The sequence below is a fragment of the Anolis sagrei genome, chromosome Y (assembly GCF_037176765.1).
Source record: "Anolis sagrei isolate rAnoSag1 chromosome Y, rAnoSag1.mat, whole genome shotgun sequence".
Lineage (NCBI taxonomy): Eukaryota > Metazoa > Chordata > Lepidosauria > Squamata > Dactyloidae > Anolis > Anolis sagrei.
Genome location: NC_090035.1, coordinates 15,972,567 through 16,032,321, shown reverse-complemented (window position 1 = coordinate 16,032,321; position 59,755 = coordinate 15,972,567). Strand labels below are relative to the sequence as shown.

Sequence of the window (59,755 nt, the reverse complement as noted above, 5' to 3'; positions counted from 1 at the left end):
CAAGTACAAACAGTGCTTAACTTCCACTGTCTATATGTGACATATTTATTCATGGCCCTCATCATGTCTCCTCTCAGCCTTCTCTTCTGCAGGCTAAACATGCCCAGCTCTCTATGAGGAGCGGCTTAAAGAGCTGGGCATGTTTAGCCTGCAGAAGAGAAGGCTGAGAAGAGACATGATTAGGGCCATGTATAAATATGTGAGGGAGGAGGGAGCAGGCTGGTTTTCTGCTGCCCTGGAGACTAGGATGCAATGGAACAATTGCTTCAAACTATAGGAAAGGAGATTCCATCTGAACATGAGGAAGAATTTCCTGACTGTGAGAGATGTTCAGCAGTGGAACTCTTTCTCTGCCCCAGAGTGTAGTGTAGGCTCCTTCTTTGGGGGCTTTTAAGCAAAGGCTGGATGGTCATCTGTCGGAGGTGCTTTGAATGTGATTTTCCTGCTTCTTGGCAGAATGGGGTTGGATTGGATGGCCCACAAGGTCTCTTCCAGCTCTAAGATTCTATGTTTCTATAATTGATATTGTAGCCCAAAATCCAAGCTCCGATTGATTCCAATAAAGACACACAGAGTTTTGAAGGCAGTCAGAGATTGCTTTATTTTTCCAAGGGAGGATGTCAGAGGAATTCTCGCAGATCTGACATGCCCCACCTTTACAGACACTGGCATTTTTAGAAATTTGAAAGTAGACAATGTTGTGATTGGTACAAATTGTGATCCGCAGTCTTTGGTGCCAATTGCCCCAGTGGTTTTTGAGTTCTGATGGTATCACAAACGAGCATTACATTTTTATTTATATAGATTATTATTTTATTCTACTGTATTATTATATATTATTTTGTACTATATTAGTATACCACAATATATATAATACACTACCAGTATTAGCATTATGTTGCACAATATTAGCATATTATACTATATCGCTATATTGCAATATTATCAGTAATATTACATATAATTACATATATCACATAAAATACAATTATTATATTATTATATATTATTATATTGAACTATTATTATTTTATCATTATTATTATTATTATTATTATTATGTTGTTGTTGTTGTTGTTGTTCATTCATTCAGTCGTCTCCGACTCTTCGTGACCTCATGGACCAGCCCATGCCAGAGCTCCCTGTCAGCCGTCACCACCCCCAGCTCCTTCAAGGTCAGCCCAGTCACTTCAAGGATGCCATCCATCCATCTTGCCCTTAGTCGGCCCCTCTTCCTTTTGCCTTCCACTTTCCCCAGCATCATTGTCTTCTCTAGGCTTTGCTGTCTCCTCATGATGTGGCCAAAGGACTTCAACTTTGTCTCTAGTATCCTTCCCTCCAATGAGCAATCGGGCTTTATTTCCTGGAGGATGGACTGGTTGGATCTTCTCGCAGTCCAAGGCACTCTCAGAACTTTCCTCCAACACCACAGCTCAAAAACATCTATCTTCCTTCGCTCAGCCTTCCCTAAGGTCCAGCTCTCACATCCGTAGGTGACTACAGGGAAGACCATGGCTTTGACTAGGCGGATCTTTGTTGCCAGTCTGATGTCTCTACTCTTTACGATTTTATCGAGACTGGACATTGCTCTCCTCCCAAGAAGTAAGCCCGACTGCTCACTGGAAGATACTAGAGACAAAGTTGAAGTCCTTTGGCCACATCATGAGGAGACAGCAAAGCCTAGAGAAGACAATGATGCTGGGGAAAGTGGAAGGCAAAAGGAAGAGGGGCCGACCAAGGGCAAGATGGATGGATGGCATCCTTGAAGTGACTGGACTGACCTTGAAGGAGCTGGGGGTGGTGACGGCCGACAGGGAGCTCTGGCGTGGGCTGGTCCACGAGGTCATGAAGAGTCGGAGACGACTGAACGAATGAACAACAACAATATTATATTGTACTATTATTATATATTATTTTATTTTACTGTATTATTATATATTATTATATTATATTGTACTATTATTATATATTATTTTATTTTACTATATTATTATATATTATTATATTACATTGTACTATTATTATATTTTTATTATTATATTGTACTATATTAGTATACCACAATATATATAATACACCACCAGTATTAGCATTATGTTAAACAATATTATTATTATATTTTACTATATCACTATGTTGCAATATTATCAGTAATATCACATATAATTACATATATCATATAAAATACAATTTATTTATTATTTATTTGTCGTGTCAGAGCAACCAGTCCAATATATTACATTTCTAACAGAACAAAGCAAACAAACAGAAAAATACACAACTTGTGAGTTTGGTAGTTGGTTAAATGTCCTTTGACCAGTATCTGGCCACTTGGAGTGCTTCTGGTGTTGCTGCAAGAAGGTCCTCCATTGTGCATGTGGCAGGGCTCAGGTTGCATTGCAGCAGGTGGTCAGTGGTTTGCTCTTCTCCACACTCGCATGTCGAGGATTCCACTTTGTAGCTCCATTTCTGAAGGTTGGCTCTGCATCTCGTGGTGCCAGAGCGCAGTCTGTTCAGTGCCTTCCAAGTCGCCCAGTCTTCTGTGTGCCCAGGAGGGAGTCTCTCATTTGGTATCAGCCATTGGTTGAGGTGCTGGGTTTCAGCCTGCCACTTTTGGACTCTCGCTTGCTGAGGTGTTCCAGCGAGTGTCTCTGTTGATCTTAGAAAACTATGTCTAGATTTAAGTCGTTGGCGTGCTGGCTGATACCCAAACAGGGGATGAGCTGGAAATGTCTCTGCCTTGGTCCTTTCACTATTGGCTGCTACTTCACGGCGAATGTCAGGTATATGTCAGGTCTCATGGGGGACATGAGAGAAGCCTCCTTGCAGGATTGCAAGACATCCGGGCGTCCCCTTGGCAACGTCTTCGTAGACGGCTGATTCTCTCGCCACAGAAGCGACCAGCATGCAAGCAAGCAAGCAAAATACAATTATTATATCATTACATATTATTATATTGTACCATTATTATATTATATTGTACCATTATTATATATTATTATATAGGAGATTCCATCTGAACATTAGGAAGAACTTCCTGACTGTGAGACCCGTTCAGCAGTGGAACTCTCTGCCCCGGAGTGTGGTGGAGGCTCCTTCTTTGGAAGCTTTTAAGCAGAGGCTGGATGGCCATTTGTCAGGAGTGTTTTGAATGCAATATTCCTGCTTCTTGGCAGGGGGTTGGCCCATGAGGTCTCTTCCAACTCTTTGATTCTATGATTCTATTATATTGTACTATTATAATATATTATATATATTATATTATTTTATTTTATTTTACTGTATTATTATTATTATATATTATTATAGTATATTGTAGGGTAAGATAAAGGTAGTCCCCTGACATTAAGTCCAGTCATGTCTGACTCTGGGCTGTGGTGCTCATCTCCATTTCTAAGCCGAAGAGCCGGCGTTGTCCGTAGACACCTCCAAGGTCATGTGGCCGGCATGACTGCATGGAGCGCCGTTACCTTCCCGCAGGAGCGGTACCTATTGATCTACTCACATTTGCATGTTTATTGTACTATTATATTATTATTATTATTATTATTATTATATATTTTTATTATTATATTGTACTATATTAGTATACCACAATATATATAATACACTACCAGTATTAGCATTATGTTGCACAATATTAGCATTATAATGTACTATACCGCTATATTGCAATATTATCAGTAATATTACATATAATTAAGATCAGCCCCCACGCTGATGGTGTTTCGAAGAAGATTAAAAACTTGGATGTTTGAACGGGCATTCGGTTAAACAGTGCAATCAATGTGATGATTACAGGAATTGGAAAATCGGACGACGAATTGGATCATGATTCTAGTTATGAGATGCATTGTGTTATCTATGGTTGTGTTAATATTGTATATTATGCTTTTGTGGTTTTATATTGTATATCGTTGTTGATTTTTATTCTTGTTGTAAACCGTGTTGAGTCGCCTGTTAGGCTGAGAAACTGCGGTATACATGCAAAGTAAATAAATAAAGTAAATAAATAATTACATATATCACATAAAATACAATTATTATATTATTATATATTATATTATTATATATTATATTGTACTATTATTATATATTATTTTATTTTACTGTATTATTATTATATATTATATTATATTGTACTATTATATTATTATTATTATATATTTTTATTATTATATTGTACTATATTAGTATACCACATTATATATAATACACTACCAGAATTAGCATTATGTTGCACAATATTAGCATTATAATGTACTATACCACTATATTGCAATATGACATGCAATATATAATATACAGTTATTATATTAAGAGAATCTCCCTCCCCAAAGCCCCGCCCACAAATTAGAATAAGCCCCGCCCACTGCCTCACTTCCCTCGGATCTGGTTCCCCCTCGCTGAACTGTTCTCCCTGAAGCCCCGCCCCTTTCCCGAAGCCTCGCCCTGATTGGATCGTCGTCGCCCCGCCCCGTCTGGGACAAAGTGCGAGGCGCGCGCGGGGGGAGCTGAGGACGAGGGTTGGTGCTTTAGCTTCCGGGTCATGCGGCTGGGGTTTTTGCTTCCGGGGGGAGGCGTCCGCCATGGAGCCGCGGCTGTGAGGAGCCCCCGGCCCGGGGCCCCCGCCTGAGGCCTGAGGCCGGAGCCGGAGGACATGGACAAACTGACCATCATCTCAGGATGCCTCTTTCTGGCTGCAGACATCTTCGCCATCGCCAGCCTGGCCAACCCGGACTGGATCAACACCGGAGAATCCGCGGGTGGGTCGAGCGAGGCCGGGCAGCGGGCGGAGAGGGAAGGAGGAGGAAGCGGGCAGGCCTCACCGGGAGCCTCGGCTCTACCACCAGGCCTGGGCCAACTTGGGCCCTGCCTCCAGGTGGTTTGGACTCCAACTCCCACAATTCCTAACAGCCGGTAGGCTGTTAGGAATTGTGGGAGTTGGAGTCCAAACCACCTGGAGGCAGGGCCCAAGTTGGCCCAGGCCTAGCTCTAGGTCAGTGTCCGTAATGGTGTTTCTCTATATTGCCTTGGTCAAGATGGAAGGTGACCAAACTGGCTCTCAAGATTTCCTGCCATCACCTGCACAGCAGAACCATTCCCTTCAATACGGGTTCGAAACTGCATTAAAAATTCCAGTGTAGATGGAGCCCAGAGGGTATGGTTCCCCATGGCCTTTGGTTGTGGTTGTATTGTTTTGGGAAATGCCTTTTAGAGAAGAGCGTGGGAAGCCTGAGCTCCCACTAAGGCCAGGCTGTTGTTGTGTGCCTTCTTTATAATAATAATATTTATTTATTGCTTGATTTGATTAGACATATGACCATTTCAAAATAGAACACGAGTAAAAAACAATGCAAAAAGGTGAGGACAGCAGCTGACCTTCTGTTTATAGTCAGAATCTTATTTTAGGTTCTTGTGGGTTTTTTCGGGCTATAGGGCCATGTTCTAGAGGCATTTCTCCTGACGTTTCGCCTGCATCTATGGCAAGCATCCTCAGAGGTATTGAGGTCTGTTGGAATTAGGACAATGGGTTTATATATCTGTGGAATGGCTGGGGTGGGGCAAGGAGCTCTTCTCTGCTGGAGCTAGGTGTGAATGTTTCAACTGATCACCTTCATTAGCATTTGAAGGCCTGCCTCAGCCTGGGAAAATCTCTTGCTGGGAGGTGTTAAGATGTGCCTGGTTGTTTCCTCTCTGTTGTTTTGCTGTTGTAATTTTAGAGTTTTTTAATACAACAGCAAAACAACAGAGAGGAAACAACCAGGCACAGATTAACACCTCCCAGCAAGAGATTTTCCCAGGCTCAGGCAGGCCTTCAAATGCTAATGAAGGTGGTCAGTTGAAATATTCACACCTAGCTCCAGCAGGGAAGAGCTCCTTGCCCCACCCCAGCCATTCCACAGATATATAAACCCATTGTCCTAGTTCCAACAGACCTCACTACCTCTGAGGATGCTTGCCATAGATGCAGGCGAAACGTCAGGAGAAATGCCTCTAGAACATGGCTCTATAGCCCGAAAAAACCCACAAGAACCTAGTGATTCCAGCCATGAAAGCCTTCGACAATACACAGAATCTTATTTTCCTGGTTCTTCTTTCAGGAAATGTGCTCCTTTCTTAATAGCTTTCAGAATAAAAAGGCTTACTCTGATGATGCTGGATCTTTCCTGCCCTTGCAAGAGGGATGTCAGAATATCATTTCTGTTGGGGGACCTGCAGTTGGATAATATTGGATGTAAATATCTGTCTCACAGTTCAGTATATGCTGGACAGTCAATTAAGAAATGTTCAATGTCTTCCACTGTTTGTTATCCCCATACGCAGAATCTCTCACTTCTTGGGATGTTACAGTAGCGCTCGGTTTGCATCATAATACCGAGTTGTTCAAACCTAGCCCTAGTATACATTCTTCTTAAGGGTAGAGGAAGTGGAATAGTTAGGTAGTGCTCTAAATGAATATTCCTTTTGTGGGAAGCTGAAAACCTTGTGGCTGAAGACCTACCTATGCTCTCTAGGTCCAGCTGTGCATAGACATTCCGAATGCGCCGCTTGAGCACTTGCCCTGCCCCTGGACCCAGGACACTCAGAAATTATATATATCCTTGCCTATATATTGGACACCTACCTACCTCTGCCTTGGGTGTTGTACACCAGTGGTTCTCAACCTGGTGTCCCCATATGTTTTTGGCCTTCAACTCCCAGAAATCCTATCAGCTGGTAAACTGGCTGGGATTTCTGGGAGTTGTAGGCCAGAAACATCTGGGAACCCCAGGTTGAGAACCACTTGTACACCATCTTAGCTTTTAATGCCTTTTAAGTCTAATTGTAAAAGTCTTCTAAGAGTTAATAATAATAATAATAATTTATTTGTATTCTGCCCTCCCCGGAGGGACTTATGTTTTAAATGTTTATGATCTGTTATGTTTATTTAAGTTTAATTTTTGGTTATTTTTTCGGTTAGTTTTATAATTTTACACTGAGATTTTGTTATCCACTGTTTTGGTTTGTTATTTGTTGTTATTGGCATCGAATGTTTGCCACTTTTTCTGGAAACGGCCCTAGTCCCCTCAGGGAGATTATGGGAGTTGGAGTCCAAACAGCAGGAGGGAGGGCCCAAGTTGGCCCAGGACTAGCTCTAGGTCAGTGTCCATAATGGTGCTCCTCTATTCTGCCTTGGTCAAGATGGAAGGTGAACAAACTGGCTCCCATGATTTGGTTATAAATAAAGTATTTATTATTATTATTATTAATATTATTATTATTGCATGTCAGGAATGACTTGAGAAACCGCAAGTCTCTTCTGATGTGAGAGAATTGGCCATCTGCAAGGACGTTTCCTAGTGGACACTTGGATGTTTTACCATCCTGTGGGAGGCTCCTATATTATTATTATTATTCAAATTCTTTCTGACCCTAAAGGGTTTTCTTGGCAATATTTGTCCAAAGGCTGAGAAAGTGTGACTTGCCCAAGTGCACCCAGGAAGTAGGTGCCCCCGGTGGCGCAGTGGGTTACAACCTTGTGCTGGCAGGACTGCTAACCGAAAGATTGGCAGTTCAAATGTGGGGAGCGGGGTGAGCTCCCATCTGTCAGCTCCAGCTCCTCATGCGGGGACATGTGAGAAGCCTCCCAGAGAATGGTTAAACATCCAGGCGTCCTCTGGACAACATCCTTGCAGACTCCCAGTTCTCTAGAGGACACCCAGTTCTCTCACACTAGAAGCAACTTGCAATTTCTCAAGTCGCTCCCAGCAGGGTTTCCATGGCTGATTCAAATGCTGGTTTCCCAGAGTCACAACCCAATGCTCAAACCACAATATGCTGTCTAGGCTGAACTCGCATGAAATGGTCAGACTCTAGGGAACAAATGGTTCACCAAGGGTGCATCTACATAGCAGAATTAATTCATCTTGTTATGACTTGAACCGCCATGATTCAGTGTTATGGAAATGTGGGAGTTATGGTTTTACAAGGCCTTAAGAGTGTTGGTGTTTCACCAAACGACAAGTCCTGCGATTGCATAGCTGTGAGCTTTGATGGAAAGTGGTATCATAGTCTTCATAGTAGTCACGCTGTTCATTTTGGAAAATGGCATTCATAACCTTTTGGAAAACACCATTTGGAGATCATAATTTTTAGAAAAGCATGACCTTTCAGAGAAGACCCAAAACCTCTTTAGAGTAGAATTTTTTCTTGTGGTATACAACCAGATATAATTATGCAAAGCAATTATTTCAGTTGTTAGACTGAACAACCTATTATCTCTAATCTGCTAGCAAAACAAGATATTTGCCAGTGCGTAAAAACAGCAGAGCTTAAGAAGTGTTTTTCAGTGCCCAATACTTTCCCATAAAACAATTTGTTTTCTACCATGCATTCAAGGAACAAAAATGACAGAGGAAGGGCCAAACAGAATGCAGAAAGAAGCATGTAATGTTTTTCAGCACTGTTTAATATTTGGTTTTATTATGTATTATGTATTGTTGTAATGCTTGTGTGTATTTTATAAATGCTGTTAGCAGCCTTGGGCCCATGTGTGGGGAAAGGCAGGATAAAAATCGCCTACACAGATATATAAATGTATCCAACTCTTTTAGACACTTAGCCACCAAGGGCCCTTCCAGATAGGCCCTAAACCCCCGGATCTGATCCCAGGTTTTTGTTTATCCCAGGTTATTTGGCAGTGCAGATTCATATAATCCAGTTCAAAGCAAAAAATCTGGGATCAGATCTTGGGATATAGGGCCTGTCTGGAAGCGCCCTGAGGTAATTGTGTACTGAACTAGATGGAGCTTGGTGAAATTTAAATTTGGGAAACAAAGGAGGATGGTACATTGATTCCCAAACTCTGATCCACCAGGTATTTTGGACTTTAACTCTCAGAAGTCTTGGATGCTTTGGGTAATGATTGGGGATTCTGGGAGCTGAAGTCCAAAACACTTGGAAGACCAGAGTACAGGAAGCTCTGGGAAGTCAAGGGACATAGGTAGAAGTATAGCATGAGTCAATCCAGCTCTCACATTTCAGTCTAAGGCCTTCTTTTTTATGAAGACTCTTGGGATTGTAGTGAATTCTTGTTCACCATCTCATTAGGGTCCTTGAGCTTGTCTTCAAAACAATAGAGTGTTTTGCTACTTGCGGAGATTGGACAATCCACTCTGTAGCGGGAGGTGTGGGATGCACAAAGTTAAGTGTTTAAGGAGAATTTCCAGGCTAAGGAGGCGGTGGGTTGCTTGAGATCTGCTGTAGGGGACTGGCAGTTACTTTAATTTTCAGGAGACACCCAAAAGTAGCTAGATAACTACTGTAGGAAGAAGGATGTTCACTTTCCTCTATTTATTGTTCTCTGGATTTCTTTGACTACAATTTGCATTGTGGAGTTTGGACATGTTTTTAATTGATCAATCTATCGATAGTGCAGGCTGGGAAAAGCTGGACTAGAAGGACTTTTAGTCCAATCCAGTAGAATCTTCATATTGTAATTATTAGCAAGAGAAATGCCAGAGATGCTTCTTTCTTCTTTAAATCAGATGTTATAACCCGACTAGAGCCACAAGGAGAGGCGGGTAAGGAATACCTAACTATTCCCCCTCCTCCTCCTTCTATTATTATTATATTGGGTTGTTGTAGGTTTTTTCGGGCTGTATGGCCATGGTCTAGAGGCATTCTCTCCTGACGTTTCGCCTACATCTATGGCAAGCATCCTCAGAGGTATTGAGGTCTGTTGGAACTAGGAAAAGGGGTTTATATATCTGTGGAATGACCAGGGTGAGACAAAGGACTCTTGTCTGCTGGAGCTAGGTGTGAATGTTTCAACTGACCACCTTGATTAGCATACAATGGGCTGACTGTGCCTGGAGCAAGCTTTTGTTGAGAGGTAATTAGATGTCCCTGCCTGCTTCCTCTCTGTTGTTGTGCTGTTGCAATTTTAGAGTTTTTTAATACTGGTAGCCAGATTTTGTTCATTTTCATGGTTTTCTCCTTTCTGTTGAAATTGTCCACATGCTTGTGTATTTCAGTGGCTTCTCTGTGTAGTCTGACATGATGGTTGTGAGAGTGGTCCAGCATTTCTGTGTTCTCAAATAATATGCTGTGTCCAGGTTGGTTCATCAGGTGCTCTGCTATGGCTGACTTCTCTGGTTGAAGTAGTCTGCAGTGCCTTTCATGTTCCTTGATTCGTGTTTGGGCGCTGCGTTTGGTGGTCCCTATGTAGACTTGCCACCGCTGCATGGTACACAGTAGACTCCTGCAGAAGTGAGAATAATATTATTATATTATTTCCTCAGCCCAGGAAATTGTTTTAGAACCAGGAAAAGCCCTGCTCCTGGTTTTCACAGAGGTTTCTTGATTATTAGCCACCCATTTAGGAGAGGAGAAATATGTTATTTTTGTAATAGTTAAATGGCAAGGAATGAGAAAGGCTTGCCGATTTATTGCAGATCACCCCAGGACATGCCATCAGGTCTTAGGCTGCCCAGTGTCTGCTCCTACTCCAAGCTTTGGAAGGGAAGAAAAAGAAGTTGATCACAGATAGAGATGAAAACATATGACAAATAACTGAGAAGGCTAGTTTCCCCGAGAGAGTGAATCTGAATGATATACAAAGAGATTTAATTACAGTGGTTTCTGCTATATCTTTAGAGGATTTGAATGCAGTAACAAGCTTGTGTTTTCTGTAGATGTTTTCTAAATCAGGCTGTAAACTGTATTCTTCCACACTTAAGGGTTATCAGTGTTCCATTTGCATGCAGTGAGCTTACTGAAAAGATGCTGCACCATTATGAAATTGAGATACTTTAAAAATAATTTTCCATTGTTGTGTGTTAATGGGAACAATTCTGTAATAATATGTAGAAGAACTGAATATTCAGCAAGTCCTTGGTATTGGCTGGGGGCCCCTGTGAATACTCAAATCAGTAGATGCTCCAGACCCGTTATGTCCAATGCCATAGCAAAATAATGTTCCTTATCTAAAAATGGCAAAATTGAGCTCTTTTTGGAATTTTTGAATATTTTCAAGCCATGGAGAATGGAATCTGTGGATGCAGACAACATGGGTATAAAGCAGGCATGGGCAAACTTCAGCTGTCCAGGTTTTTTGAACTTCATCTCCTACAATTCCTAACAGCATCCATGAAGCCATACAGGAAATACTGAAATTGAAGTTCCAAATGAAGCCAGAACACTATATTTTAAGAATGACAAACATGAAACTCGATAAAAATCAAGATATTTTATTTAACTACTTGACCACAGCAGCTAGAATCATTTATGCAAGGAAATGGGAATCTAAAGATACCCCAACAAGAGGAGAGTGGAAGCTGAAAATATTGGATATAATGAATATGGACAAGTTAACATATTATCTAAAGACTCACCAAGGCAAACCATAGATAACAACAGACTGCAAAAATCATTGAATTCATAAAAAATTAATACAGACATACCAAGACGGAGTGGACAATATGATTTATACAAAAATAGACACTTTACCCTGTTAGAAAAATTGGAAGTCTTTTTTTTTTCTTTTTCTCTCAAAGATTCTATTTTTTTAACTTTTTTTCTTTTTCCCTTCACTGTTTTTTTTTTGGGGGGGGGGGCTTCCTTTTAGATTCCTATCATGCCTTAGATGCAAAGGGTGTATCTCTTTGAAATTTTTTAAAAAGAAAAATACTTTTATTCTGGGCAATTCAAGATGAAGAGTGTATCAGATGAACAGTGAAAGGGGCAGTTGATCTCTGCACTGATCATGTTCTCGAGAGGAAGGAGTCTTAATTACATCTGAATTTGTCAAAGATCAAGCTCTGAGTCTTGGCAGCTTCAGCTCAGGCAAATAGTACTTTATGAAACATAGTTTTGAATGAAGAGTTGGTGAGAAGTTGCAGACTGGGCTCACACCAAGTGAGGAAACAATCTTGGTTTGCCAGAAGAGGGTGGTCCAAGTTGTTGCTTTGGAGCTGGTGAATGTAAACAGAACTAAAAAGAATTGTTTGGATCCAGAAGCTGCTTGTGCCCATGATTTTCCAACTCCCTGTTACAGATCCCTGAAACCTCTGTCCCTGCATTCTTTCTTTGGCTTTGGATGTGATGGGAAGACATAGTGAGAAGGGGAAATGCAGGGATGGCTTTCAGGAGCCAATCCCAATTCATTGAGCCTTGGGCTGAAAATAAAAGTTAGAGCTTAGGTGGAGAATCTCTGATCTTCTGCTTTTCAAGATATCTTGGCGTGCAGCTTCCAGAAATCCTGGCCAGCGTGGATAGCGGTGAGGGATTAGTAACTCAAAACATTTGAAGTCCCTAATGTTCCCCAGTTTTGTACTGGAAGAAGCCAAGATTGGATGATTATCATAAACAATAGGACTAACTTGGCTTTATAGTGGCTAGAATGAAAGACGAAAGAGGAATATCTTTCTTTGGAAAAGAGAATTGGAACATTGTAAAGTAAAAGGTGTGGGTCGGTGGGTTAATCACAGAAATAAGCAACAGCTGTAGCCTTTTAATCTGTTGACATTTGGGTCATATTTGAAGCATATTTGCATATGACCCCAAAGAAAGAAGTGCTTATTATACTATTGCTTAGTTGTATCAAGACAGATTTGATGTATTTGTGCTGAGAAAGGCTGCTGAGGGAATTGATTTTTTTCCCCAGCATGATAAATGTGAATTTGATCACTATTTGCTTTGTAAATGTGACAATGAGTAGCAACCACTTGAAAGCCTATGCTGGAATGTCAGTATGGGTTTGGTTGGTGCTGGTGTTTTTGTATTTCCTGATGTAGTTATAAAGGCTAACCGTTTTGTGTGTAGGCGAACTCGTCTAAAATAAGCATTTAAATTGTAGTGCCAGAGGGTACATCAACTAGAATACATTTAATTAATGCCATGGGGTTCTCTATGTTGACATGTAGTGAATTTACCTGAAAGAACAGGTTGACCTGTAGTTCGGTAGGATACGTAATCCTCTCTTGGTTCTTTTTCTCATAGTTTAAAAGCTACCATAGTGAATATCTCCTGACAACAAGGCGTTCAAAATGTCTCTGTGATTCCCCAAAACTAAGTGAGATTTAAAAGAAATTAAGGGTTAACGTATATAAATCACAGTGTCACTCACATTAATTCCATAATACGAAAAGTTTTATTTTGTTACTCAAATTAAGTAACTTATTTTTATATGGTGTAGTGTGTTTTTTTTGCAATCAAATATTTTCTTTGATATTGGAGTTTCATGAGGGATTGACCTGTGAGGCTGTGAAGTACCTGTTCAAATACAACATTACTTTCTAATGGACAACATTGTTTGCTCAGTGTTACTTTGGAGCAAGCAGTAATTGCACATAGATATTTATTGTTTTCTGTTATGTGTCTTCAGGTCAACTTTGATTTATAGCAGGGTCATCATAGAATTTACTTGGTAAGATTTGTTCAAAATAGTTTTGTTGTTAGTCTTCTTGTGAGGCTGAGAAAGTGTGACTTGCCCAAGTTCATTTTCTATGGCTGTAGACTAGGCAGAAATCCAATCAATGAAGGCAGGATCCTTAACGAAGCATGGATTCGAACCCTGGTGAATTGTAGTGTAACTTTTAAACCAAGGCTGGTTCTCTAGTTCCATCAGAGGTTTGAATAAACTGGCAAAAAATCACAGCCGCTCTCCATACATCAAAAGTATTCTGAAAGGGAGAACACAAAGGAGGAATGTAAGCATTTATGTCTTAATTCTCCCCCCCCCCTTTTTTTTTGTCATGTCAGGAGCGACTTTGAGAAACTGCAAGTCGCTTCTGGTGTGAGAGAATTGGCCGTCTGCAAGGACGTTGCCCAGGGGACGCCTGGATGATTTGTTGTTTTTATCATCCTCGTGGGAGGCTTCTCTCATGTCCCCGCATGAGGAGCTGGAGCCGATAGAGGGAGCTCATTCGCCTCTCCCTGGATTCGAACCTGCGACCTGTTGGTCTTCAGTCCTGCCGGCACAGGGGTTTAACCCACTGCGCCACCGGGGACTCCATTCTTCTCCTTTGATGCTGATACTGCAATGTTTGTAGTCTTGCAGTAATTGGTGACCCAACACCATAAAGGATTGTAGTTCACTCACTGTAGGAGCAGGATTGCCCCTTTTACATCTAGTAAGCTTGCTGCTTATAGTGTGTGTTGGTATAACATGTATTTCACACTTGCTGGTAGAGGAACCTGTCATTTTTCCTAAATTTAAAACCATATTGTGCTATACAACTATGGAATTTTTTTCCTCTTACAAGTTTTCTCTTTTAGTCACTTGTCAGTAGTCAGTACTTGATGTTTTTGCTCAAGATTTCCCCATGGTGACAGCAGTTGTTTTCCATTCCTCGGCGCTTTGCTAGTTGTTATTGGTATATTCAGAACTTGCACCATTGCTCAACATCAGTGCCCTGGATCATCTGGTGTTGTTGTTATTGTTGTTGTTTTTCTTGGGAAAATGATTGGTTGGCTTAATTTTTGTGAATCTCTTGAGCTTCTGTTTGTGTGGCAACATAACTGTACTTGGTTTTTGTTGCACAACTTCTCTATGAACAGATGCAGAACACTATGAGCAGATGCAGAACACTATTAAATGAAATAGACTTGCTAGCAGCATCATGATGCAAATTAATAACAGGCAGAATTGTCTATTTTGGGTGAAGAAGAGGACATTCCTTTCTTAGGAATACCCAAAAATAAGCGATGTATGACCAGCAATTAATATTTGTATTTACAACCCACTTACCTTTGAGACTGGTACCTCCTGGCATCTGATAAAATCTGTTCTCTCTAGGGATTTTCTACATCCTCCCAGCAATTCAGTGGTGTGCTACCATCAAAGATTACCATAACATTACTTTGGAAGACCTATAAAATTCCTAGAGAGGATACCAGTGTGATTTTTTTCTGGTGAAAGGTTGAGTTCACTATTACTACCCACGGTTCCTGTTTCCAGAGTAAGTTCGGGAACGTATCCCTACAGATGCAGGGGTCAAACTAGAGTAAGTGTTGACCAATTCTCATCCCAAACAATTTTCAAGTTACTCCATATATGAACCCACATGATCCCTTCGATCATCCGGAGAGGCCCTGCTCTCGATCCCACCAGCATCGCAGGCGCAATTGGTGAGGACGAGAGAGAGGGCCTTTTCAGTGGTGGCCCCTCGACTCTGGAATGCACTCCCTAAAGACATCAGACAGGCCCCAACTTAGGCAGTCTTCAGGAGGAGCTTGAAGACGTGGCTGTTCCAGTGTGCCTTCCCGGAACAATGATATCATAGCACTTTGTCCTCCAAAGCACTTTACATTTCTTTAGGTCTGCTAGTACGACCTTACAAACACCTTATCTCCTTTCGTCCATGTCCCAACATTATTTCCAATTTTAACTTTACATTTGGCCTTCCCACTGTTTTTAATTGTGTGTTGTCTTAGTGATAATGTTGTATATTTTATTGCCTATGTTTTATTTTTTATTTTTTATTGCGTTGTATTGTTGTTTATTGTCTGTATTGTTGTATTTGGGCTCAGCCTCATGTAAGCCACACCGGGTCCCTTGGGAAGATGGTAGCGGGGTACAAATAAAGTGTAATAATAATAATAATAATAATTCCCCATAACAAAATCAGCAACGGGTAAGAGAGGTATAGCAGAGTTAGAGAATGTTGCCATCATATTGGTGGGCGCATTGAAATATAAGAAACTTCTGCTGGTTAGAGAATTTGTGTATCAGGTTAGATGAGCTGTCTACTTGAGTACTCTTTCCGGTATTTCAATGAGAAGTGTGGGCCTGCTTTTGTCTGATTAGAGAATCATGTTAATTGGGATTGTTGTTGTTGTGTGCCTTCAAGTCCAGACTTAGGTTGAGCCTAAGTCTAAAGTTTAGCACAGGGGCCAGGTAAAGGACCTTGGAGGGCCACATCCGTCCTATGGGCCATAGTTTGGAGACCTCTGCTTTAAGTGTTTGTGCCTTGAGTCTTTCTTAGTATTGTTGCGTGACCTCTTTTTAATTTCATGAGGAACATAACTCTTCAATTTTACCCACATGAGCTCTTCATTTGCAAAACTGATCATGTATTGACCACAAGTTGAGCCTCACTCATCAGCTCAGAAGTTGACTGCTAATCACTATGCCACTGACCAAAATACACAATTTAGAATCTGACTAGAGTTCCCAGACTATGACTGATATTGGTCTTTATACTCTAGAAAAGTTATTACTTTGGAATGTAGGTGTCATGTTGAAAGATGCCTTCCTGGAACTCTAGTTTAAAAGGCATCTTTAAAAAAATTCTTGGGACAACTGTTGCTTGCAAAATACAGTGTTTCTTACAAAGAATGGTCTTCTTCAGCTTCAAACTGGTGATAAAATCTCTAGCAGAATTTGAATGAGATTATATATATAATTACACAATAATTATGTGTAGGGATGTGTGAGTGTTTGTACCTTGTGGAAATCTAGTGACTTTGAATTAACATAAGCGCTTTTTATTTCTCTGTGGGGTTCAGAAGAGATATCTTATTTTAATTTCTTTACACTTCACATCTTTAAATTAAGCTGTAATTTAATTGTGGGTAATTTGGAAATACTTGAGAATTCTCATCACACTCCTAGTAAGAACCGAGACACCGTTTCACACACCAGAAGGAAGGCTTATGTATCTGTGAAATTGAAATGGATGCCTGTGCCTTCAGCCACTCCTGGCTGCACCGTACAGCTGTCTTCTGAGCATCTGTTCATTGGCAATCCACAGTATAGAGAGTAGCTGCATTATTGCCACTACAAGATTATCATAGATGTTGGAAATTTTACTGCTAAATCCCAATGAAGCAAACTCGCAAAATTAGAGGATGCATCACTTAGAGTAGAACATCTTGTTATGGCCATTGATGTGGCAGCCTTGCTATAGTCTTGACTTGTGAGCTGCTATGTCTAAATTGTAAATTCAGCTGTGTGTCTCTTAAATATAATACAGTGCACACAAGTGGCCTTGTTCTTCTTCAGATTGAAATAACCCCATACGCTCCTATATGGAAACAGAAATCAGTTATGAATTGTAATGATAGATTTTACCTGGCGATCTGGTTGATTTATTCTTTCTCCTACGCCTTTCATGTTTTTCAGCTTTCTGAAAGCATTTCCCATATGAACATCTATTTGTTTATCACAATATGGTGTGAAGGTAGTATGCCATGAATATTTAAAAAGAGTACATTAGTCATAGCATTTTCTTTCCATGCTCTTTGTAGGTATTTGTAAAGGAGCAGTTGATTTCTTGTTTATGGTACAGCTTACGCAGCTCTTATTGGGAATTGTGAAATACTCTAAAATCCAAGTCCTAAGATAGTGACACATTTGCTTTCCTGATGCTTTAACCGCTGAGCTGCTGAACCTGCTCACCGAAAGGTTGGCAGTTCAAATCTGGGGAGCAGGGTGAGCTCCCGCTGTTAGCTCTGGCTTCTGCCAACCTAGCAGTTCGAAAACATGCAAATGTGAGTAGAACAATAGTTACTGCTTTGGTGGGAAGGTAACGGCATGCTATGCAGTCATCTGGCCACATGACCTAGGAGCCGTCTACGGACAACGCCGGCTCTTCAGCTTAGAAATGGAGATGAGCACCAATCCCCAGAGTCGGACTTACTCAAGAATTGGCAATATAACATGTATAAAAGACCCTTTGTGTCCAGTTTACTACTTTAGAGCAATAGCTCTAGTATTGTTTCTTCCTTTGCTCATCATAGTTAACATTGCGCCAGACGTTCATACAATGTTTTTCATTTCTCAAGGCATGTTTTTTTTTCTTATATACACAACTCAATGCGATTAATTGAAACGATCTATTTATATGATGCTGTATGCTCTTATTTCAAGTGTTGGGCATCTGGTTGTTCAGGCTTATCCAACTCTTAGTCTGGGAGGTGAGCTGGTAAGCAGGTGAGCCGTAGCCCATTGTGTTCTCCGTTGCCTTTCCCCCCCTCCCCAAAGTTTCCTTCTCTCATCTAGTGACCTACTTATAAAGCACTTGCAGTCTGCTAGATGGTTTTTACCTCACCCTTGAGGAATTGTGGTTCTAATGAAATCTGTCTTGAGCATTTATGTGGTAATGTAGAATAAATGGGCATAATAAAGAGAAGACATTATATCGATGATATTAGTTCCATTGTCCCCGAGCTGAGATCAGAATGGCTGAATGAGAGGTTTAATATAAATGTTGCTTGCTAATCAGGTTAGGGTCAATATTTGGCATAAAAACTTAATTTTACCCTGTCATTCTAAAAATAATATGCCTCTGAAACAAAGGAGCCTTCATCAGGCCCCCAAAGACATTTCATAATGCACTTCTGAGCTACATTAACGGAGAGTGGTAATGAAAGCACTCTGAACTCTGATGTGCTGATGATCTGTGAAATTTATAATGAAATTGAACTTGATGTGCTTTATATAGTACATACAGACATACGCAGTGGCGTTCCCTTTGTAGCAACTGTCCTAATCTAAGCTGATGAAAACTGAAGTTCTTTAGATGTGGTTATTACGATATCCAAAGTAGTTTGCACTTTGTTTTAGATGCCACTTCACAAGTCTGTGTAAATGGAAAGCCTTGATATATGAGGAACGCTAAGGGCCTTGATTTGAGATGAAAGTGCATGCAATAAACTCACACTTCTGTGGCAGGAATAGTAGCAATACAGATATTCCTCAGTTAACAAAGCTCCTGGCAAAGAAACTCATTTTTCCAGTATTTTTATGTCTTCCTAGTTCTTTTTCTTTTTCAACTTTTAGAAGTCTTCTCCACATTGTTCTTATAGGAATGGTTGAAGGTAACTAGAAAAACACTCACTTTTAGGTTGCAGCAGCATGGCTGTGACAATCAATGCAACATGGAAAACTCATAGCAACCCAATGCATTAAAACTTGAACTTGGAAAGAATGAGATTTTGGTCTAGCTGATCCTGCTTTTTGCTGTGTGTTTCTTCCTACAATAGGCGAGAAATACAGCAGCTACTTCCAGAAGTTCTTGTTCATCACACATGAACAGCAAAACAGAATAGGAGAGAACAGATAAACTAGCCTTACAAGCTATACCCAGCATATAGAATGAATCATTATTTAAGCTTGGCCACAAAAAGGAAAGTCATAAGGACAATGGAGGCTGGAGAAATGAAAAAAAATATAGCTCAACTAATTGATAGATAGATAAATGCATTTTTTTAAAAAAAAAGGTTTTTGTGTAGTCTCTAAAAGGTTCAAAATATTTTGGATTTTTGTTTTTAATAAAACATTTATTGAACCATGTTGAACTCCTCTTTTTCATGGCATAGGAAGCTGTCTCCATTTTCTATATTTCTACCTCTGATACCAGTTGTGCTTAAGGTACACATCAACTTTGTTTACTGAGGTATACCTGTACCTATCTTCTGAGGGTAGTTTAGTATGATTTTTTTTGGCAGAGATAGCAGATAATTTGCTTTTTTTCTCTCTGTTTGGAATACATGATAATATATGTGTTCTAAAGTTAAATTTGGAATTGCCTATGTAGCTTTGCATTTGCTTAAGCAGAATGCATTCAAGGTCTGTTGTAAAAAAAAACGGACCTCCAGAAGTAGATGTTTGGTAAATAATGGGTAATTTTGATATAATTATAATTAATAAATCCTACCTTTTTCCTTGTTCTGCCCCATAGGTAAAGCTATGGATTTCATCCCTTGTAACAGAACTAACAAATCATAACAAATTCTAGCCTTTGATGTAGGTTAGCTGTCATGAATTTAGAACTTTGTGAGATTTCAATGTTTAACAGCGATTCTGTTCTTTTGTGTGATTCCTATTTGCTCCGAGTCTAACCTTGTTTTTCTCATGAGATGTTCTGATGGACTTGCCCAAGGTCAGCCCCATGCCCAAGTGGTGATTTTAACTCTTTCTCCAGAGTCACAGTCCATCACTCAAACTACTACACTCTCCCATGGCTACTTGTTGTTGCGGGATTTGTAAGAGAACCTCTTCGGCCACGTTGGAGCTGCAATTCTGGAGGTTGTGGTAGTGCTCGTTTCAGTGTAGTGCAATTGATTTTTTTCCTTTAGAAATTTGGTTCCATCTGATGAGCATAGAGGGTGTATGCCATGATTTCTTGATCCGTAGATTACTTTTGTGGCTGTTAAAAATCCCTGAGCATCATGGGTATCTGCACAGTGTTGGATTTCTTGAGACTTTTTTGTCCACCAGATGTTCTTGAGTTCTCTGGTCCTTCTTTGGACCTCAGCTTTTGTGTGGTGGGGAACACAGAGTAACATGATGAAAGCCATGGCGGGGTTCCAGTTTAGACTGGTTTTTATTTGTGTGGTCACAAGTAAGTGCAAAATAAAACTTGCAAAATTTGGAAAGTTTTTTGGGGGGGAGGGTTATCCAAATTCATGTTTTTCAAGATAGCAAGAGATAAACCTGCAAAAATTGTTTTATTGCTGCCAGAATGACTCAAAACAAGTACTTTACTTACTTACTTACTTACTTACTTACTTACTTAGGCGATCCCTCGTAGTCCGAGGATGCTGGACCTCCAAGTATAGGGTCCTGACAGTGGGTCCATAGGTGACTGTGGAGCCCTATTCTTGATCTGCATCTTCTCCCACAGTGAGGGCATCGGTTGCCAGGTGGAAGGCGGTCCCGGTAAGGGTTGGCTTGACGCGCCTTCCTCTTAGCACATTTCTCTCTTTCACCCTCCATTCGTACCGCTTCAAATTCTACATCACTGCTGGTCACAGCTGACCTCCAAGTGGAGTGCTCAAGGGCCAGGGCTTCCCAGTTGTCAGTGTCTGTGCCAGAGTTTTTAAGATTGGCTTTGAACCTGTCTTTAAATCTCTTTTCCTGTCCACCAACATTCCGTTTCTGTTCTTGAGTTCGGAATAGAACAACTGCTTTGGGAGATGGTGGTCGAGCATCTGGACAACCTGGCCGGTCCAGCGGAGTTGATGGCGGAGGACCATCACTTCAATGCTGGTGGTCTTTGCTTCTTCCAGCACACTGACATTTGTCCGCTTGTCTTCCCAAAAGGTTTGCAGGATTTTTCAGAGGTAGCGCTGATGGAATCGTTCCAGGAGTTGCATGTAACACCTATAGACAGTCCACGTTTCACAGGCATATAGCAGGGTTGGGAGGAGAATAGCTTCTCCTCCCAACCAAGCATCTTGGTATTCCTACGGATGTCCTGGTCCTCAAACTCTGCTTCATTTGGAAAAATGCTGCCCTCACAGAGCTCAGGCGGTGTTGAATTTCAGTGTTAATGTTGACTTTTGTGGAGAGGTGGCTGCTAAGGTAGCAGAAATGGTCAACATTTTCTAATGTTACGCCATTAAGTTGCATTTCTGGCATTGGAGAGGGACTGGCTGGTGACTGCTGGTTTTCTCGGTGTTTAATGACAGGGCAAGCTTCTCGTATGCTTCTGCGAAAGTGTTTAGAGTGGCTTGTAGGTCTTCTTCTGAATGTGCACAGACGATGTTGTCATCAGCATACTGGAGTTCTATAACAGATGCTGTTGTAACCTTGGTTTTGGCTTTCAATCTGCTGAGGTTAAATAGCTTGCTATCTGTCTGATAGATGATTTCCACTCCAGTGGGAAGCTTCCCATCAACAAGGTGAAGTATCATCGCGATGAAGATGGAGAATAAAGTTGAGGCAATAATCATCCCTGTTTGACACCTGATTCCACCTTAAATGGGTCACTTTGGGAGCCATTGCTGTCCAAGTCTGTTGCCATCATGTCATCATGGAGGAGCCACAGGATGTTCACAAATTTGCCAGGACACCCGATTTTTTGGAGGATGGTCCAGAGAGTGCTCCGATTCACTGTGTCGAATGCATTTGCAAGGTCAATGAATGCCATGTATAGAGGTTGAATTTGTTCCCTGCATTTTTCTTTTCTCAAAACAAGTATATTTCACCTGATTTGCCAGCAGGGTAGCTTCATTTGGAAACTGCCAAAGTGAACTCTAGTAGTGACTTCTGACTTGTTAAAGAAGTTCTGGGTTGCTGTGAGTTTTCCGGGCTGTATGTCCATGTTCCAGAAACATGACATTTCACCCACATCTATGGCAGGCATCCTCAGAGGTTGTGGGGTCTGTTGGAAACTAGGCAAGTGGAATTTATAGATCTGTGGAATGTCCAGGTTGGGACAAAACGAGTTCTGCTTTGCATTTGGTACTTGCATATGAATGGGATTATATAAAACACTGGCTTGTGTTCTTGCCAAACTAAGGAAAACCTGTAGATTCACACTTTTGATCTTGGCCTACTTTTCCATTTATCCTTATTTTCTATTTATTCCTTTTACTTTCCTGCAACAAAGCAGCAAAACACAATTCTTTCTCCTTCTGCAGTGAGTAGCAATTAGCTTACTGCTGCAAAACATTTGAAGCCCCTCCATATCAGATTGTTAATTAACTTGGATTTGAAATGTTTGGGACTTTATTCCTAGTACATGCGTTTGGTGTGGAGAGAGTGTTGTTTTACTCAGAGCTATTTCTCACTTTCATGCACATTCCAGATATATTCCATAAACTTTATTGTACATAGCCAGTGGCTTTCACAATGCACCAAATAAAATATGAATAGAATTAGCAATACATTATTTAAAATACCAAAACAACTGTAAAACCATTTTACAGAGCCTTGTAAAAACAATTAAAGGTGTAACATTAATTTTTATATTACAATTTGTTCCTTCATTAAACGAGCATATAATTTCTTAGCTTCAATTTCAAACTGAGTATGTGAGAAATCACTGTGTATCAGTTAACAATTCTAATATTTTATGAGATATGTAGTATGCATATAACTGAATAAAGGGTGCCATATTATGGATATGCTGAATGAAGATTTTTATGAGGAAGCGTTCTTTTGCCTTAAATGTGCAGCATAGTCATTGCCTGCCTCATGATTGTGTTCTCTAACCTTATCTTACATGTGGGAATGGTAAGGATGTTGATCTTTGTAGTTCTATGTGTACTGTTACATAAAGATGGATGCGGTAATGACATCCATGGATTCTTCTTGTGTAGAGAGTTCCCCATTTCATCTATAGCAATGTCAACAGTATAGAACACTTTTGAGTAGTCATCAACATGGTAGTTATAGTAGTATCTTTTGTCTTTGGATTGTGTACATGTCTAGCTTGTATAGATGGAGTGGGATTTGTTTTATTAAAACCTATGGCAGTGGTGTCGAAGTTATAGTATTCATGCCAGAAGGGGCACAAAGCACCCTTAGTTTTCAAGTGTACTTAGTTTCCTTGTATTTCTCCCTTGCAATGAGAATGGCTAGAATATGCCTTTTACTTCTTGTCCAGACAGATTTTTGAGACTGAAGAGGCTACCAGATTGTATTCTTGTGGAATCCCAATCAATTACTCTAGGATTCTCTGTGCCTTCTTTTAATTCCTGTGTTTCTGAAGACACAGATGTGGAGAAACCCAGAGGAAAAGGTGCTGGGCTCTGCTTCTCTTTTCTCATCCCAGCGTGGCTAGTGGGACGTAATTCCTTTGTGTTACCAGAAAAGAGCATGCATCTGGCAGTACTCAGTATCATATGCTGCTGATTTTGGCCAGGAAAAGGGAGTAAGAACCATGACCTTTATTTTCCAGAAGACAGAAAATATGTTCTTTTAACAACAATAATGTCTTGCCTTACTTTCCTAGTCAGCTTGGACATTGATTTGAAATATTGGTGGCCTCAGCAAGGATAGTTGTGCCAAGCATATTCAACTCACCATATGTAAATGGCCACTTTCGTGGAAGTTGGACTTGGAATGTGCATGTGAGTCTTCCAGAAGAATTGCCCAGGCCCAGCTTTTCCTCAGTGGAGCTTAAGGCACATTTCTCTCTGATACATCCACAATGCTCATACCACCTGCTTATTTTTCCCCTGCAACATGGTAAAGTAGGTTAGTCAGAAAAAAATGGGCTACACTGCAGTAATCTCATTGAGTTTTATATCTGAACGTGGTCCAGTATTCCACATCACAAGACCAAACAGGCTCCTGACTGGATTTTAGAATTCCTTGTCTATATCTAGAACAGGGGTCCTCAAACATTTTAAACAGAGGGCCAGTCCACAGTCCTTCAGACTATAGTTTGTAGTAGTAGTAGTAGTAGTAGTAGTAGCTGTTGTTGTTGTTGTTGTTGTTGTGTGCCTTCAAGTTATTTCAGATTTGGGCAACCCTAAAGCAACTATCACAGTGTTTTTTTCTCAAAGTTTATTCAAAGGAGATTTGCTTTTGTCTTCCCCTGAGGCTGAAAGAGTGTGACTTGCCTAAGGTCACCCAGTGGATTCAGAGCCACAGTACAAGGTTCAAACCACTACACCACACTTTCTGGATTCTTTCCCCCTCTGTTTCTTACCTACCTTTCTTTCACGCTTTCTTTTCTTTCTTCCCTCTCTTTTTCCTTCCCCTTTTTCTTTCTTTTTCTTTTCCCTCCTCATCCTTCGCTTCATTTTGGGAGGGGTGTAAGAATGGATGCAGGGGATCCCTCTGTTTTGGCGGGAGGAGAGAAGAGGAGAGTTAAGGAGCAAGAAAAGGGTGGTGTTGGCACTGGGTCACAAATGGTAGTGGTGAGTAAAATTTATGGTGGAACAGGGAAAATGACCTTCCTGGGCCAAATCTGGCCTGCAAGCCATAGTTTTAAGGACCTCTGGTTTTCAAGTGGTCCTCAAGCTGTGGTCTGTGAACCACCAGTAGTCTGCAAGAACAAAAATATGGTCCACAGCCCCAAAACCACGCAGCAACGAGAGCAACTAGTCTTGCAAAACCGTCTTGTAGTGCTGAGGCAACGGGGATGTCTGGAGGGGAGAAGCTGACTACACACGAAAGATTACTACTATAACATCAGCTCTAGATGATTAAATATGGTTTTCTATGGGTGAGCAGATGGCAACTACTGGATGGCATATGTTCTGTTATCAGAAACTACAGCTGATGTGGTCTATTCAATGTAATTTTCTGAATCAGCACCACAAATAACCAAACCAAATCTAAAGTTGACCAAAAACTGATTTGTGACCCTTTTGGTACTAATAATAAAAATAACATTTTTATACCCCGCCTCCATCTTGGAGCAGCTTACATGGGGCCAAGCCCGATCAACACAGTTAAAACATAACACAATAAGATACATGACAAACTGTCAATACAGAATAAAAAACATCAACATAAAATAAAAAAAGAACAAAAACATTATAACATTATATAAAAAGCAGGCATCAAAACCAACGGTCATTTCTTGTCATGGGTGTTGGAGAGTGGTCCCAGTTCAAGTGGCCTCTGGTTAAAGTGGTCGCTGGTCAAAAAAGGTTGGGAACCACTGTTGTAGAGCATTATTCTTCCTCAGACTTAATGCCCTTCAGTCCATTCGACTATATCACCTCCCAAATAGAGAACTGGCATATGCTTTTATGTCCTATCTGAATTCTTAAGTGTCTTGTATTAATGTGTTTGTATGCATTGATTTCCCCCTGGAGATGTAAAACTGCCCTTAAAAGTGTACGAGTACATGGTGTTTCCACTGCATGTCATTCCTTAGTCAATCTTTTTTCTTCCTGAATCTCTTTGAGTCATTCTTATGAACGACTGACCACAAGAATCTTCAGGGCTGAATGTGCCTAAATACCATAAATGATGGAATATTTGGTTTGATTTTAAACCACCCTATTATAGGAATGTCTTTTCTTTGTGTGCAGGATGTTGTTGGTTGTTAAATATACATATATTTAGATACAGGGTTGTTGTTGTAATGCTGTAATACACAAATCTCAGCTGTTGTTTTGCTTGTACCTCTTTCTAAATAGCTCATCAATTCGTGGTGACAAAGGGCTGCATACAGTAGTTGGTTAAGTTGTTAAAATTAAAAAACAGATGAACAAGAAATGTACTCAGCAGCAAGATTAGCAGCAGATGTTTTTATAACATTATGAAAGCCGTAGTTTACGAGCAAATTAAGTGGAACAGAGCTACAGAAGGGCCGCATTGGGGCCAAATAACTGTGTTTAGCAAAATTCCACTGGCGCTCACAATAGCATAAAAGCTTCAATCTATAGTCTTGCTTTCATTCCAAAGCATTGCCTTCATGGTTACATATTTGGGTTTTCTAATAGTGTTTCAAAAACCAGGATAATGCAGCGGTTTTCAGAAATAGAAACACAACACCAGTTAAAAAGTGTGAAATCTCTAAATTGTGGATGTATTTCAGACATCCTTCGTTCCTTCCGGGTCTGGGCTCCCAGCACACACACGCTGGCATGGACAGGTGTCCTTCAGCAGTTTTAAAATTAAAAATCTATCTACATTTTGCACAAGAGTGAGAATATAAAACTCAGTGAAAATACCATGCCAGTGTGCATCTATTGTGAAAAGGGCAAATTCTGTGTTTGAGCCTATCAAGGAAGGTATCTTAAATGAAGCTGATAAAAGTACGCTTATTCCGCTGTCGGTTGAAGACTTTTTTGCTCAGGGCTTGGAAGTGTGAATTGGGTTAGCAATTTTGTGTTTGCATAAAATGGTATGCTGCATTTCATTTTTTATTTTTTACACTTTTAAACATGTTTATTATTTAAAGTTGGTTTTAATAACATCAGAATGTAATTCTTTTTAAAATGTTTTTCATGAAATAGTGTTTTATATTTTTGTAAGCTGCTTTGAACCCTATCTTGGAAGAAAAATAGAATACAAATTAAATACAGGCAGCCCCTGAGTTACAAACATCTGACTAACAAATGACTCAGAGTTACAAATGGGGGCAAAACAATAGGAAGTGAGAGAAAACTTCCCCTCAGAAGGGAAATTAATCCCTGAAAAAGTTATCATGGGGAAAAGGTAACCTCACTGAAGCTTTATCTCCAATCCTTGTTTCCACAAGCCAAATTTTCCAAAATCCAGTTAGTAGGGGACAGGAAGTGAGGTGAAATCTTCTGAACAGGTATAGATAGCAAAGGAAGCATCACTGGAGTGCTAACCCTCCCCTATGTGATCCAAAACTAAATATATATACGGGCAGTCCCTAAGTTACAAACAAGATAGGTTTTGTAGGTTTGTCCGTAAGTTGAATTTCTATGCAAGTCGGAACATTTTTTTAAAGTGTAACTCTGTGGAGAGACTTTTTCCCCATGATAACTCTTTCAGGAACTAATTTTCCTTCCAAGGGGTAGATTTCTCTCACTTCCTGTTGTCTCACTCCCATTCTTAACTATTTTTTAATTTATTGTGTCAGAACGAATTGAGAATACAGTTATAATGCATTAAAAATTAAAAACCACAAAAAATCCACAAACAAAATTAAAAATTTGCCATTATGCTAAATTTCCTTTGACCAGAAGCTGGCCACTTGGAGTGCCTCTGGTGTCTCTGTGAGAAGGTCCTCTGTTGTGCTCAGACTACATTGTAGTAGGTGGCCTGTGGTTTGCTCTTCTCCACATTTGCATGTTGTGGACTCCACTTTGTAGCCCTATTTCTTAAGGTTAGCTCTGCATCTTGTGGTGCCAGAGTGCAGTCTGTTCAGCGCCTTCCAAGTCACCCAGTCTTCTATGGCTCCCTCCCCAGGAGGGAGTTTCTCATCTAGTCTCAGCCATTGATTGAGGTTCTGGGTTTTAGCCTGCCACTTTTGTACTCTCGCTTGCTTAGGTGTTCCTGCAAGTGTCTCTGTAGATCTTAGGAAGCTTGATTTAAGACGTTGGCATGATGGCTGATATCCGAACAGAGGATGTGCTGGAGATGTCAATGTCTTGGTCTTTTCATTACAGGCTGCTATTTCCCTATGGATGTCAGGTGGTGCAATAGTGGCTAAATAGTATAATTTCTCCATAGACATCCTGTGATAATGCGACATGTCTCATGAAGAGCTTCATTCAATGTTTTAATGTGGTCAGATGTATTCCACACTGGGCATGCATATTCAGAAGCAGAGTAGCAAAGTGCGAGGGCAGTTGTCTTCACTGTGTCTGGTTGTGATCCCCAGGTTGTGCCAGTCAGCTTTCGTATGATTTTATTTCTCCCACTCACTTTTTGCTTAATATCCAACCAAGGCTTCTTATAAGTCAGAGCACAGTCCAGAATAGCTCCCAGGTATTTTGGTGAGCTGGAATGCTCCAGTGGATACCTTCACAGGTAATCCTTAGAGCTTGAGATGCTTGTCTCTTCCTAAGATGAAAAGCTCACATTGTGTTTTAGATAAATTAGGAATCATAACATAGTTCTTAAATATGAATCTTTGTAAGTTGGGTGTTTGTAACTCCGGAACTGCCTGTATATATTTGGAATGGAGTTACACTTTAAAAACATACCTGTTCTGACTTACATAGAAATACAGCTTAAAAACAAACCTACAGAATGTATCTTGTTCATAAGTTGGAGACTGCTGGTATAGGAATAAGTAAGAAATATAGTAGAGCTACATTTTGAATACTGTCATCCTTTTCCATTGCGCCACCAGAGCCCCCTTGTGCCAGCAGGACTGTAGACTGACAGGTTGCAGGTTTGAATCCGGGTGAGCGCAAATGCGCTCCCTCTGTTAGCTCCAGTTACCTATGCGGGGACATGAGAGAAGCCTCCCACAAGGATGGGAAAACATCAAAACATCCGGGTTTCCCCTAGGCAACATCCTTGCAGACAGCCAATCCTCTTACACCAGAAGCTACTTGCAGTTTCTCAAGTTGCTCCTGACATGAAAAAAAAATCCTTTTCCACTTTCCATCCTTCCTAAATGCTGTTTCTTGGAACATAGTGGATTGGAAACTGTCTAGTAACCAAAAGGAAGCCTTGGCCATGTGTCTAGTATTACACCTTCATTGTACAGCAATAACATAAAACTTCAAAGTTGTTTGGTGCCAAAATCTGTACCAGGTGCTGTGTGTTTCCTCTCTGTTCTTGTTTATTTGTCTGCAGAATGCTAGCACTGATGGTTGTTTGGGGATCAAAATTCTCTTTCAATCTTAGTTCCATCTTTTTCCAAAAAACCTGTGCATGAATTTCACCGCATAACCAATCCTTCTCTGAGAACAAAGCTTTCATAATTTTTCTTGTCTTGATTATGCCAACATTGAGAAAAGAGAGAGCGAGAGAGAGAGCACCCGCAAGCGCTGTTTATGCAGACGGCATCTGTTCTTTCCAGAGAATTTTGCTGTAGACTTCTGAAAGCCTTTGAATACTACCCTGGGAGCCCAGGAATTCACCCAAACCACCTTGTAATATCGTTTTTGTTGCCAGAGGGGTTGAACAGCAAGTGCTGTTAATGTAGGAGTGCTGTTAACCATGCTATAGGGATTCCTCTTGGACAAACATCTGCCCTTGAATTGATGTTTCGGTCTATGTTCATTTCCAGTATTTAGCCTCGGGATAATAAAAGAAGGATCAACATGTGTTTTGAGGAAAATGCAGTACTTACATAATTGTGGTGAATGATGTTGTCTGTCTAGTGAGTCGGTATCTCTCAGCATTGGGAACATATTGCCCCCAGATATTGTTGGACTGCAGCAATCGTAGCCAGGACAGCAAATGCTGAGGTCCACCAGCATACAGGGGCCACTTCTTCCTTATCCCTAGTTGAAGTCTATTATGACAATTTCAAATTTCTTGAAAATGTACTTCTGTCTCTCACTTGTTGTCGCAATAAGTGATTCCCAGTCTCACAGAGGTCCAGACCCTCCTTGTTTTTGGTGATCTAAACTAATATATTGCCATCCTTGAATTGTGCCTGATTTAAAAGTGTGGATCTAAAAATGGATTTGGAATCTGGAAAATACTTTACTTTCTATGAGATAGACGTTTGTTTTATCGTGTTTGATCATGCTCATTTGCCACAATCCCTGTGGTAGCATTATGGCTGTGACTTGTGAAAAGAGAAGCCCTGCGGGGAGAAAAAGAGTTGTTTTGAGTTATAAACTGTGGTTACCACAAAGCGTGATTTCATGTGATATATGAATCAGAGCATGGAAATAATATGTTGCGAGTATTGGTCTTAATTTGTTGTGGTTTTTTTAATAATGCGGAAGAAACTTTGTATTTCATTTTTAGCTTAATGACACTCGCATTTGTTACATTTTTTGGCAAAACAAAAAGTGGGTTTTTGGCCTGTTCTTTTGCTGTTGTTTTGTTCCCGTTTCCTCCCAATTATTTAAAGCCAGAGCAGGTTTTTCAGGAAACAGGTGCTTTCAGATTGCCTTGGGCTTCTTTTTTTAAAAGTACCGAGCTTATGAAATAAGGGTTTTCATTGCTTATGTTATCAATGACATGCTACTTCATGGAACCACATAGATATGAAAACAATTCCTAAGTTAATATTTCAGCTATTTTTTAAATTGATATACTAAGCTCTAGCCTGAATTGAGTCAGAACAGGAATCTTGCAGTTGGAAAAAAGTGTGGACAGGTTATTCTCACCTCCTTCTTCATTCTTTCCCAGATCGTATGGAGAGAGAGAGTGAAACACTCTTAGGTGGTATAACTCAACTTCTCTCTGTTTTCAGCAGCAATAAAACTACATTGAGTTGCTTCAGGGAGGAAAGAAAGATGCTTCGTGGCATTTTGGGATTCTTACCGTATTGGAAACGGGTGGCCGAATTAGGTGGGCTATGGTCTTTCCTTTTCTCCATGCATCAGTGGCCAGTACTAAGGAAAAGCTTGCCTTCAAATTAAAGTGAATGGGGGTCATCTCACTAACTGTTAAACATTAGGAGGAGTTTTTTTTAAGTCTCTAAGTGCTGAACAATCTGGCAACATTCTTGGTCAGTTTACAACAGTGGTTCCCAACCTTTTTTTGACCAGGACCACTTTGACTAGGGACCACTCTCCAAAAGGGTTATAAATCAGTTTTTGGTCAACTTTAGATTCAGAAAATTGCATTGGATACACCACATCAGCTCTAGTTTCTGATACAGAACATATTGTTTGAACATGTAAAAATCAGTTGGTGAGTGTGTTACCTGAAAAATGTGAAGCTGATGGGTTGGGCCCAGCCCCAGAGGCTAGCTGAGCCTGAGAGTTTTGGCAACAGTTACATGTTTAGGTTTTCTGTGCAGGAGCTTGCCAAGACAGTTAGTATAATTTCTGCTTCTGGGCTGCTGGAAGAAGATCTTTCACATGGATACCTAAGGACCATTTGAATCTCTCTCAAAGGACATTGTGTGAGTCAATGCAACTGTTCACATGACTGTATATATGTTGCTCTGCATAACAATGAGTAAAATCTTATTATTTGCTGATCATCTGCATGACATCTTTTCTCTAGCAAAACAGTGTGTGGATTGGTAAAGACGTGAGCTATGCGTGATTTTCATTCCACCACACATTTGCCATCCAATAGTCGCCATCTGCTCATCCATAGAAAACAATATTTAATAATTTAGAACCATGGACCTTATTTCAGGTCTCGGTGGCTCACAGATTAGGAACCACTGGTTTAGAGAGATGGGAGAGGTTCAGAAAAAGTGGCATTATTAGAAATATTTTAAGGAGGCAAATAAATGTATACTTAGAGTGAGTAAACGCCACTGAACTCAGTGCACTGTAGGTATAAATACAAGTAAAAGTCAAGTGAGAGGACATTCCTCGTGTAGGAAGATATATGAGGAAAAGATTGAAGAGAAGTGAAACTGGGAGCCCGGTCACTGTGTAACCAAGGGTGCAGAGGGGAAGGCATTAGAGAGAAAGGGTAGAAAATATGGTCATAAAGGAGTGAGTTAAAGAAGTGTGTGAAAACAAATGCAAGAAGCTTTAAAACGACATGAGAAGATATAGTAAGCCAATAGTTGTAGTGGGAAAAAGAAATGCATTATACACAGAAAATGTCAAATGAGCAACACTGAGTTGTAGAAGTAGAAAGGCCAACAGGAAGTGTTTTGGAATTACCAGTACAGTAACAGAGAAGATGGGCAAATGATTCCTCAATGTCTGCAGAAAAAAAGTAATGTAAACCTAGTGTAACATTCTTGTTGGTATTGTGTTCAGTAGTAAAAGAGAGAATGAAGGACCAAAAGACATATCCAAATCAAACAGCAGCGATTTGGGGTTAAAGTAATTGTTTCCTCCTCTGCCCAGGTCTTGAGCCACCAAACAATGCCTCTCCCACATTACAAACTGTGGTGTCTGAATGTTGTTCTTTTCTTCTTCTTTTTTTGGATCCTCATTCATGACTGGGATCACTTTACATGTCTGTATGAAGCTAAATATAACCGCCTTAAAGCAAGTGCAAATGTGAGAGCTGGACCATAAGGAAGGCTAAGCGAAGGAAGATAGATGCTTTTGAACTGTGGTGTTGGAGGAAAGTGCTGAGAGTGTCTTGGACAGCGAGAAAATCCAACCAGTCCATACTTCAGGAAATAAAGCCTGACTGCTCATTGGAGGGAAGAATAGTAGAGGCCAAGATGAAGTACTTTGGCCACATCATGAGAAGAAAGGAAAGCTTAGAGAAGACAATTATGCTGGGGGAAATGGAAGGAAAAGGGAAGAGGGGCCGACCAAGGGCAAGATGGCTGGATGGCATCCTTAAAGTGACTGGATTGACCTTGAAGGAGCTGGGGGTGGTGACGACCGACAGGGAGCTCTGGCGTGGGCTGGTCCATGAAGTCACAAAGAGTCGGAAACGACTGAACTAATGAACAACAACAAAGGAAGAGCTGTGTACTCATTGTAGCTTCTCACTTGGCTGCCCTAGAGAGGTCCAGGATTCTCTCACTAGAAAGGTAGCATTTGGCACATGTGCCGTGGGGGAAGGAAACTCTGACCACAAGAGAGCTATGAGGATCCATGCACTGTGCTTTAAAGTCTCTTGGCATCTGTGTCTTGTGTGCGATCCCTTTGCAGCCTCCCAACATCCCAGAACAAAAAGTTTTAGATATCATTGATTGTCGTAATGCTAAGGTGACAGCCCTTTAATGCTGGAAAGTAGCACACGTCCACAAGAATTCTGTATACTAGCTACAGGGCAAGCAAGCCTATAATTAAAATGGTGTCCTTTCTAGGCAAGAATGCCTTGTAGTGTTTTAAGTCAAACAATCTCTTCTTGTATGTGCAAACTCAGCAGAACCTCAGGGAGCTGTTCAAGGGTACCTTTTCAATGCTTCCAGTCTTATCTTGAAGGTGTGCAAATTGTTTTAAAAACCAAGCTAGATACACATAAGATACATGTGATGCAGTGGCTAGAGCAGAGCTTTCCAAACGTTCATGCATCGGTTGAAGTGTGTAGGTGTGTCTCACAAACATAAGGCCAAATCACTGAGTCTATGTGAAATACACAATAAATCATATATTTTTACAAATATAAATGAATTATTTTCATGAGATATTTTATGTACCCATACATTTTGTTACTACAATTTCCCAATGTGTCCATATTTCTTATAAGGTGTTGGTTTAGCTTCTGGTTTGTTGTGAAATGATCCATGTCTAAAATGTATGTCACCATCATGAAATGTTTAGAAAGCTCTGGCTTAGAGTCTTAATTGGGAGTTTGGAAAGCCAGGTTCTAGTTTGCTCCAAGTCGTTAAATGGCTCAGTCACTCTCTCTTGATGTACCGGTAAGTCTGAAGTGAGTTGGAAGAGAACATGTATGTTGCTTTGCCCTTACTTCAGGCAAAGCAGCCTTTAAATCAGTCGTTCACAATCTGTGACCTGTGGACTACTAGTGGTCCACAAGAACGAAAACATGGTCCGCGGCCGCACCATTACTACGCCATTAACTTGAAACCATGCAGCAAAACCCTCTTATAGTGCCGAGGCAACAAGGGTGTCAGGAGAGGAGAGGCTGACTACCCACAAAAGATTACTACTAACACATCAGATCTAGATGATTAAATATGGTTTTCTGTGGGCGAGCAGATGGCAACTACTGGATGGCATATGTTCTGTTTCAGAAACTACAGCTGATGTGGTTTATCCAATGCAATTTTTTGAATCAGCACCACAAATAACCAAACCGAATCTAATGTTGGAGCGTGGTCCCTGAACAAATCGTCCCTGGTCAAAAAAAGGTTGGGAACCACTGATTTAAATGATAAAGCAACATGATAAGGAGGAGCATGGCAGAATCACAAAAGCTCAGGTGGTCAGTTTTTTCTTTCCTTTTAATTCTTCACAAAAGCGAAAATAAGCTTTTAACGAGGCATGCGAGAAAGGCTTGGGGAGTGAGCCATTTTTAAATAATGGGAAATACTGATCAAAATAAGATGATCCTGTTTTCAGCTGCTATGTTAGAGTGCCTTTAAAATGAAACCTGATTTAAAGTTGAAATGTGCCCCCAGAAGTGCAATTTGACTTAAAAGAAAAAATGTTTGCTGTTTGTAAGCTCTGTTTTAAAGAATTCTGGAAAGAAGCTTGCTATTACACAGCATTGAGAGTAGCAAATTTAAAAAATGTCATAGGAGATTGTCCTGGTAAGTCAGCAGGGAGAGTAAATTCGCTTCTAGAAATTGCCTATTCCTATTGTGAACAGTTGCAGCCTAAAAATGGGGAAATGGCACATGTTCCTCTCTTTAACATTAAATGAGTGATACTCTGCTTCATTCTCTGGTAATACTGAATATTGTGGAGACGTTTATGAGTTCTGAACATGCTTGCCCTTTAATCCGTAACTCAGCGACCTGCTAAAGGTTTCTGTTTTGAATACATACTCTCAATTTTTGTATTAAAGAATGCAATCGGAAATTCTCCACAATATTCAAAACAAACTTAGAAAGAAAAAATCTTTAGGAAAATTTTCATTCTTACCAAGAACCTAAATAAATCTGTGCTCTTGAGTGCCAAGCATATTTTTAGACATACATGTGTATTTTAAATGGAATTCTTATTTTCCTTGTCATTTTAAACATCCGAGTTGACAGCAGACAGATTCCCACTGTTTTCTTTGTGCTGCTAGGGGACAAATGCAGGATAAAGTAGTGATGAAAGAGAGATAATAATACAAGCTAAATGTGAGTGACTTGAAGACAGTATTCCTTTGGACAGGTGGAAAGGTGAACTCATGGCTGACATACCGAGTTTGAAATAACTGGGAAAGTTTGTCCTCTTCGTCCTGCCCTCAACCCCCTTATTTATATTATATTATATTAATATTTAGATTTATTAACTACTTGTTAATTTAATGTATATGCTGTCTTTCTCCCAGATCAGGAACCAAGGGTGGATTCCCAGGAGAAGTACATTTAAAGCATGTAACAATAAAATAGAAGAACAATTAAAATAACTTGGTCAAACATTTTAAAGTACATTAAAACCATACAAAAGTTTTAAAAGATAAGTAAAACATCCCCAGTTACACAGCCACCCACCGTCCTTATTGTTGCACTCTAGGTCTGGAAACACCTATGACCACCACACCACACAAGAATCCAGGAATATAAACAAACAGTTTATTGTAAAACACATAAAAAGCATATAAAAAGCAGGAATAAGAATGGAAAATATAATACAATCCAAAAAGGTTTAGCAACAGGTGATATCCAAACAATAATCCAAATGTCTCATAAAGTTCCAGAAGTGACAAAGTTCAGGAACAACCAGAAATCACAGGTACAGCACAATTCCACAAGCAAGAAGGTAGTATAACTAGTAAAAACTTGAACAAGAACATAGAAAACTTCTAGGATATTAAAATTCTAAACCAAGGCTTGACTTGAATCAAGAACAAGAGAACTCAGGCTTAGCTCCTCACTCTACCACTGAACTGCCCTTAAGGTAAACAACTTGTTGTTTCGTAGGTACCCATGAAAGCATTACATCTCCTGTGAATTTTCTCCACAACTTTCCCTCGTAATATCTCAGACCAGCATAATCTAAATTTGGCTCTAATTTGTAAACAAAGACTTTTGTTGACCTCCGTAGCTGCAGGTGGTTTGTCCTGGAAACTTTCCTTATCACTTAGTTCTTCACTCGATTCCTTATCTGCTGTTACTACTTCTGACTCTTTGGACTGGCCCTGCACTTTCCAGGCCAGTTTTCTCATAGAGAGAAACACCATTTCCCTGACCTGAATTTCCCAGACTTGAGAGCCCATCATTTTGTGCCACGGGAAAACCCACAATCCTCCCTAAATCATCAGTTAAAAATCAGCCCCTAGCTTATGCATTAAAAGAAAACCTTGATTTTTCCATATGGGACACTATTTTATTATGCCATTGGATATAATGGAATGAGCATTCACAGATTTTGGTATCCACCTAGGTCCTGAAACCAAACCCCAGTGAATACCGAGGGCCTACTGTTCCATTATATGGAGTGGAGATCCAAGATGATAGAATGGGAGTGTAGCCCATTTTGCCATCAACATTACCTTTCCATGCGTATTATTTATTACCCAAATAAATAGAAGATAAGTGTCTTTTGCTTTGAATAATTATTTTTTAGGTATTCTACTTTCTTAGTGCCTTTCTAAGATGGATGATGTGCCAAGAATCTCCAAGGGGAGCTGCATTATGTGCTCATAATAGGCTACTCTCCGGCTGATGATACCTTTGTCAGGAGGATAAGGAATCTGCTTTTCTCTGTGTGTCTGTTCTCTCTGCTGGGCTGTAGATTGTTCTGTAATGATCTGTCTGTAGGGTGGTGGGTGGGTGACACAGTTAATGCTATCCTCCCAGCCTTGAGACACTTTGAATAATTCAAAGGTGTTAAGTGGGGAAGAAGCAAGTGCCGCGGTCTGTGCTTTTCCTTCCTTTTTATTGCATGCTCTTCCTTGTTTGTTACCTAGGAAACCAGGCTCGCCCGACATGTTGATGATGAGATGGAGTCTGAACTATTAACTGTCAGAACTATCTTCCATCTCAGCTTAATATTTTTCCCCACCGATCCGCTGAAATTCTCTTAAATTGCCCAGAATTATGTTGCCCTGAAAAATTGCAGGGGTTGTCTCATGTTCTCCTCCCATTTCTAATTCATCTGTGAGAATGTAGCGACAAACAAGTGTAGCATTTTAAAACCATGGACATCATCTCCATAGTGGTTTCTAGAGTTAGCAGGTCCAAATAGCATGTTTTGAATTGTACAATAGAGTCTCGCTTATCCAACCTTCGCTCATTCAACGCTCTGGATTGTCCAACGCAGCCTGCCTCCTGCCCAGATCCAGTGTTTGTGATGTTTTGGTGCTAAATTCGTAAATACAGTAATTATTACATAACTTTACCGTGTATTGAACTGCCTTTTCTGTTGATTTGTTGTAAAGCATGATGTTTGGTGCTTAATTTGTAAAATCATAATGTAATAGGCTTTTCTTTCATCCCCCCTTATTATCCAACGTTTTCACTTATCCAATGTTCTGTTGGCCCATTTATGTTGGATAAGTGAAACTCTACTGTATTTGCAAAAATACAAGGAAAGCATTGATTGATGATAAAAGTTCAATTTGGATGGTGTGTAGTATCCACATGAATCAGAAATTTAGAAATGTCTGGATTATGTGATGTCCTCCCTGCTGATTTACTTAGCTCATTCCTCTTCTCCTTCTCCTCCTCCTCCATTTCTTATCAGCCTCTCCGCACAGCTTGAATGGGCAGAGTTTACATCTGCCTGCTTCCTCCCTAGGGAGAGTAGACAGTATAACTTGATGGGGTTTTTTCCTTGTTTCTTTTGTATACCTGCTGTAAAATCCTTGGTCTTTTCCACTATCCTTCTCTTTCATACTTGAAAACTGAGTTTGGGTTAATGTACTGGTTATGGTTGGACTAGACTAGAGTATATTGAAATATCCTGACCTTACTCCAAAATATATTAATGTAAGGGGTATTATGGTTGAACCTGTCACTTCAGAGTTTGTCTCATTATGTTTGACAGTGTCTGGGGCAAACCACACCTGCCTAACTCTCATGCAACAATATTGAGTTCCCAGTGCACCCCTTTGTCAGCCATAAACTGCTATATTTGATTTTATGCAGTGCTGAGCTCTACTGGACTGCCTTCTGTATTCTGTGATAAATTACTTAAAGTGAAATTCTATGACAAATTACTGAGATTTCAAGAAAAATATTGTTATTACCAGTGGCTGTTGGCTGTCCTATCACCACAACCCCATTTGCTGAGTCGTTCTTCCAAGTGTGTAAACAGATAACGGTTGAATAGAGTTATTATGCTTCCCAAAAATGTGGGTTTTGAGTCATGGGAATATCGACAGATTCTTACAAGAGAAGAGAATGTTGGCAAAAGAAAATGTCTAAGTCATTTTAGGTTAAGTTTTAATTCATTGTCCTATAGGTATAGACGGATTCAAGGAACATTAGCTTTAACTATGTTGGGTTAGCACTGCAGCTATCTATCCAGAGATGCACCTTTGGATCACAGTGGTCTCCTGGTCCCTGGCTGGAAGATGCTGATCAGCATTACCAGTTTTTGCAATGATGAATAGGTTGTGCAGAAGGGCAACGCCATTGCTACAGCTGGAGACCAAATCAAGCTAAGCTGGATTCATTCTTTCGTGCAAATTGTCACCTGTAGTAACAACGCTACTTGGCCCTCAGGGACCACATTATTGACAATAGGCCTCTACATGTGTAACTGCATGGAAATAAGCATGTCGTCCTTTTGATATCCCCAGTGAAACAGCTTCTGTCAAAATCCCTATTCTCTTTTCAGTGGAAAACAGAATGTGCTTTCGACACTGTGAAATCATCAAGTCCCAAAGAAACCAGTTCTTTTGAGGAAAGAAGAGCTGTGCTCTGACACAGTTGCTCCATCAAATAGCAGGCAGAACAATGTCGGCTTTTGAGAGTCATCTTGAAACAGAGGTTGAATTGTCAGTAGCCGACTTCCGATGGACTGATTTTCCTGTTCTGAGATCTAGAACAGTACAGTAAATGGGCCTTTTTTCCCTGCACAAATGACAAGAAAATGCTTTGTAATGTATAATTTGCAGACCTTTTTTTGTTTCCATTACAGGGGAGTTCTTTCAGTTAATTCTTCTCATAGTCTTGAAAACAGACTATGCTAAAATAGAATTTGCATGAATTTGAGGGAAAAAAATAGGACAAATATTTTGGTTTACTTCAGTAGTCAAAAAATGTGATGTCTGTGTGTGGTATCCTTCAAATCTTCCTTTCCAGCAAATTCTCTTCCAACAGTAAATTTTCTGTACAAAAGCTCCTGACGGACGACTTACGTCTCCTACCTAGAAATTTCCACTTGGCCCAAAAGTGTGCCCTTAAAAGAACTGAGTTGTTAGTGGGGTTTCTTCCATTTTAATTGATATATGAGAGAGAGAGAGAGAACTGTTGAGCAACTTCCCAAAATATAAGAGCATTGTATACCTTGTGATCTTGTGAAAACTCAGGGGGTGATGACTTCTGGTTCAAAAAGAGCATTGCATTTGTTTGTTTACTTCCATTATACTATAGAGATGGAGAAACCAAAGACGAGAAAGATGGATGATTAAACAAGTCAGTCAGGTTCCCTATTTTTTTTTAAAGGCTAAAGCATTTGTATCTCTTAGTTTGGAAGAAGAAAAAGGATAAATAAGAAGGACCTAATATTGCATTTTCTAAACCATTTGTATGGTATGAATTCAGTAGCAAAGAAGACTGAAAACAATTCATGGTTTGTCAACAGCACATGGTAACTAATAGAACCTCCTAATGTAAATAATAACACTTGGTATTTATATAGCAACTTCAGTATTCAGAGTGTTTCTCTGTATAGTATCCTGGTTATCTTTACAGTAGCCCTATATTGCAAATGGTGCCTTACTTAAGGTTGCATATGGAGTTTCCAGCTATAATAAGGGTTGAAGCCACCATACTGAATCACAGTATCTCTTCTGCCGTTGCTCTAAATATTTTTGGTGGAAACGATCTGAAAGAGCTGTTCACAACTTCACTGTTGAGCTCTGAAGAAAATCCTACTGGTTGATAGACTAGATGGACTTTAATCTGGCAAGAGGGTTCTTGTGCTTCCTGGGTTCATCTTTCTTCTAGTTCTGCAGCTGAACAGGTATTGCTGAATTATGTCAAAAGCAGCAGACTGAAACTTGCAATCTGATTTTGCCTGTCTTAGTAGTGAGTGTGAGCGAGAAAGCCCTGCATTCATTGATCTGGATCCTATATTCCCTAGAGATGCTGACGCTTCCATTTGGCTCCTGCAGAACAAACACCAGCCATCACTTTGGTCAGTGGCTTGGCTTTGGAAAGTACACAAGTTTCCACTTAGGAAACCACAAAATATAAAGCTCAACTATATTTCTACCCCAGATAAACTCCCAAAAAGCCTCCTTTCCCCCTTCTAGGCCATTTATACCTTACAGATGTATGTGTGTGTCTGCCTCTCTCTGTTTGTATATATCTATCATTTTTGCCCTTTTAGAAATAGCACCTCGAGTTTGCATTGATAATCCTCTGAACTGACACAAGTTATTCTACATTTAAGAGGCTTAGATTATAAAGGTTTCTATTCTAACTGCATTGAAAGGAAATTTGAGCAATTGACAATCCAGTTCAGTGTTCTTTCTTAAGCTGATTAACCACATCATTTATTTTGTATAGTCTGTTTTTAAACTACAAAGACTCAGGGTGGTTATTGTTCTTGTATAATATGAAAGACCATTTCATGGTCTGCGGCCTCACTGTTACTACACCATTGCAACAAGAGCGACTGGTCTCGCGAAACCCTCTTATAGTTCCGAGGCTTATTAAATATGCTTTCTGTGGACAAGCAGTTAGTGACTGTGGCGTATGTTCTGTATCAGAAACTAGAGCTGATGTGGTCTATCCAGTGCAATTTTCTGAATTAGCACCCCAAATAACCAAACCAAATCAAAAGTTGACCAAAAACAGATTCGTAACCCTTTTGGTACTAATGTTGGAGAATAGTCCCTGGTCAAAGTGGTCACTGGTCAAGTGGTGCCTGATCAAAAAAAGGTTGGGAACCACTGCTTTAGGCTCTCCAACCTCCGAGGAACATTCCAGGCACCATTTCTGCCACATGAGGGTCGCAGAGAGTCTAACCGAGGCTTATAGGTCCCTATTAAAAATTGTGTAGGGCAGCAACAATACCCATCAGCTGCCTTCTTCTGCCTCACCACTCCAAAAGCAGTGTGCGCTGTGGAGCAGATGTGAAATATTGTGTGTAGTTGGATCCAAGAATTCTGATCCCTCAGATATGGCACGCCCACTGGATTAATGGGCATAATTGCTACAAAGACTCCCTGTTCACACGTATTCTTATTTTTTCTGATTTATAATATTTTATTAGCAATTTACATGCTGTAATAGTAAATTGTAGCCTACCCAACTTAGCATACCACAAACAACATTCCATGATTCCAAGTGCAATCAGAGAATTACTGTCAGGAAATAGCAGAGGAAGCGAAGAGGAGACAGACAACACTCCATGACACTTAGGGCCCAGAAGCAGATAAAAGGCTCCTCTTGTATGTCAACTGACCCTTCCATTCCTTTATCCTGGCGTGTCATATGTTCCTTAGATTCTTAGCCTGAGGGCAAGGGAACTGTCAGCTTCACAATTTGTAAGCTACTCTTGGAGCGTTCATGGCTGAAGAGTGGAGCAGAAATGAATGAATGAATGAAAGAAAGAAAAAAGAAAGAAAGAAAAGACAGACAGACGACAGCGGTGGATGGTAATCAATATCCGAAAAATGCTCATGGTACTTTCCAAGGGATCATATGATTCAGAATATGGATATGACATGCATGTTATGAGTGGGTCTTCTTCTATTTTGCCAAAAGCAGGGTGAACTTTGCTTTCTTACAATGTCAGAGTCCAAACTCTGTCTCACTCATGATAAATAAACAAAGCTACTAAGTTTTCCAAGTTTTTTATACAGGACATTTTCAGTTGTCTTATCATAAATGGATGAAAATCAGCAATATATATATATGAAACCGTACATTTTGATTATTTCTTTTGATTGTGATTGAGGGAAATTGTGCCCCCAGCTCATCCAGGGATGACTAGTTTGAGGATGAGGACCTGGGCCTGTGCACCACTTCACTTACATGCCATGAGTGTCTGTTCCAACTGTGAAAAGGAAGGGAGATGCTGGGCGGTACAGAAACATGTGGGAAATAGAAAGAAAAGGAGGAATGAGCTCCATATATGCCCACAATGTTACACACCCAGCGGATTTGGTTTCTTGTTCTCTTCCTGTGTTCCACAAGTTTCTGTTCTTCCCGTACCTCCCTTCTTCGGCTGGGTGAAACAAACATTCATGGTACATAGGAAGAGGAAGATGAGACAGATCTCCAGGTTAAATGAAGTGGTGCACAGGGCCAGATCCTGTGTGTTTTGGACATCTGTTTTGCCTGGTCAAAGCAAGGAAGATGCTGGGTGAGCCAGCAATGTGTGGGATGCCAACTTCATGGAGAGTGGCACTTCCTCTCACCTTCTGAGGATGAAGTTGCCGTGCGAATATTGACAAGAGCAGTCCCAACTTCAGGAGTTGTGTAGCGGCACAAGTTTGCCTATACAGCCAGCCCCCGAGTTACAAACATCTCACATACAAATGACTCATAGTTACAAACAGGGATGAGACAATTCAAGTAAGAAAAACCTACCCCTCAGAAGGAAAATCTACTCCAAGAAGAGTTGTTATCATGGGGGGAAGGTGACTCCACTGTAGTTTTCTCACCAATCCTTGTTTCTACCAAAAGCCACATTTTCCAAAATCCAGTTATCACAGAGAGAGAAAGTGAGGTGAAACCTTCTGAACAAAGACAAAGATAGTAAAACAAAAACCACAGGGATGTTAACCCTTTCCTATGCTAGCCAAAGTTAATACATATATATATATATATTCGGTTGGAGTTACATTTAGGAGCCCCCAGTGGGGTTAAATCGCTGAGCTGCTGAACTTGCTGACCAAAAGGTCAGTGGTTTGAATTTGTGGTGGGGTGAGCTCCCACTGTTAGGCCCAGCGTCTGTCAATCTAGCAGTTCAAAAACATGCAAATGTGAGTAGATCAATAGGTACTGCTTTGCCAGGAAGGTAATGGTTCTCCACGTAGTCATGCCGGCCACATGACCTTGGAGGCATCTACAGACAACGCCGGCTCTTTGGCTTAGAAATAGAGATGAGCACCACCCCCCAGTCAGATACAACTGGACCTAATGTCAAGGGGAAACTTTTACCTCTACTTTACATTTAAAAATATCCCTGTTCCAACTTACATACAAATTTAAGTTAAGAACAACCTTACAGAACCTTTCTTGTTTGTTACTTGGGGACTGCCTGTATTCAGAACTGTGAACGTGGAACCCACGAAATTAGGGGCACAACTCTAAGCAGCAGCAGGATGCCTCTGTATGTGGCTAGCTGGGGAACGGCTAAAGTAGTGCCATGGAATGAGTCAACCATTGTTGTGCAGATAGGCTTCTGATCTGATCTTGCAGGGTTGTGCTTGAATGGGGAAGGAGGGGAGAGAACAAATCAGTGGTTAACTTTCTTCCTTTCTGTTTTTAGTACTTGCCCTGTGTGAACCTCTTCTTGCCCCAGTGTTATATTCCATTCCATTTCCTGCTGTACATTTTCCCTTTGTTCTCCTTACCCTTCCTTGTTTTCTGGATCTGCACTTGTGGATATCCTCATTTGCCCCACCCCAGAGCAATCATTGTGGAAAATGTTTCCTAGAGCAAGCGGGAAAGAAATTGAGAGAAGAGTTATAGGCTTGCATACTGATGCAAATCAGACAAATAGCAGAAATGATAATTTGTTTATCACACAGCACTGAAGGACATGTTGTATCACAAACAGTTTCGAGGCATCTAATCATGTGCCTCTTGAATGCAATAACTGTAATTCAATCAAATCAGAATCCTTTGCTTTTAACTAATATGAAACACATGATTATGTTTTTATTTTGTGTTGTATACACAAAGGCGTGTTACACTGATCTATTTTTTCTGAATCAAGCCAATGTAGTACAAATCTTCCATTGCCACATGAAGATTATTCATTACACAGCCATCTTTTGTTAATTACTTTGGCCTAATTTCCTGGAAAAATGAGTGCCGTACACTATGCCAAACCATCAGGACATGTGTAACAATTGAAATAGTTGTGATTTCTTGCAGTTTTCAAAGCTGTGATAAGCAATGCCTTGGAAATGTTCAGAAACCAATCTTAAACATGCTTTCTTTAAAGGAACAAACTGAAATGTGGATATTATGGAGACATGTGACATTGCTGCACGTAACAAGGAACATCCTAATAGTTGCCTATCTCCAGATGAATTATTTAGCAGGGGCACTGTCTCATCAGTGTTACCCTAAGTTTTTCTTTTGTGACCAGCACTGTCCTGCTCAATTATTACTATGAGCAAAGTACTATCACATGTTGATGAAGGAAGAGCTACATGCAGAAATTGATGAAGGAAGAGCTACATGCAGAAATGTGTATTTTTTTCCATTGTCACCCAAAGGATAAATGAAGCTGCCAACTACTCACATGGAAATGCATATGAGACTTGGAGAAAAATAGATGAAGCTTTGTTGGCAATATGATATTGAGGGCTTGTCTAGATCCATTGTTCATAGAATCATAGAGTTGGAAGAGACCTTGTGGGCCATCCAGTCCAACCCCCTGCCAAGAAGCAGGATAATTGTGTATAAAGCACCCTCAACCGATGGCCATCCAGCCTCTGTTTAAAAGCTTCCATAGAAGGAGCCTCCACCACACTTTGGGGTAGAGAGTTCCACTGCTGAACAGCTCTCACAGTCAGGAAGTTCTTCCTAATGTTCAGGTGGAATCTCTTTCCTGTAGTTTGAAGCCATTGCTCCGTGTCCTAATCTCCAGGGCAGCAGAAAACAAGCTTGCTCCCTCCTCCCTATGACTTCCCCTCACATATTTATACATGGCTATCATGTCTCCTCTCAGCTTTCTCTTCTTCAGGCTAAACATGCCCAGCTCTTTAAGTCACTCCTCATAGGGCTTGTTCTCCAGACCCTTGATCATTTTAATCTCCCTCCTCTGGACACATTCCAGCTTGTCAATACCTCCTTCAGTTGTGGTGCCCAGAATTGGGGTAGCATGTCTTCCCTGGATCTAGACACTATACTCCTATTTATGCAGGCCAAAATCCCATTGGCTTTTTGAACAGCAGCATCACATTGTTGGCTCATGTTTAACTTGTTGTCCACAAGGACAGTTAAATGCATTCCTCAAGGCCACCACAGTTATAATTGTTCATGATTGATTACAGTTGGGGTGTGAACGTGTGTTTTGGATCAGTGTTGACTTTGAGATTTTGCGCATTCCATTCTACAGTGGGATGGCTGCAAGATACTGGGAAGTTTTCATTTGCATTTTAAACGAATTGCATCTTAAACAAGTCAACCTCAGGCTTATATTGCAAGGGTGATTTGTTTGAACAAACCAAAATTAGGATTAATATGCTTGGCTTTTGGAAATAATAATACACAGAACTGTGGTTAATATAATATGGAAATTTCTAGTCTTCTGACTGTGCCAGAGGTGGGAGTGTGCATGAAGCCAAACCACCAACAGTAGTTTAGTACTACATGAGAAGAAAGGCAATGCATTGTGCATTTAACTGAACTCTTACTCTACACTGTCATTGCCTCTCCCAATTGCATATAAGGAATTATGCAGGTTTGGTTTAATTAAGGAGAGAGACTAAGAGGTAGGGAGTCTGTGACTGTTCGTATATTTTTGGACTACGACTCACATCATTCCTGCTTGTTGGCCATGCATGTTATGGCAGGCAGCAACAACACCTAGAGAGCCACAAATTCCCATCTCCCATCAGAGAACGTCACTGAGTTACTGCAAACATTAAGTCTCCTTCACTATCTAAACCAAACCTTTCCAAACATTTCATATTAGTAACATACTTTTTAGACATGCATCATTTCGCAACACAGTACTTTAGTTTCACTAGCAAACTGGAGGTTAACCAACCCCTTTATAACAGTGCTTCTCAACCTTTGGTCTGTGGACCGCCAGTGGTCTGCAATAACTAAAATATAGTCTGCAGCCTCATCTTACTAAACTATTGCAGTGAGAGTGACTGGTCACGAAACCCTCTTATAATGCAGAGTCTTATTAAATATGGTTTTCTGTGGGCAAGCAGATGGCAACTACTGGATGGTATATGTTCTGTATCAGAAACTAAGAGCTGATGTGGTCTATCCAATGCAGTTTTCTGCATTGGATAGACCAAATAACCTAATCCCCAAATAACCTAATCAAATCTAATTTGGTGAACATATTCCATATTTTGTTTGTCGCAACTACAGTTCCATCCTCATGATGCACTTTTCCCCCGCCCTTAATGAAGGTCTAACCCCATTGTTCGTTCCTTTTGAGCTCCTCCCTCAGAAACACATTCTTCCACTACCTATCTCATCCAGGGTTTTATCAATTTTACCAATTTGAACCTAGTACATTTGGCCTGCCCATTGTGTTCTTTTTTTCTATCATGGTAATTTGAAACTGTTTATTTAAGTTTGTTATTTCATGTATTTATTTTAATGGCATTTTTGCTTCCTTGTATTTCATTTTGCTGTACTGTAATTTTGGGCTTGGGCTCATGTTAGCTGCCCTGAGTCCCCTTTGTGGAGATGGTGGCAGGGTACAAATAAAGTGTAATTGTTGTTGTTGTTGTTGTTATTATTATTAAAGTTGGCTAAAACCTGATTCGCAACCCTTTTGGTACTAATGTTGGTGAGTGGTCCCTGGTCAAAAGAAGTTGAGAACCAGTGCCTTATAAGAAACATGGCCACATACATAAATTGTAAGAGCAAAATGTTTAGAGATGTGGCATATCTCATGAAAACATTTCATGTCTATTTTTTAAAAATGTATGATTTATTACCTATTTCACATAGTGGTTTCTTGTTACTTCACACAACACAGTTCACACTGCCACTGACACACCAAAATGTCATGACACACAGTTTGGAAAGTCTGATTGAAACCTTTAAAGCACCGGCTGCTAATTATATGCCTATGTATAATCTCCAGATTCAGAGGCAACATGCTACTGAATATTAACTTCTAGGAAACCATAGTGGGTGAGTACTGTTGGCTTTATTGTCCTGTTTTTAGGCCTCTAATAAGTCTTTGTAAGGAGAGAAAATTCTGAATAAAATTGAATTTTGCTTCTGATATAGCAGGATTCTTCTGAATATTGTCATTTCTAGAGAAATGGACACAGTCAGGATTTGCTTTCCCTGAAACCTCCATTAATGGCTTGTGTGTGTCATTTCAGGTGCTCTCACAGTTGGCCTTGTGCAACAGTGTCAAACCATTCATGGACGTGACAGGACCTGTATCCCTCCTCGGTTGCCTCCTGAGTGGGTCACCACCTTATTTTTCATCATCATGGGCATCATTTCACTGACTGTCACATGTGGCTTGCTAGTGGCTTCCCACTGGCGAAGAGAAGCAACTAAATATGCACGCTGGATAGCATTCACTGGAAGTAAGTGTCCCCTTGTGTGACTCCAGAATAGGTATGGGATGCAGGCCAAACTTCAGAGTCACCTTCTCTTTTGGGATGTCAGCAAAAGAGCATTCCTGCCTACCCTGCAGTGTATGGAGCTGCTTCCAAGCTTTTCAGATCCTTCTCTCCCCATGGGAGCCAGAAGCGTCTTTGTGTACAGAAAGCATCTATATTCTAGCTGTTCATTCTTGCCTCTCATCCACTGAAGGACAGATAACCAAGCCAGCGTTTTCTGTGATTAAGTGATTGTGATTAAGTGCAGGCCAAGGTCTTTAGGCACTGCACCCAGTGTGCCTTGCTGTGTACTAATCTTGTTGTGTTTCAAATAATAATTAATATGAGTGTATATTCTTCGGGGACTATGGGAATCAGAGCCAATTAGGAACACATTGTTTTGATTCTCAGACCAATACTGTTGTATTATTTTCAAATGGGAGACAATAACATACGGAGATGCTTGGAGCTGTTCAGATATTTATTATTAAAGAGTCATTCCAACACAAGCTGACCTGACCTTCATTTCAAACGGGACATTTAATTTAATATTTGTTGTTGTTATTGTTAAGGTACTTCTCTGCTCTGGGTTGCTGTACATCCCAAAATAAAATCCTATTGTTGTTGTAGGCAAATAAAAGCCTGGCTTTGCCATTCTGTGGAGTAAAGTGGAAGAATAGACTGCACCGCTTTAGGCTGCAGATGGAGGGGGGGGGGGCACATTGAATGAGCCTCTCTGACAAGGAAAGAGGCCCCTTTGTTTTTTGGATGTACTGTTTTTTCTGAGCAAGGAGTTAGGTTTCTTTCAACATAGAAGAATAATCAAAACTGATATCTACCACCTCTATTTTGAACAACTAAATCCATCCTATCACCCTCGCTCACCTCACTCTGCATGCATGTGGAGACCCAGCATGCATCCGATGCTAATGATGAAGTTGCACTAAATTTAGATGCAGAGAGCCAAGAATGATATTTCACTGCCCTTGCCACTTAAAAATCTGCCAGTGTGAACAGCAAATACAACTGTGCAGTCGATTTACAGATGGCAAAGCTGCAAGCTGTTTGAATTAGGGGCTTACTGGTAAAGTACCCCTTGATGTATTAAATGCATATCCCTTTCCCCCATTAGCATCATTCCTCTGGTATTGCATGAATGGAAAGCTTTAAGCTCCCTCTAGCGGTATGGTTGAACGGAGGCTTCTTCCACACAGCTGAATAAAATCCCATGTTTTCTGCTTTGAATTGGAATATATGGCAGTGTGGATTGTGGGATTTTCTGCCTTGATATTATGGATTATGTGGCTGTGTGGAAGGGCTCTGAGTCCCAATAAAATTAATTAAGCCTTTTTGCTGCATTTGAAATTTGGGTGGGACTGCTGTGTTTTGGGTAGGTATTCAGTGGTTATAGTCACTTGCCATTTATTACATGTTTGTTTCAGACTATTAATGCAGAGGCCTTTTTTGGTCTGCACAATTGCATCTGCTTCACATGGCTTGTGTATTGTGCCCTTATTTTATTTATTATGTTCACATTCTGTCTTTCTGTTAACATTTCTAATGTCACTGCTCATTGAAAGAATAGAAGTTCATAGACATTTTGAAAACATTGCTGGACAAAATAGCAGAGAGACCCCAGAAGTCTAAAAATAACAATAGTAATCTTGGGATTTGATGTTCATGTATAAGTCTGGTTTAAACTTCGATAGCGTTGGATACATTAATTGGATAAATAAAAAAGGCCCCATCTTTATTTATCGCTTGTCTAATCTCTTATGGCAGGGTACCTGGATGTAAAAAGGTATACAGAGGAAATGAGATGCAGAGGTTTTATGTTTTATTGATTTTATTTTTCATGGAATTTTATGGATGTTATATGCTTTTAACTGTTGTTATATTATTGTGGCATCAAATTGTGCCGTTCTGTAAGCCGCCCTCGGGCTGAGAAGGGCGATATAGAAATACAGTAAATATATAAATAAATAATCTTTATTTATTTATTTCAAATATTTGTGCCCCACCCTTCTCAATCCTCGGGGTGGGGGTGGGGGACACTCAGGATGGCTTCCAGCCAGCAGCAATTCGATGCCTCCATGTGCACATAGTAAAATACATAATAAACCAATAATTGCATACATTTAAAAACATTAAGTCAATTCAATTAAAACATACTTAAATATAACAGCCTTATGGCCTTATCTAGCCAAATTCTGAGGTCGGAGACTCCATCAAGCTTGTCCATAGTCCATTACCATAGCAATTGTCATCATTGTCATTTTCCTTGTTGGCATAATTGAGCCATAGATAGAAACTAGAACCTTGTGACTTAAAGCTGTAGGATTGTCAGCCCATCCATCTGACAACCTGTCATGAGCCAGATGTAGGAGCCACGGTGGGTTAAACCTTTGTGCTGGCTGAACTGCTGACCTGAAGGTTGGTGGTTTGAATTTGCTAGACAGGATGAGCTCCTGCCTGTCAGCCCAAGCTTCTATGCGTGCATATGAGAGAAGCCTCCCACAGGATGGTAACACAGCCGGGTGTCCCGTGAGCAACGTCTTTGTAGACAGCCGATTCTCTCACACCAGAAGCCACTTGCAATATTTTCTCAATTAGCTTCTGACATGATTTAAAAAATAAGCCAGATGTCTTTAGAGGTTGCAGTCATGCCCCCAATGTCACTGGCTTCTCAAACATCAACTAAGCTGGAACTTTTCCAGACAGTTCTCTAGAGCACCACCTTTTACTCTTTCTGTATTGGGAAAGTGAAGCAGCACCAATTCTGCTGGTTCTTCAGGAGCTGGCAGTGTTCAAAGCTAAGGCACAAAGAGGTCTGAGATTTCTAGATGATTTCTCCCTGCTGTCTTTGCCTTCCCTGAATGTGAACATAACAATGAAGGCCTCAAGCCCAAAAGATCCTGTTTCTCCCCCCCCCCCCCCCCCGCTCCATTTCCCTTCTGAGGGGTGAGAAATGGACTAAACTGGGGGCACCGATGAACTGGATTAGGCCCATACTAGGGATTCAATTGCCCTGTTTTTATTGCTTGTTTATCTTTGAATCTGACATATAGAAGGTATTTGAGATCTTTCTGGTATGGCTGTAGGAGAGAAAACAAATGTGTTCCTAGTCCACATCGCTTATATGACTCATTGTGTGCATTTCCCTACTAGACTTGGGAATGCCTTATTGCTGTTAATTAATCTGCTAACTCAGTTGTATGAGCTTGCATTCATATAAAAGGAGGAAAATAGACATTTCAGTGTACTTGTAGTACTTGTTGGACAACGCTGAGAAAAGGCTAGCCATTGGGAACGTAATTTCATGGACAGCCATTAAGATATAGTCTCTACATTGGAAGTCGATATAGTCTACATTGCAAGTAGAAGATCCAGATTAAGTTCCCAACAATTTCTAATTAGAAGATTCATGTAGCACAGGCATGAGCAAACTTCAGCCCTCCAGGTGTTTTGGAGTTCAGCTCACCGTCTGTTAGGAATTGTGGGATTTGAAGTTCAAAACACCTGGAGGGCCGAAGTTTGCCCATGCCTGATGTAGCATAACATGCATTAAAAAGATAGTTGCATATAATATTAATCCAACTCTTATAATGTGTTAATAGTATGGTTATGTGTGCCCTCTAAAGAAATTGATCTGAATTATTTTAAAAAATTATTTGCCAGCCCTAAAATGATGCCAATATGGGTACATGGTGAATCTATCTGAAGAGAACATATTAACCATCCTGTCCCAGAGAAAGAACTTCCCTTGGTAATCATTTCCTTGGTCCAAATGACATGAAACAATCTGGTATTGGAAGATCTGACACCAGAAAAAATGGTTTTCATAGGGACAATATGTTCTCTCTTATATTAATTGAAGGTTAGGACCTGTTCCAAGAATGAAATGCCCAATCTGGGTAAGGATCTGTTGGCTTGGCTTAAGAAGGCACATTCTTTTAATGTTATTTATTTATCATATATCTGTGCCATTTGATATTGCACGGTTTTCAATATTTACATCAAAACTAAGTAAAATTTGTATTGCAGTTAAAGAAAAGCACAGAATAAATAATAATTTGAAACAATTCAAAACACTCCTACAGCCCAAAAGAGAATGGTGGAAATAATTATGGTTTGAATCAATGAGGAACTGCATTTTCCTCTGTAACCTCCTAAGAAATAGAATTCCAAAGCATGAGAACAACCATCAACCATTGTGTTGTCAGATGGCATTTTGTTATCATTGCAGAAAATAATAATAATAATAATACTCAGGGCGGTTTACACACAAAAAAGGCAAACATTAAATGCCCAACTCAGATACAAGCACTTTTTTTAAAAAAACAGAATACTACAAAAATAATAACCATAAATTTGTGAGAAAATCAAAGTTAACACCAAAATGAGAAGCAATTACAAATAATCAAATAAACCTAATTATACTAATAATGTAAATTAACCATTTAGAAATAAAACCTAGAAGAGGCAATGAAAATACATTAAAATAACTATCAAGGTTGTTCTTCTCATGTCCCATAGCAGCGGTGGAATACAGATAGGTGAGCAAGCATTTTGGTGGAACTGAAATGTCCTAATTCTCCTCCTCTCTCTATACCAAAGTGCACAAGTGCATTTTCAAGAGCTTTGGAATACCCTCCCAAAAGATATTAGATTAGCTCCCACCCTCCAATCCTTCAATCCAACCTGAAAACATGGATATTCAGACAGGCTTTGACCTTGAGTAGGCTGAATGGGCCCTTATGAAGCTGATACTTGGCACCTTGTGAGTTGATGGCTGTTAGTTTTATCTACTGTTGTTTTAAAATTGTATTATTTAATTTTATGTTACATGTGTTGACGGGGGTTGTCGTTATAATTTTATGTGACTTGCTTTATACTTCTGTACTGTTTTTAACCTGTTGTATATTATATGTGCACCATGGGGTGCCTTGTAAGTCTCCCCAAGTCACTTTGGGGAGATGGTGGTGGGATATAAATAAAGTTTATTATTATTTAAAGGAGAGGGGGGTGCCATTTTTATTTCTTTGGGGAAGGAGTTCCAGAGACAGGGAGCGATCACAGAGAAGGTCCCCTCTCTCATTCCCACCAACCACACTTGTGACGGGGGTGGGAATGAGAGAAGGGCTTCCTCCACTGACCGCAGTACACGAGATGGTCTGTATAGGGAGATTTGATTGGACAAAAAGCCTGGTAAGATGGATAGGCAGCGACTTAGTGATGTCCCAAGGTACCTTTGTAATCTGAGATGGAGCTAAATGAAACTTCCCAGTTCCAAAGACTGTGTGGTTTTGGTGATGCCTCATCAATCAGAATTTCATTAACCTGTTATTTTTTTTCTCTCTCTCTGTCTTTACCCCACAGTGGTCCTATTCTGCATGGCAGCCCTAATCTTCCCCATAGGATTTTACATCAATGAAGTGGGAGGCCAACCTTATAAACTGCCGAACAACACAGTGGTTGGTTCATCTTACGTACTGTTTGTTTTATCCATTTTCTTTACAATAGTGGGACTTCTATTTGCTGGCAAAGTATGTTTACCGGGCTGACGAACATCTAGCTGCTGCACCGTTCAGTCATGAAGGAGAGTAGGACGCCCTACGCATTCTCGGGAGGATGCCAGTGTCGGGCTGTTGCCCACCTAACCGGAAGAAGGAGGTCTCTGTTTTCACTATGCACTTTGGATTTTTTTAAGATTTTTATTTTATTTTTACAATGGAGAGCCTTTCCCATAACCAAATACAGACAATCTTGACTCATCTCCTGAGCATCTGGATGCGGTCAAGTGTGCACTGTGATAGGAACTCGCGTAGGAGGAGAATTTATTTTCTACATAACCGAGCAGTGTTCTTGTGCCGTCGCCCCTCTCCACATCGCTGTACTGTACCTTGAAAAGAAAATGTGACAATTTTGAAAATCTCAAAAAGTATTTATGGACTTTGGTTGACCAGAGGTTTGCCAAGGGAGTTGGAAGTGGGGCTGGCCTCACTCTCTTTAGGAGATTAGCCTCTTCTTTCTGTAGGAGGCAAGAAGTGTTTGCCATCAAAAACAAATCAAGCGAACAGATCAATGTTAGACTAACTACACCCTGAAGCCAATAGATCAAAAGGTGTTCTTGGAAACTGGTTACAACAAAAATGCTCATCTGCCACTGGCCCCAACCCTGCAATCTGTACAAACACCAAGGAACTTTGTGGGGCGGGGAGGGAAGGTGGCTGGGAATTTTTCCTTATATTTATATAAATATATATATATATTTTGCTGATGCAGTATGCAGAATGTGTATACATATATATGTATATATATAGAGACAGAGACAGACAGACAGAAACTCACACGCGCAAACATACACAAGTTCCTTAAAGAGTATTTCTTGGGAGCTCACTAGCAAAACACTGTGGTGTGAAAAACCTAGAACTGGATAAGGAAAAAAGGGGTGGGGGGAGAAAACAAAGCCATTTATCTGAAGGCTGCATAGCTGGGGAAGTCTTCAGTTTACCTCATTCTTTGTAGCAGCCCTTGGTTATAACTGGTTTTTTGTAACAGGTACAACAACTCCATGCCTTCCTAGGTGCAATTTTAAGTTAAGCTAAGACAGTTCATTTGTTTTTTCTTTGTATGGTAATTTATTTGTATATTGGGAATAGAAGGTGAAATCATGTCATGCTCTTTTACGGTCCCAACCTCGTGACGGGAAATTACACTACTTAAATTATGGGCAACTGTTACGTTCTGGAGGTGGGTATCTCTCTCCATGACCCTTTTCTTTGTTTGTTATATTCATGTAGGAACATACTTTCATGTTCAGATCCAACATTGCTATCAAAAAGAACAAGGTGATGAATTGATGTTCTGTTTGGGTCCTTCATAATGCACAAAAATTGTGTTCCCACCCCTGCCTTCTTGCAAGCTAATCTTGCTCACTCCACTCGGTTGCAGGGCACTTCGCAATTGTGTCAAGGGAGAGTTTAGTATTCTACCAAAGGCGACAGCTGGTCTATGGTGGCCAAAAAGGGACATCTAAGCAACCGCCTCTTGCCAGTGTCCTGGGAAACACTACTCACCAACCTGTCAACATTAGTAGTTCTTGGCACATCAGTGGTCACAGGCAATGTGTTTCGACCTCCTGCCAAGGCAGATTGCATTAGTAAATGCCTGATACCAACTACCCAGTTCAATATCAAATGCTTATTTCTTTTGAACTAGTGATCTGAGAGAGATTGAGGCCATGGGATAGCTTTGAAGCCAATTTCTTACTGCAACAACTACAATAGAAGTCACTACAAATTGTTTGGGGAATACTGACTATGTACTTGTAGTATAACATGCGGTGGTGCTCCTTCCCTAAGGGAAGAGCTAATGTCTGCACAAATGTGCGTGTTCGGATACACCATCATCACAACAGAAGAACGTAGGATTCCCAGGCTGGCAGCCAGTGCCCTTATCAGAGACTAAGATTCCCTTCTGGATTAGACAGCAGTCCTGGATAATTGTATGGAAAATGTGTAGCAAAATGTGGGGCTCTCTGTGGTAGAATAAGTTCCAAATGCTAAAAGAAAAAAAATCATGTAAACTTTCCCAGTTGTTGCAAGGGGTTCACTTCATGATGTTGTCAAATTGTCTTTTCTGTCGACTGTATGAATGATTGACACAACACACCCCAAATATGTAACTGTGTTTTGTTTTTTGAGTGTTTGAAGTCCAATTGGTTCACTCAGCTGGCTGATGAATTCTTACAACAAGAAAAAAAAACCTTTTGATGTCTGATGTGTTCTCCTAAAATATGCCCCAGTTCGGACTTGCTCGTCTTCAATTTGAAAAAAGAAATGTCCTTTATAAAAATACATCATGTGAGTAAACTGGGTCTTGTTAACAGAAAGGGCTCAGAAGAACCTTGAGTTTAGATGAGAAAATTGCAATCCAGGGACCGATACTTAATCATGGATGCTTATGCCAATCAATAATGTTCATTTCTCTGTCTGGGGGAAAGTCTGAGTGCTAATTGTAGTCGCCAGGACCTTTATGATAAAAATGTCTTTCTTCAAAGATGTCTTGCAGATAGTTCCATGGAATCTTTGAGAAATGTTTCTCTTTCTTGGAGTTCTCCTGCCATCTCCCTAGGTTTTGTGATAGTATTGTCGAAGGCTTTCATGGCCAGAACCACTGGATTGTTGTATGTTTTCCAGGCTGTTTGGCCATGTTCCAGAAGCATTTTCTCCTGACGTTTCCCCTGACATTGTGAGGTCACAACCTCTGCCATAGATGCAGGTGAAACATCAGGAGAGAATGCTTCAGCCCGGAAAACATACAACAACTCTTTGCTTATAGTGTTTCTGCCTCTGGGTTTGTAGTAGCAGCCTGCCATGCAGTGCCGTCTACCAGATCACAAAATGGGAAAATGTGTGTCTATGCTGCCTTATAGGAGAAAGGTGCAAGCCCTGAACCATGTGTATTCAGTGCTTAGCAAGGAGCCAGAAGGAGATCCGTCCAATAGAAATGGGGCAGCGGCCAAGGCATCCATGCTCCATTGTTAAGTAAACTGGAAGAGTTCCAAGAAGCCAGTTCTCTGCACAATTGCAGGCCATCTCTTAAGTGGGCACCGTGTTTATGAGAAAGCAGCATTATAGGAGAATGACAAAGAAAAGAAATCCCCAATCTTTCATGGCTGGAATCACTGGGTTACTGTGAGTTTTCCGGTCTGTCTAGCCATATTCCAGAAGCATTCTCTCCTGACGTTTCACCCACATCTACGGCAGGCATCCTCAGAGATTGTGTGAGGTCTGTAGGAAACTAGGCAAGTGAGGAGTGGACATTCCACAAATATATAAACCTCATTTGTTGAGTTTCCAACAGACCTCACAATGTCTGAGGGTGCCTACCATAGATGTGGGCAAAACATCAGCATACAGCCCAGAAAACCCACAGCAACCCAAATCCCCACCTATTTGACATCCTCAAACTGAAACAAGTAAAACACATACCCTTTGCCACATGATGTTATTGGTCTGTATTTCTTTTTTCGTGTGTGTGAGCGATCTTGGAGCACATCCCATCCATGAATGGAAGTTTGACCCATCTGCAGGCATGTCCCCAAATACCCAAGATGGCCACAGCTAGCAGAATGCATTAAATATTTGACTTCTGGGTTCGTCCGAACAACACATTGAATTATTCTATTTGGAGGGGAGAGAATTATCTTTATAGCTGTTACAGAAAGGGAGCCGAAGGGGAGAGAGAGGATCAACCGTTATTTTCAATGAACTCACAAACAATGCAGTATTATTAATTTATAGTGGAAAGACCATATCTTGTATGCTGTATATAAAACACAGTTTTATGGTGCAGTTGTTCGTCTGGCTTCTGTCTGTTACTTTGCAGGAGAGGGGAGTGTTTGGAGCAAGCATGGTCAAACTTTGGCCGTCCAGATGTTTTGGACTTCAACTCCCAAAAATCCTAACAGCCTCAGGCCCTTTCCTTTTCCCCCTCAGCCGCTTAAGGAAAAGGAAAGGGCCTGAGGCTGTTAGGAATTCTGGGAGTTGAAGTCCAAAACACCTGGACGGCCAAAGTTTGACCATGCCTGGTTCAGAGGGTATGCATTTCCTTGCCTAAGAGCATTGCGCTTTTGTTTGCACATGGTTTTTTCCCCCCCAAAAATATGTTTTTTAGGCTTTGGAACAAATGCCAGTGCCCTTAATGTGGCTCGGCGACTATCATTCTTTTTCTTATTTTGCCCAAGGAAGTTTTCCTCAATCGAGCAAACATTCACAGAATCCTTTTTTGAAATCCTGCCAGCTTGATTGTAAAGGCAGCTTATCCGTATTAAATCAGGCTCCTTCACTTAGCTGCCCTTTCGACCCCCCTTCCCCCCCCCCCCCCCCCCCATGAATCCAATGTCATGGTACACCGCCTGGAATACACCCTTTAATATCTCAATCTGCGCTCATTTAGGCGGGCTACGGATAAATTTGTATGGTCTTTTTGTCTGTCACCAATAAATTTCACACAAATGGCTTTCTCGTTGTCAAAATGTCTGCATTGTGGTTTCTTTTCCCTCCAGGAATCTCTCTTTATTGTCTGCCGATATTTAATGCCACTCATTTTGCAGAGGATTGTGATCTGCCTGAGATAGAATTACCGGGGCCAAGGATGGGATAGGGACCGTCCAGACCAAACTCTCTGCTACATCTCCATCCATACCTGTCCCAATCCTGAAGTGCATTTTAGTCCCTGCTTGGCTTGATTTCAAAATGTGCAAAAGCCTATGAAAGGTTGGGGGGAAATGAAGGAAGTAGCTTTTTCAAGGAGGTCTCTTTGCTTGAGAGTTGCTCATTTTGCCCCAGAAGAGCTCAATTCTGGGCCCAGGTCTTTGTTGATGTCTCTTCTCTCCCTTGACCCTCCACTGCATCTGCCACCAACCTGCAACCGCTAAGGATTCTTTTCTAATTGGCTCGGACATCTTTTGCCATTAGTTTCCAGACAAAATATGAATACAAACTGTATAAAATTGACATAATTTTCTTCACTTGTATTTTTGTTATTGAGCAAGTTTATCAAAATAAATTGTCTACTTAATGAAACACATGTGGCTTGATGGTGATGATTATGATTATTATTTACAAGGGCTTGCTGAGTGTTGTTGCAAGTACATTCTCAGGTTGCGTGTTATTTATTGTTATTTTATCATTATGATTATGTTTATTTATACCCCACTCTTTCCACAAAAAAGACTCAAAGTGCCTTGCATTAAAATCAGTTCAACACAACTTGAAATCTGCAAACATAGAAATATTAAAACAGAATTAAATACCAATGTTATTTTTTAATCACACTAAAAATGCATAAAAACTAATTAAAAGCATTACTGTGTACGAACCCACATGATCCCTTTGATCATCTGGCGAGGCCCTGCTCACACTCCCACCTCTTTCGCAGGCGCAATTGGTGGGGATGAGGGAGAGGGCCTTCTCGGTGGTAGCCCCTCGACTCTGGAATTCACCCCCGAAGGACATCAGACATGCCCCAACGCTGGCAGTCTTTAGGAGGAGCCTGAAAACGTGGTTGTTCCAGTGTGCCTTCCCAGAATAAGGAAAACGCTTAGCAATATGTCCTCAAATGCACTTTAATATTGATTAAGGCTTGTCTGCGCGCCCTCATCTTTCTCTGAAAACCCTATCCTAGTTTACCTTACCTTGTTCATGTCCAGCATTTTAAATTTTAATTATTACATTTGGCCCAGCCATAGGTTTTTAAATGCTGTATGTTATTATTGTTATTGTTTATTGCTTATTGTGTATTTTTTGTTTTTGAGTTTTATTTATTTTATTTTATTTTAACTGTTTGTATTGATTATTTGTTATTGCCTTTGTTTGTTGATGTACTGTGGGCTTGGCCTCATGTAAGCCGCACCGAGTCCCTTGGGGAGATGGTAGCGGGGTACAAACAAAGTTTTATTATTATTATTATTATTATTATTACTATTATTATTATATTCAAGCCGTTGATGGTCAATAATGCCTGGCCCTCTATGTGGACTTCATGCTTATAAGGATATGGGTAAACTATCACTCCCATAACCCCAGGTCCACCTCCTCCCCCAAAAAAGCATACTGCCAGCAGTTAAAGTTGGTCCTGATGGGACAGTGTGCCAAGTTTTGTCCAGATCCATAATTGGTGGGAGTCACAATGGTCTATAGATGTGGGTGAAATGCAGCTCCTATTGTCCTAGATCAGTCCCCCCCCCATAATAATAATAATAATAATAATAATAATAATTGTTGTTATTATTATAGTATTATTATTATGTGTTAAAAGCCTATATATGCATATGTGTGTGTGTTAAAAGCAATTCTAGAAGTAGTAGTTGTTGTTCGTTCATTCAGTCGCTTCCGACTCCTCATAATCTCATGGATCAGCCCACACCAGAGCTTCCTGTCGGCCATCACCACCCCCAGCTCTAAGGTCAAGCCAGTTACTTCAAGGATGTCATCCATCCATCTTGCCCTTGGTCGGCAAGGTTGGTAGATTGGCAAGGTTGGTTGGTCGGTTGGTTGGTAGTAGTAGTAGTATATGTTAAAAGCTATTGTTGTTATGTGTTCAAAGCCATTATTATTATTATTATTATTATTATTATTATTATTATTATTATGTGTTAAAACTGTTATGTCTTAAAAGCAATTATATAATTATTATGTGTTAAAACTATTATTATTATTAGATACACAACAAGATTAGTACAGAGAAAACAAGATCACTATGCTGGCTTTTGTATTCAATGACACGTCGGATACTTCCCAAATGTCTAGGACTGTGTGATAAATCCACGAATAATGTGTTTAG

At 40.4% G+C, this 59,755-nt stretch overlaps 1 protein-coding gene across 1 annotated transcript; it reads left to right on the top strand.

Moving 5' to 3' along the window:
• Positions 1 to 4,539: 4,539 nt before the first annotated feature.
• LOC137095212 (uncharacterized protein C16orf52 homolog B) lies at positions 4,540 to 57,996 on the top strand. The gene is made up of 3 exons (XM_067461612.1): positions 4,540 to 4,766; positions 47,177 to 47,389; positions 52,784 to 57,996. Exons 1-3 carry the CDS (start codon positions 4,661 to 4,663, stop codon positions 52,966 to 52,968), a joined length of 504 nt encoding a protein of 167 aa, XP_067317713.1. The 5' UTR covers positions 4,540 to 4,660; the 3' UTR covers positions 52,969 to 57,996.
• The last annotated feature ends 1,759 nt before the right edge of the window (positions 57,997 to 59,755 follow it).

Excerpts from the sequence above, each read along its gene's own strand:
- LOC137095212 (XM_067461612.1), top strand. The coding sequence starts at position 4,661 with ATGGACAAACTGACCATCATCTCAGGATGCCTCTTTCTGGCTGCAGAC. Across the intron at positions 4,767-47,176 it reads CAACACCGGAGAATCCGCGG|GTGCTCTCACAGTTGGCCTT; the intron begins GTGGGTCGAGCG and ends GTGTCATTTCAG. Across the intron at positions 47,390-52,783 it reads CTGGATAGCATTCACTGGAA|TGGTCCTATTCTGCATGGCA; the intron begins GTAAGTGTCCCC and ends TTTACCCCACAG.